Source organism: Macrotis lagotis, chromosome 6 (genome assembly GCF_037893015.1).
Source record: "Macrotis lagotis isolate mMagLag1 chromosome 6, bilby.v1.9.chrom.fasta, whole genome shotgun sequence".
Lineage (NCBI taxonomy): Eukaryota > Metazoa > Chordata > Mammalia > Peramelemorphia > Peramelidae > Macrotis > Macrotis lagotis.
The window spans coordinates 154,562,071-154,634,159 of NC_133663.1; the positions used below are offsets into that span (position 1 = coordinate 154,562,071).

Sequence of the window (72,089 nt, forward strand, 5' to 3'; positions counted from 1 at the left end):
AATTCATAAGGATCGATGAGCAAGTGTTTGGGGCCACATATAGACAGTGGACCATTGTATTGACACCTCTGTTATAGGTATAGAATACCTGAATCATGGTTATTATAGATAGAAAAAGGCCTGCAAACAAAACTTGGAGGAAGCAAATTTGAAAGTAGAGGAATAATAAGGAAAGACTAAAAAAATTGCATTTCTAAAAATAAAAGTTATTCTCATTGTAAAGTTCAATTAAGTACATGCAGTGTGCTCATGGTAATAGTTCGTTTGCAGAACAACTACATGACTGCAGTTGAACAGATTATTAACTAATTATTTTCAAAATGAATGATGATTAACAAATGTTTTATTGAATTAATTTTTGCTTTTTTTCAAAAAAACCAGTTTGTATGTGTATCTAAACAAAATCTCAACAAAGGAAAAGAAATCCTCAATCTTATTCTAATTATATTATAAAAGACCAATTGTTTAATTTATAAGATCTCATAGAAAATATCTGATCCTGGAATGAACAGCCTATATTTCTATTTCTCAAAGTATTTCTAAGTACTTTTCAGCAACTTCTTGTGTAATCCTTAGAATGAAAAATGAATGTTATTTAGAATAATGGTTATAACCATGAAGGGAAAATATAGACATGTATCCCAACAAAGAACTAAATAATTGTGATAAATAAATTATTAGCTGAATATATCTTATGACAAATTTGAACAAATTAAACCATTTTATATTTATACCTAAAGTATTAAAGTAAAAGAAAATAAGGCTCTAGTAGAATTTAGTCAAATGAATACAACAGTAGTAATAGGAGTTGGGGGCTATTATATCATTAAATTTAAAGTATTCATTTTAGACTTTGAGCACAGCTCTCTATTGGGCTTTTCATCATTAGCTTAACATGAAGAAAATGGGGGGGGGGAACCAATCATGTTAATGTCTTCCCCATCTAGCTTTTCCTCTTGTTGTGCTTGAAATATTGTAAATAATAAAATACGCATTCCAAACTGAGTCAGCCTCAATCTCCAAACCAACTTTAAAAAGACTGTGGGAAACATAAGTATGGAGTAAAGAAATGAGTTCTCTCAGAATTTCTGATGAGGCTCTGTGCTCTGACTGTGCAATCTTAATGGCTGTAAGCTAAAACTAGAGCCTGGTCATTATTTGGTAGGTAGGTGTTGTAGGAAATGGAAAATGGGTAAATTGAAATGGGCTTGTTATCCTAAATAATTCATTTCTGAGAGCCAGGCTGAAATGTTCATTGAACTTTTATGAGGATGGCAAATAAGTATGATTTCTAAGAATTTAATCTTTTTTCAGCAATTCTTTTTTCCCCCTTCCTAACCAACACAAATACTGCCAACCCTTGTGGAAAATATGTTTTTCTAATGACTAAATGCTGCTATCTCTAGGAAATCTATTATAAAAATTTCCAAATCTTTATTTCCAACCCTGACTGCTCTGCTTAGATCCTGTCTTACATTTCTAACCAGTCACCTATAAGCATTAGTAATTAAATGTTCTATTAAAGTTTCAAACTTATGTCTATAACTGAATTAATTGTACCAGGTCCTTCCCTACCTGCTCCACAAAAAAATTAACTTCTCCCGAATCTCCTAATGTTATTAATATTATTGCCATTTTATTGGTCACCTAAGTTAAAAAAAAAAAAGACTGTTATGTTCATGTTCTTTTGTAACATGACCTTGTCTATAGAACATTGATAATGACATCCCCTTGCTTAAAATTTCACATTCGAGTCCTACCCTACACTTTGAGCCTTTTCATATATTTACATATACTTGAGTCAAAATGGACCTCTTACTGTTCTTCAAACATACCTTAACCTTTTTTATCTTCATTAATTTGCTGATATTCTTCCTTTTCATTGAAGATATTCCTCAAATATCACCTCCTCTCTGAAACTTTCCCTGATCATATATATATATATATATATATATATATATATATATATATATATATATATATGAGTTACAACTGATTCCCTTCATGATCTATTTATACTACTCATATAGTATTTTATCCTATACATCAGGTATTTTAGTTAGTTTATAATATTTTCAGGAAATGCATGAGACAAAAGTCTTATATCCAAGAGATAGAGGAAATTGATTGTAAAAATGTAAGAATGAGAACCATTCATCAATAAATGTTCAAAAGATAAAAAGCAGCAGCCATATGAAAAATATTCATTAGTAGTTAGAAAAAAATTTCATTTTAAAGGAACTGTGGAGTTCTACCTCATATCTATGGGATTAGCAAAGATGTCAAAAAAGGAAAAACAATCCATTATTGGTCAAGCTATGGTAGGAATTGTGAATTGGACTACTATTTTGGAGATAATTTGGAAGCAAACCCATTTCTAGAAGTGTATATAGGTGTGTGTGTGTGTGTGTATGTGTGTGTGTGTATATATACATATATATATTATTTTACACACATATATATTCAAAACAAATATGACATGAATTAATGCAAATAAATACAAAGTAGTTAAATACAAAATAGTTTGGAAGAGAGGACTCTAGTAACTGAGGAGGTCAGGAAAGACTTAAGCAGAAGATAATGCTTAAGTTGTATTTTGAAGGAAGAGAGATGAGGTAGAGGTGAGGAGGCCAAATCTCCCAAGGATAGGGACATCTACTTCAAAGACATGGAGATGGAATGAACCTTTATGTGTGAGTAACAGGGAGAATGACAGCTTGTTTTGTTTGAGAATGGGTATAATATCCACTGATAACCAATAAGATGTCAGTATATATATATGAATAATTAATTTTCTAAAAACAAAGGAAAGAGGCACAGAATCAAGATGGCAGAGTAAAGGCAGGGACTCCTTCCAACTCTTTCCCCAAATCATTCCAAAAACCTTTAAATAAATAAACTCTAACCAAGACAAGATCCACAAAAAGACTGAGTGAAATATTTTTTCAGTCCAAAACAACTTGGAAGATCCATGGGAAGGGTATGTTAGGCTGGGGCTAGAAAGGGTCTGCAACATAGCCTGGAACTATTCCAGATATCCAGGAACAGACTTTGGGGTGCCTGGGTCCTTGGCTATGGTGGCGATTTCTAGACATGGCAACTCAGAGATTGCCAAGGACAACTTGATCAATGAGAAAACTCCACTGCATCAGAGTGATATCAGGTTCCAATGTAGACCTGGCCCCAGGGGATTAGGAGAAGTAGGCAGCAGCTTCCAGAGTGCTCAACTTATAGACAGTAAGGGGGAAATGAAAGGAGAGAGAATAAATGGGTGTGGGGGGAATAGGACTGAGGAAAATACAGCTAATAATAGCTGTGGGAAAAAAATTGTTGAAGCAATTTTTTTTCCTGATGGACTTATGCTATTCATCCCAAAGAAATAGCTGATGGTGTCTGAAGAAAGACTGAAGAGTACCTTTTTCCCCCTCACTTTATTTTTCTAGATATTTCTTTTTCTTTTTTCTTTTGTTTTTGTTATTTTTACAACATGAGTATTGTTATACTGTTTTTCATGATTAAACATTTTTAACCCATACCAAGTAACTTGCATTCTTAATAGGGGAAAGTAGAATGGGAAGAAGGAGAGAATTTGCAACTCAAACTGGGGAAAAATTAAAAAAATAAAATAGTTTTAAAAACAAGAACAAGGGAAAACTATGTGATCATAAGAAAAACTGTTCCAAATAATTCTTATAAAAGAAATACAAATCAAAGTAATGCCAAACCTTAATCTTACACTAAAAACATCGTCAAAAACTTAATCTCACACCAGAAATTTGGCAAAGATAAAGACAAACAAATAAAATAATACAAAACAAAACAAAAAAGTCAGTGATGGGGCAGGTGTTCTATCCACTGTGCCAGGAGTCCATGAGGATCTGAGTTCAAATCCTGCTTCACAAATTTAATAATTGCCTAGTTGTGTGACCTTGGGCAAGTCACTCAACCCCATGGCTTTAAAAATAGTCAATGAGGAAAAGCTTCTAAGAAGAAAGGCTCCATAACATACAGAAGATCAGAGGTGTCAAATATAAATAATAACAGGTTATGACTTATAAAACTCCTTAATGCAGGTAGACCAGATTAAAATATAATTGAGAAATTTAACAGAATAAATTGAAATATAATAAAATTTAGATAATATTACATTTTAATGTCATTCCTGCAGGAATCTTTATGTACAGGTAATAGGTCCTGTCTCTATTTGAGTCTGATATCACTGCTATAGATATTGAATGGAATAGTACAACTGTTGTGGTTACAATTTGAAATTAGGTGAGAAAAAAACTAGTTCGTATCCTTTGACATTATATGTAAAATAACATATTATTTTGCTTGGAAAATTGGAAAGTAGTCCAGTAAAAATTAAGCATAGACAAACTCCTTATACCACATTTTGTATGACATCAGGGAGGTGATACCATGACAGGCATTTGAGGGAGGGAGTGCTGTGCTAAATCGCCAGCCTCACTTTCTCCTCTAGAGTCATCTAGGTCCAGTAGCCAGATATGAATTAGGATGACTGGAGATGCCCTGGAGGGGAGACAATCAGGGTTAAGTGACTTAAGAGAGCTCCTGTCCTCTTGATTTCAAAGCCAGTGCTCTATCCACTGTGCCATCTAGCTGCCCACCACATTCTGTAAACCATTCTGAATGAATATGTGAAATTACTATTAAGGATCATTAGTTAATTAATTAGTCATAATTAAACTAGAACAAAATTAAAAGAGAAACACTTCATACGTCTCATAACTATGGACAGATCTATTCTTACCCCAAAATATACGTGTGTGTGTGTGTGTGTGTGTGTGTGTACAATAACAAATGATAAAATAGATAATTGATGACTTGGGACTGAAAAATTTATGCACAGACAGCATCAATGCATCTAGGATAAGAAGGGAACTGGTTGAATGGGGTAAAATATATTTTTATCAGGTTTCTCTGGTAAGGGTTTGGCATCCAAGATATATAAACAAGTAAATGTATATTCAAGGGGCAGCTTGGTGATGCAGTGGATAGAGTACTGGCCCTGCAGTCAGGAGTACCTGAGTTCAAATCCAGCCTCAGACACTTGATAATTACCTAGTTGTGTGGCCTTGGGCTAGCCACTTAATTCCACTGTCTTGCAAAAAAAACACTAAAAAAAAGTATATTCAAGACAAATAGCCATTCTCCAATAGATAAATGGCCAAAAAATGAATAAACAATTCTCAAAATAATTAGGAAGTATTCACAATTGCATGAAAAATGCTCTATTTCACTAATAATAATAATAATAATAATAATAATAATAATAATAGAAATGTAAATCTGAACAACCCTGAGTTTTTATTTCCTCTGAAAATTGGTCAAAATTGCCCCAAAATGCCAATTAATTTTGGAGGGATCATAAAGATATAGGCACTATATTTAATTATTATTCATGTGTATGTGTGTATATGTTATATGCATATGCAGGTTGTATTAGTGAATATATTGTTGTAGAATTATAAAATGGTGCAATAATTTTGGGAAGCAATTTGAAATTATATAGATTAAGTGATTAAAGTTTCCTTTGAACCATGAACTCCATTACTGGGACTTATATTCCATGGAAGCTATCAATAAGAAAAAGTCCCTATATATTCTAAATTATTTTAGTAGTTTTATGATGGTAATCTACCTTGTTTCCAATTTTTAGGTATCACTTGGGGAATGGCTAATATGATATGAAATATTACTCTTTTGTAAGAAATGACAAGTGTGTGTTACATTGTTGGTAGAGCTGTGAACTCATCCAACCTTTCTGAAGAGAAATTTGGAACTACACCCAAAGGTCAACAAAAATGTGCATACTCTTTGATCCAGCAATACCACTACTACCCTGAAGAGATGATGAAAAAAGGTAAAAACATCACTTGTACAAAAATATTCATAGCAGCCCTATTTGTGGTGGCAAAGAATTGGAAATCAAGTAAATGTCCTTCAATTGGGGAACGGCTTAGTAAACTGTGGTATATGTATGTCATGGAACACTATTGTTCTATTAGAAACCAGGAGGGATGGGAATTCAAGGAAGCCTGGAGAGATTTGTATGAACTGATGCTGAGCGAGATTATCAGAACCAGAAAAACACTGTACACCCTATCAGCAACATGGGGGCGATGATCAACCTTGATGGACTTGCTCATTCCATCAGTGCAATGATCAGGGACAATTTTGGGCTATCTGCAGTGGAGAATACCATCTGTATTCAGAGAAAGAATTGCGGAGTTTGAACAAAGACCAAGGACTATTACCTTTAATTTAGAAAAAAACTGATATCTTATTGTCTGATCTTGCTATCTCTTATACTTTATGTTTCTTCCTTAAGGATATGATTTCTCTCTCATCACATTCAATTTGGATCATCGTATACCGTGGAAACAATGTAAAGACTGACAAATTGCCTTCTGTGGGAAGTGTGGGGAGGGAAGTAAGATTAGGGGAAAAATTGTAAAACTCAAAATAAATAAAATCTTTAAAAAACTAAATTGGTAGAATTTCCTCTCTCAATGGATAAAAAAAAGAAATGACAAGTGTGATGAATACAGAGAAATATGGAAAGATCCATATGGATTGAAGTAGAATATGAAATAGAGTAAAAAAATCCAATATGCACAACATATATTGTAATGACATAAATGGAAAGAGCTACACATCAAAAATTTAAAGTAAATATAGCAAAATTATAAAGAACAAACTGGATTCAAATGAATATAGATGAAAAGATACATTCAACCTACTTCTTCATAGAAGTGGGGGAAATACAGATGAAACACACATTGCACATGTTTTCAGATCTTCTCAGTATATTAATCATTTGTGTCGACTTCTTTTTTACTCTATAATACTATTTGTCATATGGGGAGGACCTTCTGGGAGGGTGATGGTGAGGGAAACTTGGAACAACTATGATGATGAAAGAAGCAGAAAGTACAAATACAAACAAAAAAAATCTTTATTAGGGATGATTAGGAAAATAAGTATTTGTTGATAGTTGTGAAATTCAAATGAGATAACAGATTGAAACACTTTGCAAAACTTAAAAGTGCAAACTTTAATAAATGCAATTATTATCTTTATATTAGTCTATAGTCATGAGGCCTCCAATTTAACAATGATTTCATTCTCAGAACCTTCTATCATACTCCTGTGCAGTTCAAGTAATGTTTATAGGGTAATACAGGATTTTGCTAAACTGCATGCATATCCAAATTTAAACTTAGTCTACATTATTAACAATTTCTTAAGTCTAGACAATTATCAAAACATATCAAGCCTTGATATGTAGACTACTGAAATCTCGGGTATTAAAGGATGAATATTTGTTTCTCTGGAAGCTAGTTAGAAATGGCTCCAAGACAACCCTGGACAGTAGCCTGACAAACACTGGTTCCCACAAGAGAGAAGTCAACTTCCAACTTAATTACATAATTTTTATGAGTTTTCTGTCATCCAACATCGATTGACATCTTGATCTCAGATTTATAAGGGTAATTGTTTTCCCCCAATGTATTGTGCTATTTCAAAGATATAGAGTTTTATTTTAGCTTCAGAATCATCTTCCTAAGAAAACACTGAGCAGATTTTTACTAAAAGGTATTCACAGTAGTATTTTGAAATAAAAATAAACTCTTTGAAAATATTAATCATTCAGTAAACATGAAAAATATCACATTTGTATGATTCATCATTTGGTCCTAATTTTCTACTCTAGTAAGATTGATAGTGGAAATACAATCTGATATCTTCACATCCTTTCATCTTCAGCCTCTTGGATACAGTAAAAATATACCATACATATAAGTATATGCAGCACCAGATCAAGACATGGTTTTATGTCTCAGTGTGGCACAAACTATAATGAAATAAAACATGTAATTTTAACCAAGTGAAAATATTTTTTAAATGTAGTGTTTAAAGCAACTCAAATGAAATTAAAATGGGGGACTGGAATTGTTCTGTAGATTAACATTTTTTCTTTGTGGTACTTACATCTTCTATTAAGTGTGTTTGACTGTGTGGATTTAACAACCAAAGAAATGTATGTTCAGTAAGTAGATTTTCATATATGTTCAGTAAGCAGCCCTCTTCCATCAACAGGGATGGCTTGATTACACTTGGATTCAAACCTTCAATTTGGAAAGCTTGAATTAGCATTCTGGGAGCTTCAAAAATATAACTCATGGCCCCAAAGATAATTAATGTTATCACAATCAGAATGAAAATGCAGTTGAGCTGTGGTGATAGGAGGGCAGTATCCCAAACAAAGGCATTATGCTCTCTCACAGTCCAAGGAAAAAGATTAAATTAGAAAGTGCCAGAACCTTTGGGCTAGTATTTGTTTAGGTTGGCTCACCAATGACAGTTGCAGAATTGACTGTTTTGAAATGAGGAAGAATGAAAGAATCAATCCATAATCTTTTTGAAATGGTGTAATATAAAGTCAGAGGTTCTTTGTTCCTGAGTGGCTTTACCAATATTTCATTAGTTTATATTATCTTTTATTTGTATTTCAAGAAATCTTGTGCATCACACTGTACTGTGGTATATATTGTATTATACCTAATAGCTTCAATGAGGAGAACACTGAAAGATTTGAGCTAAGATGTCTGACTCTGTGAAATATAACTATGTTCTTAATCGTACCTTTTAAAATCTATTCAGAAGTCATGGGACTTTTGTAGTCATAAATAACAGAGTTCTATCATTTAGGATAAACTTGGTAGTAATTGTGAGTAGGGAGAATTGAAAGCAATACAAAGTATTGGTTTTAATTTCATTGTTTTCAATTATTATTTATTTTTCAATTACTTCCAAAGATAGTTTTCAGCACTCATTGTTGTAAAATTTTCTTGCTCCTAACTTTTCCTCCTTTTCCCTAAGATGACAAGTATTCTAAGATAAGTTATAATAATATTTCACATATTTCCATATTAGTCATGCTGTAAAGAAGAATAAGAACAAGAGGGAAATCCATGAGAAAGAAAAAGCAAAAATAAAATTTAAAAACTGAGAATATTATGCTTTGATCTGCATTCAGAATTCATAGTTCTTTCTGTGGATGTAGAAGGTATTTTCCATCATTAGTCTTTTAGAATTGGTTTTAATTTTAACTCACATGTTGTTACTCTCTGCATGTTAATAAAATCAGAACTTCAGCATACATTTTTCAGTCTTGCCAGCAATTCTTATTGGTTAACTATAAACCAATTATCTATGTTACAGTTTCTCTACCTAAAAAGAGAAAATAAATAATTTAGTAACTATTTCATAAGTATATTGTAGCAGTTAATAAATTCATTCAAATTAAATATTTAGATATTGCCAGATAAAACAAACCTTATAAATAGAAAGTTTCTATCATTATTGTTATTCAAACAGCATTCAGAATACTTTGAATCCAAAAAATGGGGGAAGAAATATTGCCATCAGCAGGATTCCTGCAGAATAGGAATTGGGTGGTTGGCAAAGGGAGAGATCTGAGAGAAATCTAAAGAAAAAGTAATGACAGCAGCAGGGCTTCCCTTTCAAGAGGAAATAAATAAGGAATTGTCAAGGAAAAAAGTTAATAACTAGAAGAGTAGAATATGTGAGAAGAATAGTATAAGATATATCAGATAGAAACAGACAGAATAAAGCATAAATCAAGAATATGAAAATAGAAAGAAATGGAAGAAAGTTTCTTGAGAATAGATCCATCCCTTTGTGTTATGCAATCTTCCAGGCACTAAAATATTAGGAATAAGAAATCTGAATACCAGTACAAAGTTAGGAAGCCCCTAAGTGGTATTCAAATATAATATTTGCATTTAAATAAATCTCAGAAAGAGAAATGGAGACTTGATGTGTTGTTTCTATTCAAATATGTCATTATTGAACTTATTTAAATTCTCTACTTAATATGTTGAAAGGATTCTACTAAATTTGATTTATTTTACTGTATCTAGTCATTGTCTGTTTTACAAAACATTTTTCTATAATGGAAGGAAGAAGAGTAAAAGATAGAATAATATAAAGAATATATCTCCATCTAAACATAACTTTCTACTCTTGAGTGTGCTCCCTAACATATCTGTACCTCAGTTTCTTCACTTGCAGAATGAAAGGATTGGACTAGATGATCTCTAAACTCCCTGTAAGCTTTGGAAACTAAATAATTATATGATCTAAGTCATAGGATTACAAAGTTGAAGGGGACTTGGAGGTAATATTCATTAATTTATTCTGCATTTACTGTGTTGAAGATCGATTATGTACCAAATTTTATATATACCAACTTCTTTATGGAGCACACATAAATCTCAAATCATCTGTCAATCAATGCTAGACAACAGAAAACTAAAATTTATATAGTTAAATGGCAAGTTGGTTTTTCTCTTGTGGGAATCTTTTTTTGTAGATTCCAAAAAGAAAGAAATGTACTTTTTCAAGTCCACTTAATTGAACCAAAAACATCATTTTTCAAGGCATAAAACTGATAATGTATTACACGATTAGTAAGTGAAACAAAAATTCAGGTATTTTAATGTCCATTTGCCATTTAGAACTTTGTAATACAACTTTCAGTTTTACATCAAATTATAAAAACAAAACCATTAAGGAAAATTTAAGTTAAGATAGCTGTGATGAGAGCTGAAGATGGATGTTAATCTAATCACTGTTTAGTTTAGGAAATTATAGCTTAAATAATTCATGTGATAGTGAATATTCATTAAAGATTCATAGAAGTTCAAAATATAATTTTAGCCATGAAAACTAAAAAGCATGATATTTCTCATCTCAGAGACCATAAATAAACAAATGGTAAAAAAAATGTTGCTTTTTTTTCCCCTAAGTGCTAGGAAGAGAAATTAAGCATTTTGAGGTAAATATCAACTAGATCCAAGGTCATATTCAACTATGACTTACTTTCATTTTTCTGGTAGCTTCCTGAGGAAATAAGTTGATTTTTTGAAACCAACACAAATTCAGAGAAGTAGAAGCCTCCTGAAATTACAATTCTTTAGTTAATGGGAACTGCTATCAGTATGAAAGTGCAACCCTTTCCAAATAATCTTCTAAGAGTTTGTCAATGATTTATGAGTTTTGAGAATAGAAGAGATTTGGCTAGCAAAAGAATAGTTAGCAAAAAAAAAATCTCCATGTGAAGATGAACACCAATGAACCAAGGTCATCAAGGTCTGCCATTAAGTTACTGAGTTCAAACATTTTCCTCACTCCTACCTTCATGCTAAATTTACATTATATATCTACTTTCCCCCTAGATACTAAATATATTGATGGGAGAATATAACCCAAGTTTATGCATTAATTGTTCCAGATTTGCTTATATTGAGTGCTTTTACTGATTATTAGTGCTTCTGTTTGTTTACTGTTCAATCATTTTCAGTTGTGTCCAGCTCTTTATGACCCCATTTGAAATTTTCTTGGCAAAGATAATGGAATGGTTAATCATTTCCTTCTCCACCTCATTCTACAGATAAAGAATTGAGGGAAATGGGGTTATGTAACCATATAGCTGGTAAATGTCTACCACTGCATTTAAATTCAGATTCTCTGAACTTCAGCACTGGCATTCTATTCCACTATACCACCTAGCTACTCTTGCTTCTGCTTACTGTTAAATATTATGTATAAGATCTAATCGTAGGATCTTCGTGATTTGGTATATATGGAAACATACAGATGAAGACACAAGAACTATAGTGGTAGATAGGGATAGCATATTTCTCTCCAATGAAGTTTCTTCTGGAACTCTGAAAGAATATATTCTTATAAGTGATAGTTCTTATTTGGGAATTCAGACCTTCTAGTATAAGGACAGGTTGGGGTGAATGAATCAGCTCAGAGAGAAAGTGAAGATCTCATTTCCTATGTTGTGAGGGGCTACAGTATGGGCACTCATGACTGGTTCCTCACCCAACATACTTACGTCAAACAAAATATGCTTCTTTGCACATTTACAACAAACAAATATTCTCCTATTCTATCTACTGAGATCATATCAGACAGATATGATTACTTTTCATCATGATAAGCACACAGATACTTTAAGACATCTATCATGCCCTCACTAAGCCTTTTTTTAGACTGACCTCCACAGCTCCTTCACTTGACCTTCCTGTGATACTATCCCAAGGTCATTCATTATGTTGTCTGATTTCTCTGGATATTCTTCTTAACAATGTTTTCCTTAAATGTTTTGCCAAGCAGTGACTATGATGAGGTCTGACCAGATCTTAGCAAGACTATCATATCTCTATACATGGATACTATGTCTCTCTTACTGCATATTACCTTTATTTTTTCTGTCATATTGTTGATTGATCTTTAATTTGTAACTTCACTAAAACAACAAGATCATTTTGGGATAAAATGTTGTCCTGCCATATCACACACACACACATACATACACACACAAAAACACACACACACAGAGAAAGAGAGAGAGAGAGAGAGAGAGAGAGAGAGAGAGAGAGAGAGAGAGAGAGAGAATGCATCCATCTTGTATTTATGAAGTTGAGAAATTTATTCTAAGTATAAAACTTTATCCCCATAAAAATTAATTCTCATTATATCATAAGGAATTCCCACTATATCATAATTGATGAGTGGTTCTTTTTGCTTCTATATCTGCTTGAAAAACTCCAAAGAGGAAGTTAAATTCCATCCCATCAAAATCTTTTTTAGAAACATATCCTTCCATCTAGCATGTTGGAATCCCTCCCAGTTTGATGTTGTCCGTTAATAATGATTAATAAAAATGTTAAATAGCACAGGGTCATGCACAGATCTCTGGGAAATATCACTAAATCAGACTTGTAACTATTAATGACTCCTCTTTATATCTGGTGTTTAAAACAAATTACTCCAACTTGTCCACAAATTGAATGAGAGACTTCATCATTTATGCCAGTCTAGTACCTATACCAAAAAAAATGAGAAACAATGTTAATCTGGTATGATCTATTCATATGAAAGCTTTGTGAGCCTTTTATGTTTGCCAAATGCTTTTTAGAGGTTCATTAACAATCCCTTTAATAATAAATTCTAGAATTTTGCTAGGAATAAAAGTCATTCTTGCTGTCCAAGAGTGTGCAAACTTCCTTCTCTTCCTCTTTTTTGAAAACCAAGATATTTGTTCTTCTCTAGACTTCCATATTATTCCAGTGTTGTGGTATTATCTGTTAAATACCACTGATATTATCTCAATAATAATTTTTTTTGTTTTTTTTTCTAGTACATTGGGATATAATCCACCTGAGAATGGGGATTTGAACTCCTCAAGAACATCAGGTGTTTTCTTATTATCTCCCTATTTATTTCTGTATCAGCACCCTGAAAGCCATCTTTGTTGTGACCTTATTAGAACATTCTCTTTGGCAGATAAAAAAGAAGTAAAATAAGAGAGGAGTAGTTTCCCCAACTGTTGTCCATAATCTGATAAGGGATCTTTAGTCTTTCTTTGATCTCTTCTTTCTCCCAATATAACTAAAAAAAAAACGCCACTGCAATTCTATTGTCCTTACCTTTCCTCCAAAATCTCTCTGGGTTCTGTTTTTTAATACTCTTATTTTTACAGGACTATGTTACACAGCTTTATTCATCTTTCATTATCTTTAATAAAGTTTTTTTTAAATAACCTAAGTCAATTTCCTTTATATTCACATTAATGTCTTCAAATAATTTCTTTTCTTTCTTCTCATAACTATGTCTTTGTGTGCTCAGAATGTTATGCCTTTCCCTCCTGGGTTCACTAATCTTATAGAGTTTTAAAATTTGGGAGCCTTTCTCTGAATACTTGGAAATCCTCTTTCATCGAATCTAAGTTTTATGTCAAACTATGCATAATTTTCTTTCACTTCTCAATTATAAATCCTAACATGAAATAGTCATTTCCTCCTGAAAGTTTCCATTTCCACATTATCAACAAACTCTTCCTTTTTGATGCCAATCAGGTCCAAAACTTAAGTTCTTTCTCCTCAATGATTTCATCACTTTTTTGGAGGATGAAAATGGCATTAAAGGAAATCCAAGAATCATTAGTTGCTCTTCCCTTGTTAGAAAGAGAACCCCAACAGATACTTGATAATTGAAGTCCTCCTTCACCACAATAGCCAACTTTCTTACCAGATTTGTGATTTGAATCCAAAATTCTTTATCTATTTCTATTCTCAGGTCCATATCAACCAATATGCTAATAATCACAAAATATAATGCAAACCTTCTTGAAAGCAATAATAGTTTTCACTTCCTCTATTTAGGCAAAAGTTAATCAATATGGAGTTGTAGGGAAAATTATGGGTCTGTATGAAGTTCAGTGGAACTGAGTCTTTAAGGTCTTTGCATTAACTATGTGATTATATAATTCAATATAAAAATAGGTAGCATTTTCCCATTAATGAATTGAGATTGTTTTCAATAGACAAGTTCATTAAAATCTATGCCATGAAGAATTTGGAGGAAAAAAGAGACAGAAATCAAAGTAATTAATTAACTTAGTTGTTCTGAGCAGACAGTTTTCTCTTCATAGTTCCCTGTTTATGTACTTTTAAAAAAATTAAATTCTGATGAAGTAGACATTTCAGAGATTTCTTTCTTTCCCCTAAGAGCATCCAATAATTATTATCTAGATGAACTAATAATAGCATGAGGACCAACTAATGATAGGGCAGTACCAATATTCATATATCTCTGCTTAAATATCTTTGGATGCTCTTCATATGAAGGGTAAATATTTTAATTAAACAGCATATTTTCTTTCTAAATTTACTTGGAATCTCAGAATGAATTTGAGACAGAAGACAAAGGCTATTTCATTGACTTTAGGTTTCTCAAGAAAATCTATATTTTCATTTGTATATATTAAATTGAAAAAATAAATTCTAAAATATTATCTACAAGTCAGTACATCATATCTTGTTACACACACTCACATGCCTATTCAATCAAAACCTAACCATATCACTGTTCTCATAAACCTTCAATGATTAGCTTTTGAAAACTTCTGGGTCTAAATTTTAAGACCTCCTACAATCTAACACCAGCCTATACCTTTTTATCACCTATTCTCTAGCCAAATTTGACTATTAAACAAGTTGCTAGAGATAAAAAGAATTTTAGGGATAATATCCAATCATATCATTCTGAAGAAAGGATCATATTCCTTTAACATGGTTAAGTTACTGCTTCAGGAATATTATCATTTTGACAGTTAAATGAGATATAGACTAAAAGATAATGGAGTGATAATGGAGGCAGGAAAATCAATTAAAAATTTTTGATTTTAGAGTTCCTACTAATATACCTGCCTAAATTAGAGCTGTATTACCCAGCATTGACATACCTATTCAAGCAAAACCAGGAGAAGATAGCTTGCAATACAAAGATACCATTAGATGAGGAATCTCCTGAGAACCCCAGAGGGGTTACTTTAGAAGGTCTGAACAGCATCAACAGCAGTGAGCAAAAATTGACAATGTTACCAGCATAGCTTCATAGCTTTTAAACAAGGACAGCACAGACCCAAGGGCTCTGAGATCCCTATATTGAGATGCCATAATGGGTCTTTACTATCCAGAGTTCTGAATCTCAAATTAGGAAGGGCCTGACCTCTGGAGGTAGAGACCCTGGGGGAGATCAAGCAGGACCATTTGATCAAGTTAAAATTACATCATAGATACGACTTAACCCTGATACCAGGAAATAGAAATGGCAATATGAGTAAATCAAAGAAAACCCTGACTAGAAGTAAAACTTATTGAAAATCTAGTAATTCCCCCTAAAGGAAAAGGAATTCTATAATAGTTGTAAATAGAGGCTTAGGAAGAAATGGATTTTTCAAAGGATTACATGAATACCCAAAAGAAATGAAATAAGAACAAAAACATGAGGAAAGAAATGAAAGGATTTTGTTAATAGCAAGTTATAGTCAAATGAATTTATTTAAATGATTCATTAAGACAGTAAGAATATGAAAATAAAATAAAAAAATTAAAAAAAAACCTGTTAGTCAAAAAATAGTGACCTGGAAAATAGATCAAATAGCAATAATTTTAAGACTTAGTGATCTCCATAAAAACTGTTATTTAAAAAAGTCCTGGATATTGTATTCTTAGAGATCATAAATGAAAACTGCCAAATCTATTAGGACCCAAGCTAAAGACAGAAGTCTTCAAAGTGAAGACAGATTCCACCATTCATCTAGAGCTAAAAAGAAGGAAAAGTCTTTAGAATATCATAATCAAACTCCAGAGTTCTGATATCAAATTTAAAATACTACAAGCATTCAGAAGAAAGTAATTCAAGTAGTGAGGGATCACACTTAGGATTATATGGCAGTTTCAAATTAAAATCAGAGGAAATTTTGTAATACAATGTTTAACAGAAAAACAAAAAGCTATATTCTTAAAATCAAGAATAACTGGGCAGCTAGGTGGCTTAGTGGATAAAGCACCGGCCTTGGAGTCAGGAGTACCTGGGTTCAAATCCAGTCTCAGACACTTAATAATTACCTAGCTGTGTGGCCTTGGGCAAACCACTTAACCTCACTTGCCTTGCAAAAACCTAAAAAAAAAAATAACTTACCTTGCAAAGATTAAAATGATTCAGGTTGTGCAATTGGGAAGAGAGATAGACTTTTAATGTAAGATCCATTGCAAGAGAATTTGCAACATTTCTAATTTTTAAAAAAAGACCACAGTTGAGTAAGAATTCACAAGAATTAAGACAAATCTAGAAAGTAAATTTCTTTAGAAGAATTGCAATTTGAGGAATTAACATTTTAATAGGGGGAAAAAAAGAAATGTGTCCCTTCAGAACCTTAATGTCTTCAAGAGGTGTTGAGGGAGTTAAATAAGAAAAACAGTTCCTGGAATGGTTTGGTTCTCTGATGAAGATTTGAAGAGGAGAAAAAAGGTTGAGTTAAAGAAATATTCTAGTATAGAAAGGAGGCTAAAGAGCATAGATTTATTTCTTATAATTGAGATGCATGAAAAGAAAACTATAAAATCATGAAGGAGTGGGGGGGTGAACATTAAATGAATCTCAGATAAAAGTGAAAAATTAAATAATAAAAGTGAAAGAAGGAAAGATAATAGAGGGAAATGTTGCAAGCAAAACAAACTTTCTCTTCCTAAAGGGACAGTAAAAGGGAAAAAGAGAAAGAAAACAGTCTATAGTACACCCAATTGTAGAATAGATGAATAAATTGTAGTCTATGACTAGACTATTCTTATGAAATAAAAAATGATAAAAAGATGTTTCCAGAAGCTTTTAGGTAGTGTACATACACACACACACACACACACACACACACACACACACACACACATATATATATATATATATAAAACTATAACACAAAGTGACATACAATGAAATGAGCAGAACCAAGAGAACAATATAAAAAAGGCCATTGAAAAGGAAAAGATTTAAGAACTCTGATAAATACAATAATCAGTCATGGTTTCTAGAGATCTTATGATAAAAAGCATGTTATCCATATGCAGTCAGAGAAGTGAAAAACACAAAGAACAAAGATGTGCATTTTAGGATAGGACCTATGAGTGGATTAATTTACTTCACTGTGCCTATTTGTCACAATAAATTTTTAGTTTTCTCTTTAGGTAAATTTGGACAAAGGAAATTTAGAGATATGCAGCAAAATCAATAGTAATTTTTTTTTCTTATGAGGCAGTAGGGTAAAGTGACTTGCCCATGGACACAGACATAGTAAGCATTGTGGCTTGAGATCAAATTTGAATTTTGGTCCTCCCCACTCTAGAGCTGGTACACTATCAACTGCATCATCTAGTTACCCCAAAAGTGAGATTTCAAAAAAAAAGACCATTGAAATCTTCTTTAATGCAAAGAAAAGAATAATGGTAATTTGGAAGAAAATACAAACAAGCAACACAATTTTGAAAGCTACATATAAAAGCAATTCTATACTTAAGGAACAGCTAAGATAGTATAGAGGAATGAACTCCAGAGGTCTGAGTCAGAAAGAATTGAGTTCAAATTCAGCATCACACACTGCCTACGTGACCCTGGGTGAATTGCTTAAATTTTGTTTTGCTTCAGGTTCCTCCTCTTCAAAATGAAAATAATCATAGCACCTGCCTCATAGGATTGCTATTAGGGATAAGTAAAATAATATTTGTAAAAGTATACAGTATCTGAGGCATAGAAAGCACTATTCAAATATTGTTATCATTATTATTATTATTATTATTATTTGTAAAAAGTGGTAAGGAATGAGACTTCACATTTTTTCACATACAATTTTCTCTTTGAATTCTATGTGTATGGTATGGGAATACTCTTTTTTGTGTGTTAAGGCTCAAAATGAAAAAAATTAAGAAAACTAAGAAGATATTTAAATTAGAGGTAAAAGATTCTGAATCAGGTGATAGTAATGGGGATGTAGAAGATGAATCCAAGACATATTGCAGAGATAGAATTGACAGGTTTTAGACACTGATTGGAAATGGGAAGTTAGGGAGATGAAAGCATCAAAGATAACTTTGAAGTTTGCATTGTGGTGTCTTCAGAATTAGAAGTTCACTGGTATTATAAAACATAATTTGGAAAGAGTATATTTAGCAGACAAAGGTTTAAATTCAGTCTTGTACATGTTGAATTTGGGTTGGTGGGGATATGTCTACCAAGCAATTGGAAGAGTAGGAACAGAGCTAATAGCAGGTTCCCAGGTTGGATTTATAGATTTGGAGGTCTTCTGAATAGGTTGAACCATGACAGTGAATGAGATCATCAATGCTGAAAGTAGAAAAAAGAAGAGAACTAAGAATAAAATCTTGTAATATACTCACATTTGGGGAGAAATAAAAGGAGGATGAAAAATCAAAAGAAATTGAAGAAGAATGATTATAAAAGGAAAACCAAAACAGAGAAATAAGTAGTAGACAGTCATATACTATAGAAAGGTCAGAGAAGATAAAGATTGAGAAAAGATCTTAGGATTTGGCAATTAAGAAGTCTTTAGTGACCTCAAGAGTCATTTTAGTAGACTGGTGGAATCAGAAGTTAGATTTCAAGGAGCTAAAAAGTAGGTGAGGGGAGAAGAAATGGCATCAAATACAGAGATAAGGGACCAAGTTACATTTAGCAGTTGAGAAGAGTCAAATTACAGAATGAAAGCTAGGGAGAACAAGGTCACAGGGTCATAAAAATCATAGATTTACAGCAGGAAAGAATTTTAATGACCACCTAGCCCAATTCCCTCATTGAGCTGAGACCCAGAGAGATTAAGTGATTTACCCAGCATTATATAAGCAGATATATAAGAGATAGTACTTGAATCCAAATTTTCCTGAATAGAAAACAATACTTGTCATGCTGCCTCTATGGTAAAATTCTTATATAAAAATATGACTAGTATTTATATTATATATATATATATGAATGTATGTATAACATTTTATAAATATGCTAAAGCCACTTACCCCAAAACAGCCTCCTTTCTTCAAAAGGGAATCTAACAAAGTCTAACAGCCCCAGGACATACACATTTAGCTAATCACTGAAGAAGGACTTGGAACCCAGTGACCCCTGATTTTCTAGTCATTGCTTTGTTGTGAACTGCCTTTTTTAAGAGTTTAAAATTACTTTGGAAAGAGCTTTGGAGGTTTTTTAAAAAAAAAAAGACGTTATGTATTCAACTCTTGGCAATTTAAATATCTGTACAAGTTTATCCTGCTTCAGGCCAGTCAACATCTTATGACCATTGCATTATAATGTACTTAGGGTTTTTTAGTCATATTATGTTAAAAAATGGAAAAGAATTCCACAGTTCCAACAGTCCTGCTTATACAAGCAACAAAAGAATGACAGACTAATGAAACTTTATCTCTTTTAACGTCTTTCATAAAACAGATATAAAAATTTATGAAACAAATATAGTATTAAAGGCATGTGAGCTTTGGCATCACTTAAGTAGTGAAATAATTAATGATAAATAGGGTCTGCAGAAAACAGAAAATTGAAGCATTTTGTTTATATTGAGTTAAGTCCATATAAACTTCCACGAATGCTGATGGAAGTTACTGGCAAGCATTCTTTTCAAAACAATTAAAGAACAGTATGTTCTATTTGAAGTCACCTCCTTTAACCTTGGAAAAATGAATTAAGCATGGCTGTGATTGGAGCAGCATACTCAAACATAATGAGAGTAATAATAAGGCTGCTTCCTTTGCCACACGTGTAAGCTAAGAAGCTAAGAAATCATCCTCTAAATGTGTCTATTACTGGGGAGTGGAGTGGGAGGGGGCTTTCTTTCTTCATGGTACTTTATTCAGACTTGGAGCTCTTCAAATGTTAAAAAAAAGATATTTTTTTTTCACCAGTATTCTCCTAATAATAACTATGAAGTCCTTCTCTAATATTTCACTAATGGGGAAGGTAATTAAGGATTCCCTACATACTCTAGTAGAACATAATCTTTGACAAGTTCCAGAAGAGATCTGAGCTTGCTATCAGGGACTCAATCTATCTAATTAATCAACTCATGAGCATCTATGACACACTTTTGTGCTACGTCTGGGAATAACAAAGAAAAACTTGAAATAGTCTCTTCCCTTTAAGAGATTTCACTCCATCAGAAGTGAAAATATGTACAAATATGATTATAAACAAAATTGTTCAAAGTAAATTTGAGATAATTTTAAGGAAAAAGGCATATGAAGCTTAGAAAATTGAGCAAAGGTTGGTTGTGGCAATGCAGCTGAGTCTTAAAGGCCTAAGAATTCTAAAAAAGTGTAAGACAGAAGAGAATCAATGTACAATGTCCAGATAAGCAAAGGCACAAAAATATTCAATGGAATGTCATTTATAAAGATGAGAAAGAATACTAGTTTGACTGAATCAGAGAGTATATAAGATGGAGTCATATGTAATTAAACTGGAAAATAGATCTATCATTGTTGGTTAAGCACTAGGTGAGTAATTTTTCTTTCTATGGTAACATGAAACAAAAAAGAATCATTTTAAAGGTCTCTCAGCCCTAGGGGATCCTCTTTAACTTTCTTAGTTGCATGTTAATAATAAAATATTTTAATGTCCCCTTGTCACCCAAAGTCATCTATTGCATCCAGGGCCATCCCTAGTCATCTTAATTTATATCTTGCCACTGAACTTCAATGTCTTTGGAAGAGATAGTGAAACTGATGACTTTTTGCAACTATCACTTAAATCCAATTCATAAGCAAGTCAAGACATAAACTCATGATGAAATTAGCTTCTTTGAAAATTAAGGATGAAGGGGGGCTAGGTAGTGCAGTGGATAGAGCACCGGCCCCAGAGTCAGGAGTACCTGAATTCAAATCTGGCCTCAGACACTTAATAATTACTTAGCTATGTGGCCTTGGGCAAGCCATTTAACCCCATTGCCTTGCAAAAAAAAATCTAAAAAAAGAAAATTAAGGATCAACAACAACAATAATACATGCTAATAATGAAATAGATTTTAGACCATCAATAAACATTAACTATTGGTTTTCAAAAAGTAAGAACTTAAATAATCATGGGCAAATTGACATGCTATTGAAACTGGATTATATCCATATAAACATTCTCACAATAAATGTGAGAAAAAGATAAGAAACTAAATAGGATGATAATATTCTCATTATCCTTGGAAAAATTAAATAAAGGAGCTGACAGAATTGGTTTCATTGTTTGCCCAAAATGCAACAAGACTTATTTCATGGGGTACTTGGTTATATTTTTTAGTTCTCATATTGATGGAAAGCAAGAGGCTTGTGTACCATAAAGCTATTACAAAGCATGGAAAGGTAAAGAAATTCAAAGTGAATCCTAACAAAATGCCCCAAACCATATCAACATATTTCAGTATTTGATAACTGCAACATAAAAGTGAATATAGGAGAAGATGATGCATAAAGCAAAACATAATATTAAAGGTCTTCCTTTGATAATGAGTTTCCTATACATATAAGATTTTTCAATAGACAGAGATAATATCTATTAATGACAGAATTTTTTCAGACTGATGACTACTATTGCTATTAAATGAGGCATAAGAAAAGAAAATCTATTACCTAAGTTGCTTGTCATGAAAGATATCTTGTTTATGATTCAAATGGAAGAAGGCTTCCAAATAGATGTTGAAAGCTTTCAAATGTTTCCAACTGTGGATATTATGCTATTGACATCAAACCCCACAACTCCTTAAAGGTGATCACTGATTATTTAAAAGACATTGGCTTAATAATACATCCAAGAAACAAAAAACAGTTGAAAAATGCCTATTGTTAAGACTCCTAGAAGACTTCTACATGGAGTTAGTACATCTGTATATACATCTGGGACAGATATGGTAGGTAGATAAACAATAAGAACCAAAATTGTGAGCACTTGGACTGCATTTTAGAAAAAGTGCAATGTTTTTATCAAAAGAAACTGTAAAGTAAAGGTATGCTCTTCTATTGAGGAATAAATAAATAAATAAGTTATGGTGCTATATGAATATGATATAATAATAATACTTTTTTAAAAATTAGGAAATACATATTTCAGATACATAAAATGAATGAATAAAACATTTATTAAGTGCCTACTATGAATAAAACTCTGTGCTAAGTTGGAGAAATAAATAGAAAAGGAAGATAGTTCCTTGTTCTTGAGCAAACATTTAAATGGAAAGACATATATGAACTAATTGTACATAATTAAGCAGAGACTTATGAATTTTCAACTAGTGAACTAATTAGAACCAGAACAATTTATACTGTAACATGAAAAATAAAAAATAAAAATAAAAAAATTGAACTTTAGTAAACTAAAGAATGAAATGAGCAGAATCAGTAGAATACTTTATACAATAATCATATTGTAAATACAAAGTTTTGAAAATTATAAAAACTATAATCTAAAAATGATCACCCATGATTCCAAAGGATTAATAATTAAACACATTGGACTTATGGAATAGAATAAGATATATACATATCTATAACTAACTATAGAAATTGTTTTATTTTCACAATGCATATTTGCTACAATGAATTTGTCTTTTATCTTTTTCCCCGCAATGGGATGGGGAGAGGGAGGGAAAGAAAATAATTTCTATTAAGTTCTTACAAAAAAAAATTAAAGGTCCAGAAATAACTCTTCCTTCTCCAGTGTCTATCTAAATAGGTATCCCCAACAATTGGGAATATTATACAGGTGCAGTAAAATAACTGAAATGTAATTAAAATGTACAAATGAATAATATTTATATTTATATTTTATTCTTATTTTTTTCACATTGCCTAGCTGATACCCCCATCCCCAGTTTTCTGACTCCCTCATAGGGTCACACTAGAAAAGCAAAGCATGCCTTGACCTAAGCACATCACCTGGCCACATCATCCTGTTTAAACATGACACAGAAGCCAGACCATAAAAAAGCAGAAGCAACAGGATGCTAGCTGAATGTTGAATCATAAATCAGAAAAGGGACTTTTCCTAGGTGGCACTTGAATGCTACCATTCCTTCACATCCTTTGGGTGAGTTTATGATAAATTCAAGCTAATTATAATAGCATTAACCTACATTAATACCTACCTTGGTGGGTCTTATGGGCAGCCACCTGGAAGCTCCACATTCCTTCCAAGACCAAGTGACCTTGCCTTGGACCAGGTTCACAGAACTTGTCAGCACTTCTTGCCTCATATAAGTTCCTACTACAGTTCAACTCAGCATCTTGCCTCCCCCAGGGACAAAATTCCTTTATTTGACTTAGAGACACTCTGAGTTTGAATTCTCTAATGTGCAACAAATACTCCCAAACCTCACCATTCCTCTCTCTTCCCCTTCCCAGAAAGCCATTACTTGAATTTTTTTTAATTTTTTGAGAAACTCTGAATTTAAATGCAATTTTCCACATTAATGTACCCTCAACCTCTACAAAAAAGTGGAGAGTTGTTTTGATTTGCATTTTTTATTAGTGATTTGGAATATTTTTTCTTTAGACTAATACTTAGCAATTCACCACATATCTATTGGGAAATGACTTTTAGTCCTATATACTTCTGTTAATTGACAATATATCTTGTCTACAAAATTATCAGAGATATTAGATACAAGGAATTTTTCCCAATCTGCCATATCTCTTCTTATCCAAAATATATTAATTTTGTTTGTATAAAAACATTTAGATTTTCTGTGATCAGAATTTTCCATTTTATTTTACTTTTGCCTTTTTTGGTTAACAATCCTATCCATAGCTATGATAGTTATACTATCTATTTCTCTTCAAATTTTGATGATATAATTTTTTAATTTTCAACTCACATATCAATTTTACATTTATAATGGCATGGGGGAAGTCGTTAAGGATTTAGGGTCATTATTTTAAATACTTAAAGATTCAAGTTGGTACACATCAAAAGTACATTTCTGAACCATCCCTGTACCCTGGTCCTTTGAAGAGACAATGTTCTATGGGTGCTGAGCACTACAGGTAATACACACTTTCTGAAATATTTTCATTTCTTTTTCTCTCAGCTATGGGGATTTTCTCTGGCTGACCTTACCTGGAATGTTCTCCTTCATTCTCCTCTATTGACCTCTGTGGTTTCCTTTAAATACCAACTAAAATCTTACCTTCTATAAAAAGAAAGCCTTCCCCAATCTCTATTAATTCCAGTGCTTTCCCTCTGAATTATTTCCAATTTATTTTGCATATAATTTATGTGGTATATATTTGTTTTCATGTTGTCTTTTTTAGAGTGTAAGCTCCTTGAAGAAAGGGACTATATTTTGCCTTTTTGTATCCTCAGGACTGAGCACATAGCAGGCACCTAATAAATGGTTATAGAATTGAATTGAATTGAATTTGTTATAAGGGATAGAACTCTGGGAGGATTAGGGAAGAGAGAGGTGTGTTGGGAAAATGTAGATAATGTAAAAATAAAAGAAATTGTTAAAATTTACTTAAAATAAAAAAGAAAGAAAAAGAATTAATGTAAAGCAGCATTTGAGGTCTAGAAGTCATTTTATTTAATTTCTTCATGTTACAGATGAGGAATTAAAGCCAAGCAAGTTTAAATGTTGTGTCTGGGATTACACAGCTGGTAAATATCTCAGATAGAATTTGAATGCAAGGTTTTTTGTCTCCAAGTCCAGAATACTCTTCACTACAATATTGCCTAAAGCACATATCTTATGATTCAGAGGAAGGTGCTTGTAATTAAATAAATAAAACTGTATAACTATTTTATGATTGCTTTTTATTCTTTATAGCAAAATTTGCAAAAAATGGAATGATGAATTGTTTTAAAACTGCATAGAAATAAGGGACATTAAAATTCAAGAGAAATCTGTTTTGCTCAAGAACTAAAACAAGTACATGAAACAGGTCAAAAATTATCCTCATCAAAACTCTTTTAGGCTGAAAAGGGACTCAAGTATTTTTGTGTGTATATGACAGATCTTGAATTTTACAGTATAAATGGTTAAATTATGTGACAAATATTCCCAACAACAGAAACAGTCACATTTTAGAATATCCAGGTAGGAGGAAACTTAAAAAAGATTTCAGAAGAAAGCAAACAGGAAAAATAAATGTTAATTTGCATGCTTTAGAAAATGGCAGTATTTTATTTTGTATCATCCCCAAAACATACAATATAGAGAAAGAAAGTGATTCTTCTTTTGATGACCAACATAACAAGAAAGTCTTGCCCCATTATAGCCATCTTGTCCCACAATGGGTATTTTCCTATCAACTTAGGGATTCTTGGAGATGAATTTACAGGACCCTTTAGGGAATTCACACAGTGATAGGGAATGTTTATTGAATATGTCAAAGCTACCAGTTTATACCTAGAGCAAGGTTCTTAACCTGAGAGTCTGTTAAGTTTGAAAATATTTATTTTTGATAACTAATCCTGTGTATTTTATACAATTAAAGTTTATTCTGAGGAGTTTATAGACTTCACTAGATTATCAAGTCATCAATAAAGATCTGGGGAGACAAAGAAAGTAGTGGTTTTGCTTTATTTAAGACCCTATTCCAAGGATCTTCTAGTCTAATGGTGAACACAGCATGAAGATAATAATGTACAGGTAAGATATAGACAGGATAAATTAGAGATGATCATATAGGAGAGGCTCTATGTAATTAGAGAGATTAGGAAAAGATTCTTACAGAAAAATGGCATTTTAAATGTGACCTGAAGGAAGTCGTAGAAGCCAGGAGAAAGATGAGAATATTTCAGGAATGTGGACAATCAAATGAAAATGCATGGATTTAGAAGATGGAGCATATTGTTTAAGGAAGAAAGTATATGGTGGGAATAAAGTGTAAGAAGACTGGAAAGATAGGTAGGAGCCCTTTAATGAATTTCTTTAAAAGTCAAATAGAATTTTCTATTTTGTCCTGAAGATAACAGTGAATCACTGTAGCTTATTGAATGGAGTGATTACAAGAGATATTACAAAGATATAATCAACAGAACTTGGCAACAGATTAGATATAATTAGAATGTGAAGTGAGAAGGACTAGAATAAGCAATCAAGGATAATACCTAAACCATGACATCAGGTGGTTAGGACTGTAGTGATATCCTCAACAGTAATATGAAAACTGGAAAAGGGGAAAGACTTGGAATAGAGGGAAAATAATGAGTTTAGTCTTAAGACACATTGGGTTTAAGGTCTATGGGATATACAGTTTGATATGTCAATAACAGTTTGAAAATGGAGGCTAAAATTTAAAAGAAAAGATAAAAGGGAAAGTGAGTATAACTTTGGTAAGGAGGAATAAGAGGAAAGGAAAAAGTATAAAAGGGGAAAGATAGTATAAAGGAAATACAGAATAAGTAATCTTAATTGTAAATGTGAATAGTCTCCCATAAAATGGAAATGTATAGAAGAATGGCTTAAAAATAAATATCCTGTCCCAAAAGCTCAGGAAACACCACCCCCCCAAAACAGGCTTAGGCTGGGAAAATGAGCAAGCACAGAAAAAAGAGGAACACCATTGAAAAATGCATTATCTATGATCCCAAGAAGGATCAATATACTAATATACTCAGTCTGAAGATGAGGAAAAACAAGCTCTTGCATCTAAAGACTCTAAGAAAAACAGAAATTGATATCAGGCTATGACAGAGCTCAAAAAAGACTTTGAAAATCAAATGAGGGAGTTAGAAGAAAAACTGGTAAAAGAAATGAGAGAGATGCAGGAAAAGCATGAAAATGAAGTCAGCAGCGTAGTCAAGGAAATCCAAAAAAAAAAAAAGCTGAAGAAAATAGCATGCTAAAAACCAGCTTAGGTCAAATGGATAAAACAGTTCAAAAAGTTATTGAGGAGAAGAATGCTTTAAAAAGCAAAATTGGCCAGATGGAAAAAGAGATAAGAAAACTCTGAGGAAAACAAATCCTTCAGACAAAGAATAGAACTCAGGGAGATTGATGAATTTACGAGAAATCAGGACTCATTACTTCAAAACCAAAAAAATGAAAAATTAGAAGAAAATGTGAAATATCTCATTGAAAAATCAACTGATATGGAAAACAGATTTAGGAAAGATAATTTAAAAATTATTGGAATACCTGAAAGTCATGGTCAGGAAAAGAGCCTTGACATCATTTTCAAGGAATTACTACAGGAAAATTGCCCTGATATCCTAGAAGCAGAGGGGAAAAATAGAAATGGAGAGAATCCACCGATCCCCCTGAGAAAGAGATCCCAAAAAACCAACCCCTATTAATATTATAGCCAAGTTCCAGAACTCCCAAGTCAAAGAGAAAATATTACAAGCAGCCAGAAGGACACAATTCAAATATCATGGAGCTGCATTCAGGATCACACAGGACTTAGCAGCAACTACATTAAAAGCTGGTATGGAGTGCGTGCCCACCCGCCGCCCCGGCTGTCTGTCTGTCCTCCACCCGCTGCTGTGTGCCCCGAGTCCCGTGCCCCGTGCCCCGCCACCCCGCCATGGCCGCCTACAAGCTGGTGCTCATCAGGCACTGAGAGAGTGCCTGGAACCTGGAGAACTGCTTCAGCACCTGGTACGATGCAGACCTGAGCCCCACCAGGCACAAGGAGGCCAAGCACAGCAGCCAGGCATTGCGAGATGCTGGTTATGAATTTGATATCTGCTTCACCTCTGTCCAGAAGAGAGCAATTCGTACCCTTTGGACAATACTAGATGCCATTGACCAGATGTGGTTGCCGGTTGTGAGGACTTGGCGCCTCAATGAGTGGCACTATGGGGGTCTGACAGGCCTCAACAAAGCAGAGACAACGGCTAAGCATGGTGAGGCCCAGGTGAAGATCTGGCGGTGGTCCTTTGACATCCCTCCACCTCCAATGGAGCCTGACCACCCCTTCTACAGCAACATCAGCAAGGACCATCGCTATGCAGATCTTACTGAGGATCAGCCGCCTTCCTGTGAGAGCTTGAAAGACACCATTGCTCGGGCTCTACCCTTCTGGAATGAGGAAATCGTCCCTCAGATCAAGGAAGGAAAATGGGTTCTGATTGCAGCCCATGGCAATAGTCTTCGAGGGATTGTCAAGCATCTTGAAAGTCTGTCTGAAGAAGCAATCATAGAGCTGAAACTGCCCACTGGTATTCCCATCGTGTAAAAGTTAGACAAGAATCTGAAACCCATCAAACCGATGCAGTTCCTTGGAGATGAAGAGACAGTTTGCAAAGCCATAGAGGCTGTGGCAGCCCAGGTAAGGCCAAGAAGTAAAAGCAGGCTGTCAGTACAGCAGTAGCCAGGTCCTTCCCTTCTCACATTCTCTACCACTCGTCTCTCCCCTGCCTGTTCCACACACTGACCATCGCTTTAGGGATCACAACACATAGCTGCAGGTGGGGGACCGATGGTTCCTTTTCTCATTTTCTTCCTCCCTATTTCAGACCAATTCCTTTCTCTCCTTTTGCCCCTCCCTTCAACCACTTTAGTCAAAATGCCTCCTGGGTCCTTTGGCTCATTAAAGACCTGGTTAGGGATGGGGACCTAGTAAGAAATGACCAATGTGGGGAGTTGAAAGAATCAATTGTTACAGTTATTCCTATGAGCCAATTGTGCCAGTAGGGCAGCCCTCTCGGGCTGTTGTAGGAAGCTGCCTATAACCCAGGTGGTCATTTAATGAATCATTAAAGTCTTGTTTACCCTCCCTAATTCAAGAAAATTTAATCTGGGAGGTTGATCATGTCTTAATGTTTACTCGATGCATTTGCTTTCACAAAAGGCCCTTTTCGGACTAGTTATTACTGACTTTTGAAATTAAACTGTCCCACTTGGTCATCATCAGACATCTCAAGCAGCATCAGAGGAGAGTTACTGGATTTCTAAGGGGTAAAGAAATACATTCCACTGTGTATTTTGTAACCCCTGCTCTGTTCTGTGGAAGTGAAATGCCCCTAGATTATGTTGAAATATGTCTCAGTGTCCCATTGCCTTCCACCTCATGTCCAGCCACCTGGGTCTTCATTAGTTTTAACATTAACTGTACTAACCTCTTCCCCCTTCCCCTTTTTTGTTGTTCACTATAATAAAGGAGTGATGTGCAATAAAAAAAAAGCTCATATGGCTTGGAATATAATATGCTGGAAGGCAAAAGAGCTTGGAATGCAACCAAGAATCAGCTACCCAGCAAAAATGAATGTCCTCTTCCAGGGCATCCAGGACAAAGATTTGGAAATTAAGGGGATGCCCATCAATTGGGGAATGACTGAATAAATGATGGCATATGAATGTTATGAAGTACTATTGTTCAATAAGAAACCATGAATGGTCAGACTCTAGAGAAACATGGAAAGAATTATAGGAACTGATGCTGAGTGAAGGGAGCAGAACCAAGAGAACACTATGAGTTGATTAACCTTGATGGAAACAGCTTCTCTCAGCAGTTCAGTGAACTAGGACAAACCCAGGAGACCTGCTATGGAAAATGTTATCCACAGCCAGAGGAAGAAAAACAAAACAAAACAAAAACTCCTACAGAATCTGAATGAATACTACATTCACTTTTTAAAAAATTTCTTGTATTTTTTTCTTTTCTACCTTATGGTTTTCTTTCTTTCTTTGCCCTTAATCCTAATTCCTCATTCAGAAAATGAATAGTCTGTAAACATGTTAAACACAAATGTGTATGTACAATATTCACCAAATTGTTCTACTCTGGGGGGGAGAGTTGAGAAGAGAGGGTGGAAGGAAATTATATAACTTAAAAATGTGCATATCCATATGCATGTGGTTGAATGTTAAAAAACTTTCACAGCATGCAATTGAAGAAAAAGGAATAATTACATGACTAACCCAACTAGTAGGATCAGAGATGTATTAAAGCTTGGACTCTTCTCATTTCACATACAGCATTTTATTCAAAGAGAATATTTTATTCAAAGAGAATTCAAAGACAAAGAGAAAGATTAAATAACCACTTGTTGAAGGTATTATGACAATGATTGGAATAGATACTTATGAGATTCTTCCCAACTCTGAGATTCTAGGATTCTTTTATTCTCTATACAAACAATAGGTTATATTGAAAGATAATGGAACCTGATATGAATAATGTTTCACATTCTTATTAAAGAGAGATAAGGGGAAAGTCCTTAGGGAGAGAGAGAGAGAGAATCCTAATCAATCACAATCAGTGTTTAAGAATATAACATAATACAACTCATGCTAGGTTTCTTCTCATTTGGTTAAAAGTTGCAAACATTCTGTTCTAGTCTTCCCCAAGGACCTATGTATTCTTTCTGACTCAAAGCACTAACTGAGATTTTTGTTATTGTTTGTCCTTCATTCTCAAAGAAGACTATGACATAAGGGAGGTGATGTCATGACATGCAAGTGAATTAGAATTGAGGGACTACTGTGCAAAATCACCAGTCTCACTTTCTCCCTTAGAGTCATCTGGGTTCAGTGTCAGATAAGGATCAGGACAGCTAGGAATGACCCTTGGGAGATGCAGGAGGAGATATTGGTTTTTTTTAAAGCTAGTTCTTCCCCAGGTTACAGTTGACTGTGGCAGCTCCCTATTCAGTCATAAAGGTTAGGTAGGAGAGAGATGAGACAAAGAGGCCAAGAATGCTCACTTCCAAAAAGAAGGAAGAAAAAAAATTCTTGAGAAAGTAAGACCCTCAAGATATCTCAGTGAATAAGGCAGGTGAGAAAGAAAAAAAGCAATGTGACTCTTTTGAATAGTTCCAGGATTTGTGCTCCTCTTGGAAAGGAAACAAATTGGAGATCGCTTTAAAAAAAAAGCAACCCTTTAACATTCTGATTGTAGTGGATGACAATTGGGGTCTCCAATAGAGATGGAGGGCAAGTAAAAGTGAATGAATTAACATAAACCCTGGGATTTTACATTGTTCAGAATTTATTAGAGAAGGCTTACAAAGTATACAGATTAAAACTCAGAAAATGAGTAAGCACCTTGAGGACAGATTAAGCAAAGGTTGGGGAGGACAGATGGAGAGAGGGAGAGGGGCGTAGAGAGGAGAGAGAGTGTGAGAGGGGAAGAGAGAGCAGGGGGGGGAAGGGAGAGAAATGGGTGAGAGAAAGGGGAGAGGGAGAGAAAAGAGGGGGAAGGGGGGAAGAGAGAGGGGGGAGAGAGGAGAAGGAAAGGACAGACAACCATGAGGGTTGGCTTAGTCCAGCCACATGGTATGGGGGTCCATGGTGCTCCTGCAGGGCCTAGGTTGGGAGCTTGTGGCCTAGGAAGGAGAGTGAGAGAAAATTATCCTTGCAAGATGGAAGGTAGAGTCAAGAAGAAGCAGAAGAAGTGGCACCTCTTCTTAAATATACTACTGTAGTGGGTTAGACAGAAGGTCAGGCTTGAAGAGTTGCCTAGCACCTTACTCAGGTATTCTCCAATGGGTAGCCTACATATTGGTCCTTTCTGTCCCAAGGTGCATGACCTCCAAGTTCAACATGCCATTTCCTGTCATGCCAACATCAACTGGCCTGGTCAGTAACTTGAAAACCTGAAGTTGGGTGTTGGGAATGAAGAGATGGTACAAATTTTACATTTAACAATGGAACAATAGGAGTCAATTTACATCTCAGGAGCAGATAGCATTCTACACTTTAACAAATTTTAGTAGCATAAAAGATTATAAAATTTGTTTCAAAACACAAATTTCCTGTATTCATAATTCTCTGCATAAGTTGTATGCTCTACTTTCTATCAAATGTTAATCTTACTGCATTCTACATATTCCTACCACATAGAACTTCATGAAAGAAGACACTAGATCATGTTTTTAATCTCTGCATCACTTGTGTCTTGAACATTGCCTTGTCCTAGTAGAATCTGATAAATGCTTGATGAATGAATGCATTAATATGTTAAGGTCCATATACAGAAACTGGACAAAATATAGATAAAATAAAATTCAGGTATTAAAAGGATTAAAGATTTATTAAAGAATTATTCAGTTTAAAAAATAGATTACTGAACCTATAAGTTCATTGCAATAGACAATTCCCACTGAGAAGGTATGTCTACCAGTGCAGGTCTCTGTAAGTCATGTTTAGTGTCTAGTTTCCTAGAGCTCTAATAGCTTAAGTCACTTTTTCAGGGTCAATGATCAGTATGTCTTAGAGAAAGGCTTGAATGCATTTGTTTATGGCTCTGAGGCCAGCTACTTAGATTTGCTGCCTCCATGTCTCCAAAAAAAAAAGAATCAATTAAAACTCTGTTACAATGATAGTTTGCTGGGTATGGAAAGGAGGAGGAACATATTCAGAAATATATAAAAAAACAAAAATATTAACAAAATGAAAAAAATTTTAAAAGTTCCCCCATTTTTATTAATTTGTTTTTCCAACAATGTTCAACAATAGTTTTCAGCAATTATTTTTTTTGGCAAGGCTTTGATTTTCATAATTTTATGCATCCTTCCCTTCCCCTCCCCTCCTCCCCTGAGAGAAAGTAATCTAATATAGGTTCTACATGTATAGTTATGCTAAACATACATTCATATTAATCTTGATGTGAAAGAAGAATCAAATCCACACAAATAAAAAAAAATTAGGGAGAAAAAAATGACAAAAATAAGACAACTTTTAAAAATTGAAGATAGTAAACTTTGGTCTGCTTCTCTGGATATGGATGGTATTTTCCATCACAAGTCTTTTAGAATTGTCTTTGATTATTATATTGCTGAAAAAAAAGTCCTCTTTGAGACAATTCTGATGAAAGTAAGTTTCAAGTCCTCCTTCCCCAAACTTCTCCATCATTTCCTCCACTGTAAAAGTTCTTTTGTGCCTCTTTTTTGTGAAATAAATTTCCTCATTCTTCTTCTACTTTCACCCTTCTCCCAGTGCATTTGTCTTTTTCAACCCTTAACTTTATTTTTGTAGTTAACCATCCTATCATAGTCATCTTACATCCATGCCCTCTGTCTGAATAAATTCCTAACTACCTTAATAAAGAGAAAGTTTTTATAAGTTATAAGTATCATTTTCTCATGTAGGAAGGTAAACAGTTTAACCTTATAGAAATCCTTATGATTTCTTTTTTCCTGTTTAACTTTCTATGCTTCTCTTGAGTCTTGTATGTGGAAGCTGCTAAATTTTGGATGATCCTGACTGTGGCTCCATGGTATTTGAATTGTTTCTTTCTGGTTGCTTATGGTATTTTCTCCTTGACCTGGGAACTCTGGGATTTAGCTATAATATTCCTGGGAGTTTTCATTTTGGGATTTCTTTCAGGAGGTGATTGAAGATTCTTTCAATTTCTATTTTACCTTTAGGTTACAGAATATTAGGGCAGTTTTCTTTGATAATGTCTTTGAATGATGATTTATTTACTTTTTTATCATAACTTTCAATAATTCTTAAAGTTATCTTTCTTAAATCTATTTTCCAGGTCAGTTGTTTTCTAATGATATATTTCACATGTTTTCCTAGTTTTTTCATTCTTTAATTCTGTACTTTCACAAAATGAGTATTTGTGATATCATGGACAAAAAAAGATAATTCCCATGGTGATGAAATTTCTCACTTCATGTTTAAAAATACTCCTATATTAATTTTCTTCTAAGCAGGTTATCATTAGTGTGCTATCTAGCTAAAGTGCCACCATCTGCCCTTCAACAGATAATGTCTGGTAAAAGTAGGATGTGGTGACCATAGTGGTTCTCTGATTATGACTGTGATTGACAAGTTTCCTAAACCATTTCCTTTTCATATCCTTCGGGTAATGCTAGCTCCTTGGCTTTGTGACTTCCTAGTTTCAAACAGCACTTTAAAAATTGATTTTCTTTCTATAAAGAAAATAAAAGCAAAATTCCAATGGGATTTTTTTTAAAGACAAAGTATTAGGATGCAAATTCCAGGGTTCTAATTTAAGACACTTTGATGATGAAAATAGAACTCAAGTCTGTTCTATATGCTGATAGCAAAATCAATTTTTTTTCCTTCCTCCATTTAGCCTTTATTTCTTCCAACCTCTTCTGAGTCTCCCCTTAGGATTCTATATCTAGCTCATGGGAATTGGCAGCTCTTGAAAATCACACTTATAACAACTCTTTCCACAGTCTTCCAGGATTTGTTGTAAACAGGTTTCCCTATAATTATTTTTATAAATGGTTCCACATAGCTATTGGTTGCTCAGAGGAAAATGGATCTCTCTTTATATGATTTAAGCGTCACATAGTTCCTCTTCAACATTGTTCAGATATGTCACAACACAAAAGGCATGCTGAAAATCATGCTTGACAAGACAAAATAGGAGTTTCCTTTCAATTTATTTTACAAAAACCTAAGTATTCATAATTACAAACCTCCTAGAGCTCAGTTAGGATAAGTACTAGACTGATTTTTTGTTTGTTTGTTTTTGTTTTTGTCAAATAAATATTTGCTTATCCCTGGCAGGGGAAGAATATTCAACACAAATATTCAAACACAAGGATACCTCTGTGATACCACTTCCTCTTCAGTGTTCATTCTTGGCTGCTGGCCTACTGAAGATCCTCATAATTTTTATTCTTTTTTTTCAAAATTCTCAACAAAATATTAAAGAAAACAAGCATTTCTGATTACAATGCAAAACAGAAAAGATATTGCTTCTATTCAGTTGTGTCTGACTCTTCATAATCCCATTTAAGGTTTTCTTGCTAGGATACTGGAGTGATTTGCCATTTCCTTCTCCAGATTTTTTACAGAAGAGGCAACTGAGGCAAATAGAATTAGATGATTTGTCCAGGGTCATATAGATGGTAAGTGTCTGAGACTGAACTTGAACTCTGAAAGGTGAATCTTTTTATTTCCAAGTCCATTGTCCTATTCACTGTCCTACCTAGGGGTCCACATAAGGAATAGAAGGAGAGAATATACATTTATATAAAATGACCCAGGCACTAGACTACTCCTTTAACAAATATTATTGTATTTGTTCTTCATAACAACCCTATAAGGAAGGTGTTGTATCTCCATTTACAGTTAAGGAAACTGAAGCAATCAGAGATGAAGTGACTTGTGCAGGTTCCACAACTAGTTAAGAATCTGAGGTCATAACTGAAGTTGCTTTTCTGACTGTAGACTTACCTCTCTATTCACTGGGTCACCTAGCTACCCAAGGAGAAAATTATAACTAAAACTGCAAAGCCAGGGTCTGTTCTTGTGCTAACATTCTGTGGTCCCAGAGTGTAGTCTAGTCTGAAAGCAAGTAGGAGAAAACTTGTGCAAAGTCAAGACTCTATGACATGGCTCTTACATTGCACCATCCCAATAGATATGTGATTTTGGTGTCTTCAGTGAAGAATAATGTTTGTTCTTCTTCATTTTCGAAGAAGACCATGACAACAGAGAGGTGATGCCATGACAAACATGTGAATTGGATTTGAGTGAGGGGGTACTGTGCTAAGATGCCAGCCTCACTTTCTCTTCCAGAGCCATCTGGGTCCAGTGACCAGATAAAAATCAGGACAATTGAAGATGGTCCTGGATGTGAGACAATCAGGGTTAAGTAACTTGACCGAGGTCACACGGCTAGTAAGTGTCAGAGGTTGAATTAGAACTCCTGTTCTCCTTCAGTGAAGAAACTCATAACCTAACATCCTTGCTTATCTTGTGTAGCTGTCATTCAAGTCCCACCAAGATGTCATAATAGCTCATCTCCTACCATGACAGGAACTAAGTTTAAAATGGCACCCAAATTTGGAGGCAAGCAAATAAATATAAAAAATTTTCATCTATTTAGCATTTATTAAGTTCATTTAATTTTCACCTTCTTTACTAATTACCTTACATAATAATTTAGAATCTTAAAACAAGTTTCATCTTTTCAAACTATATATTTATCTCCTTTTTTAAAAATCATATTTAGATGTTATGATATTAACAGAGTAACAGATGGCAGTTACTGCGCTACAGAAACCTCACATTAAGGAATCATAAGTAATTGCAATAAATAAAATAAGAGGAACTTGATATGACACTTCAGGAATAAAGGTTAGCCTCAAACGGAAATTCATCTACAAAAAAGATTGCATGCAAAACAGAAATATTATATAATGTCACATATGATTATCTATTCAAATTCTGTTTTAAGAAATAGATATTGCAAAAGAAGTGGGGTTTGATTAGTGTGTCCAACTTGCAAACTGAAATGTCTTTTACCAACAGAACTTCCTGACCAAAAATAGAACTTTAAAATTTGAACAAGATCCCTCCTTTTTTCAGTAATGTGGAGTCATTTCCTCCTTTAAATTCTGTTTCAAAAACCTGAACCTGTACTTCAAAAAGTTTGGAATTTAGGTTTGCCAAAAGATCCAGGACTGTGATATTGATGCAATACTTCTCTGAACTTAAGAAGAATTTTTCAAGCTCTTACTTTTTTCTTTTCCTAAATTTAAATAATAACCTTATTTCCTCATTCATTCTCACCACATTCCTTAATATAGCAGTCTATATCAGACTTTATTATCTCCACTCTAGTAAAAAGGAATAAGGACCAAAAAAAGTTCACTCTTCTGAGGAGGAATACCACTTAGACTATCTGATGCCAAACAATAAATTGATGTGTTAAATATCTCTGTTAAACTAATTGTACTACTTTACATAGGTATAATTACTAGATATTCACATATATATTTTTTGAATTCAACATTTTTGAAAACCAAATTTAGCTCATAAATTATATATTTTAACATATGAATTCATTCATCCAACAAACAATAACAATATTTATATAGTACTTTAAGATTTACAAAGCATTTTACATACATTATTTAAACTATACTGGGTCATCACTTTAATAAGGCAATCCTTATAATCCTCCTTCTACTAGTCATCCATATTTACAACCTCAGTGTTATTCTCAATTCCTCATTCTCACTCACTTTATATTTCTAAGCAGTTTCCAAATCTTGACATTTTTTCCTCCACTATTTCTCTTACACCTCTGCTTGTACCTCTTCTCTTTGTTCATACAGTTACCACTCTAGTTGAAGCCCTTTATATGTTTCGCCTAGACTATTTCAATAGCCTCCTGATTAGTCTTCAGTCTCTCATTAAAATCATTAAAATGATTTTATTAAAATATAGATCTGACTATGTCATCCACTTTCAATAAAGACCAGTGACTCCCTACTATTTCTAGGATCAAATAAAACTCTTTTTTGACATTTTTACCTTTTTAATTATCTGTGTCCATTCCTATTTTTTCAGTATCCTTATACATTACTATCCCTTAAAACACTCTAAGATCTAACCATAATAAAATTCATCTTCTTCTTTACAGGAGATATTTCAACTCCAATCACCATGTTTTTGCCCCACCCATGCCTGCAATACTCTCCCCAACCCCTAATCTTAACATTTTAGAATCAATAAATTTAAGTCACTACAAGTTAGACCTTCAGCAAAAGACTTTTCAGAGTTCCCCACTGGTTAATATCTTTTCCTCCAAGATTAATTAAATCTTCTGTAAATGTTTTCCATATAATTATATATGAATGTGTTATTCCTCCCCCCTTCAAAATGAACACTTAGTGAGGTCAGGAACTGTTTTATTTTTGTTTTTCTTTACATCTCTAGTACCTAGCAGAGTATCTGGTATATAGTAGACACTTCATTAAATGTTAATTTGCTCATCTCATTTTGTTCTCACAAGATCATTATAAATTAGATCTTTTTGTTGTTTAGGTGTTTGATCGTGTCTAAATCAATGTGACCCCATTTGAGGTTTTCTTAAAAAGGATACTGGAGTAATTTGTCATTTCTTTCTAAAGTACATTTTATATGGGAAAACTGAAGTAACAGGACTAAATGTCAAAATCACATAACAATTAGTATCTGAGACTAGATTTGAACTCAGATCCTCCTGATTCCAGGTTCAGCTCTGTACCACTTAGCTGCCCCCATGACCATTTTACCAATGAAGATATTGAAACTCAGAAAAGATAGAGTCTTTGAATCTCCTAGGATTAAAATACCTAAGGGAGGATTCAAACTTGGATCTTTGTGATTCCAACTCTAGCACTCTTTAAAAGACATGATATTTTCTTATAATACGTAGAAAAGAAAAAATATTCTTTTCTCCTATTTCAATAATTACAAAAGACCTGATTTTTAATTAAATCAATCAGAAGTATAAACAAAACCCAGATTGCTCTATTAAATCAGTAGATCAAGAAACATTATACCAAATTCAAACAATGTATTGATAAAGTTGACAAGGAATAGAATGCTTTTAACCATTGGATGAAATAAAATGAAGCTAGAAAGATATTATTTTGAAATTGGTTGAAAACATTGAAGTCCTTTGGATAAAATAACAAGGTAGTCTGGAACCAACATTCCAATGGAGGTACAGCCTAACCAGGATAGTTTGAGCTAGGCTCCTGGGAAAGACAAAATCTACATTGTCCATTAAAAGTTCAAAATCTCTGACCTTTCTAAATTGACTAAATCTTTTACTAGTCAGTAGAGGAGGAAGGGAATAGAGATTTCCTGATTCCACAACTCCTGTTCTGACTTGCTTTTTTTTACCATGAACCCAAAGAGCATGATAATATCTTCAGTCAATCCCAATACACTGTTTGCAGTAATATGACCTTATTTCATCTAAAAGTTTTCATTTCTTTCAAATATGTCAGGGGAATTTTTGAACAAAGTGTGATACATTTGATTCATTGGTTCAGTAAAGATGTTTTTACCAGATAGTAAATAAAATATATAACATGGTACTATGTGCTAGCTACTGTATTCAGCACTGTGAATACCAATACTATCAAAAATAAAGATGGTCCCTGTTTGAGAAGTTTACATTCTATTAAGGAAAATTGTTCAACTATTTCAGTTGTATCCAACTCTCTGTGACCCCATCTTGGAGGGTTTTTTTTGCAAAGGTACTAGAATGGGTTGTCATTTCTTTCTCTAGCTTATTTTTACAGATGAGAAATGTAGGCAAACAAAATTGAGTGACTTGCCCAGGGTCACACATCTAGTAATTATCTGAGGTTGAATTTGAATTCATGAAGATGAGTCTTCCTGATTCCAAACCCAGAGCTCTATCCACTGCCATCTAGCTACCCAAAGGGAAAGAGTGCACCTAAAAGGAGGGCAGTAACACATAAAAGAGAAGTGGTAGCAGGGATAAGGTACATGGGAGAGGACATGGTGAAGATATTGGAAGGCTAGTATTGGAGCCAGAAGAGGAGTGAAGGAATGAGAATGCCTGCTCTGGGCATTTCCTTAAAATGAAGATTCTAGAGATAACTTAACTACCAAGAATATGAAGGAGCCATAGGGCTAAAGGGATCTTCCAAGTTGAGAAAGCTGCAGAGGGATGAAGTCAGGAGTATAACCAAGAGAAAAATGAAAGAGTGAGTATGGCTAATCTAGACAACTCTTCAAAATTGAGGTCATGGTAGGGACTCCCAATCAGAGGAGTCAGGACAGAGGAGTAAAGGATCTTTCAGGGTGATAAGGCTATATGTATAAAAGTATCTTCCAGGGGGAGAAGATTGTTGTGCTGAAGAATATTGAAGAAGACTGGAAAATCTGGAATAGGGGAGACTAATAAAGGAATGATAAAAGATACCAGGGTAAGAGCAATTTGTTTGCTTACTAAAGTAGAGCATGGAGATTGATTAAATAGTGTTAGCTAGACCTTAATTTTACCTGGTTCAGACCTTTGATTACTTCAATTAAGAAACAGGAGAGTCTATAGTTTTCAAGCTTGGAATAAGAAACATCTCTCTTATAGGTTAAATCTCTTCCCAAAAAATAAGTTAGCAGAAGGATTTTAAATGATAGACATTATAAGTTTGTATTGTCTTTAGTTCATCTGATGTTTTGAAGTTCATGAAAATCAAACCTTACAGTTACCCAATGAAGAAAAACAATGAATCTTTTCTTTTTCTATGAAGAAGTTATTTTTTCAAGTGTGAAGAAGAGTTTTAGAATAAACTTAATTTTCTTTGGAATGAAAAAATAAAGAGGATAGGATATTTATTGACGGTTTTGTATATTTAGTTTGAGTTCTGAGAATTTGGGTTCAGAAATTCAGGATAAATGCAAAATTAATACAGTAAATGTGGTGAATAAAAATGAGATTGAATATAAAAAGAAATTATGTCACTTAGAAGCGTAAATCTAAAAGCTAATTATGGGTGAGGAAATACAGAAAAAATGTCAAGTTCTAAATTTTACTGAAAATCTGTGTGGCTGTTACAGAAAACTAACAAATACCTGTGAGTGTAATATCATTTCACATGGCATATTTTTTTCTCTTTCTTCAGTAGGGAGAATTTAATAAGAGCAACTACTGAGTTATTAAAACTGAAGTCTTTTTTTGCTCAGTCTTCATTCTCTTTCACCTCTCTGAATCTTTTGATATCCTATGAGTATGCCTCCTTGATATTGATCATTCTCAGTCTTCCTTCCATCTGTCTGACCACTCTTTAGCAATATATTTTATTGGATAATTATTTACCTTCTACCCTCTTATTGTACATATTCAATGGTGTTCTGTGCTGAACTTGCTTCTTCTTCTTCTCCTCTCTTTCCCTCCCCCTCTCCCCCTCCCCCTCTCCCTCTCCCTTTCCCCTTCTCCCTCTCCCTTTCCCCTTCTCCCTCTCCCTTTCCCCTTCTCCCTCTCCCTCTCCCTCTCTCTTTCCCCCTCTCCCTCTCCCTTTCCCCCTCTCCCTCTCCCTTTCCCCCTCTCCCTCTCCCTCTCTCTTTCCCCCTCTCCCTCTCCCTCTCTCTTTTCCCCTCTCCCTCTCCCTTTCCCCACTCCCTCTCCCTCTCCCTTTCCCCCTCTCCCTCTCCCTCTCTCTTTTCCCCTCTCCCTCTCCCTTTCCCCACTCCCTCTCCCTCTCTCTTTCCCCCTCTCCCTCTCCCTCTCTCTTTTCCCCTCTCCCTCTCCCTCTCCCCCTCTCCCTCTCCCTTTCCCCCTCTCCCTCTCCCTCTCCCTTTCCCCCTCTCCCCTCCCCCTCCCCTTCTCCCTCTCGCTCTCCCCTCTCTCTTCCCCCCCTCCCTCTCTCTTTCCCCCTCTCCCTCTCCCCTTTCCCCCCTCTCCCTCTCCCTTTCCCCCCCTCTCCCTCTCCCTCTCCCTCTCTCTTTCCCCCCTCTCCCTCTCCCCTCTCCCTTTCCCCCCTCTCCCCTCCCCCTCTCCCTCTCCCTCTCCCTCTCTCTTTTCCCCTCTCCCTCTTCCTCTCCCCATATTCAGCCTTGCCTGGCAACTGCTCATCAGACAGCTTTACCTTGACTTTGCCATGACCCCAAATAAATGCATTACATTTTTCCTTATACCTTTCAAAAATTTCCTCCAAACTTGCCTTTTTCTGTTGAAGACATCAACACATTTCCTGAAGTCTAGAACACCAAGAAACATCCTAAACTTTCTTTTATATCATTACTTTTTCCCCATAGCCAATAAATTGCCAACTATTATCAAATTTAGCTCCACAATATCTCTCTTCTCTCCATTCTCACTGCCACCACACTGGTTTAGGTTTTCATCACTTCTTGTCTGGACTATTTCTTCCTAATCAGATTCCTTTCTACCAGTGGTTCTCCTCTTCAATCCATCTTCCACACAGCCAAAATCATCTTCCTCAGGGGTCCCCTGGCTCAGAAGTCTTCAATACCTTGCCGTTTCACTGTAAAATATGCAAACATTTCAGTTTGTCATTTAAAACCCTCCAAAATATGACTCCCATTTACTTTTTTAACTGTATTTCAAATATTGCCCTTGACTCACTCTATGCTCCAACCCAATTAGACTACTACTTTCTCCCTGAATTTGTTTTTTCTTGTTGTTGTTGCTTATCTTTAATTTAAGACTGAGTCTTTTCATCTAATCCAGGCTGGAAGTGCAGAAGCTCCTCAAAGTCCTAGTCCTGCCCTGATCAGCTTGGGACCTTTGACTTAATCCATCTCTGAGTGAACTTGTTTACTCCTCCTTAGAAAACATGATGCCTCTGGGTCGGGCAAATGTAATGCCAAGATCTGATTGACTTAGCCTATTACTGCACTTAGGAAAACCTGGGCTCAAGAGATCTGTCAACCTGAGTCTTCCTTGCATTAAGAGATACAAGCATGTGCCACCACATGTGGATCCATGTACCTTGTTACTATTTCTCCTGATTTCCTATTTCCATAGATAGCTAGGTGGCACAATAAATAGAGTTCTAGGCTTGGAGTCAGGAAGACCTTTGTTCAAATTCAACCTCAGATAGTTGGCAGCTGTGTGACCATTGGGCAAATCACTTAACCTCAGTCTACCTCAGTTTCTTCAACTGTAAAATGGGAATAATAGTAGCACCTACATTGCAGGATTCTTGTTAGGGTAAAATGAAATAATAATATATGTAATAGCATAGAGCCAGATCCATGGTAGAGATTTAATAAAGATTTTTCCCCTTCTCCGCTCCTATCAGCTATGAGTAGGGAGTGCACACATCGTTCTCTTGTAATTTTTGTGTTTCTTCAAGGTTCAACCTCCACTTTATAGTCTGACTCAATGACTATAGTTATCAGTACTCTACCAATTCAATAGCATTAGATTTATATACTTATTGTGTCTAAGGTCCTTGAGAGCAGGAAACACAGTCTTAAAAATAATAATATAAATAACAACAACAATAAGAAATCTAACATTTCTATATCACTTTAAATCATCTGTTAAATCCTTATAACCAACTTTGTGTAAACAGTTGACAAAACTGAGGCATAGTCACAGGGCTAAATATTTGAGGTAGAATTTGAATTCAGATTTTTCTGACTTTAGGCTCTGAGCTCTATCCACTGTACCACCTAACAGTCTCACATAAATAATTATTCAATGTTTGTTGATTTGGAAAAATTCTATGGCAATTATACAATTTTGATGAATCTTTCATATTATAGAAGTACAAAAAGAGATCAAGAATACACAACACCAAAACAGTCTAGTAAGATCTATAGGTTTGTTGTTTTATCCCCATTCGTGAACAACTGAACTTTAAACAGAGAGAGAGAGAGAGAGAGAGAGAGAACCTCTCAAGGAATTTAATTCTACATGTGCTGGCAAAACAATAAAAGCCTTTTTTTCAATTTCACAAAAAATAAATGATGGAAATAGACTGCTTATTGGAGGACATCTGCACTGACAACAGCAGGGTACTAGATTGATGAGCTAATAGTTCTCTTCCTATTTCAAGCTACCATGATGAATGGGCTATCCAGAACACAAACAAAATAGATATAATGCAATTTGCAGTATTTTGCAAACTTATTCATCCCCTAACTAAATTCTGAGTAACAAAAAAAAACATTTGTTTTATAAAGGTATTTTTACCAAAGTTAAAAAGTTAAGCTCTTTGGAGGCAGTTTGGTACAGTGGGAAGCACCATGTGGGTTGACATTTATGTGGGCTCAAATACAGCCTGTCATACTGTCTAGTTATGTGAACATATATAAATCACTCAACATTTCTAAACCTTAATTTCCTCAATTGTAAAATCAATATAATAATATTTTTGGCATTTAACCTCACAGTATTCTTGGGAGAATCATATGAAATACAAAAGCACTTTGCAAACCTTAAATGACTATAAATTAAATTTAGGGTGTTATTATTTAGGGAAAGATAAAACTGTGAGAAGTGGGAAGTGAGGGGGAAATCTATGTTTCTAAAGGATATTTTCTTGTTAAATTCATCATATATAGTCTTTTTAAAAAATCTGCTTTTTATTGTGAAATATTATATATAGAGATAATGAATAAATAGTCTATCTGGAGTCCAAGTTCCATACCCCCCCCACACACACACACAGTGAAAGTTTGAATAGATGCTGAAAAACATATTTCGAATTGGTAATTATGGAGAAGGAAGCATGTACCAAGACTATAGCATTTATTTGTTATTCCCTACACTGAAATTTGTTTCTTCATGTATTGCTATATTTGAAATATCACCATCACCTATTTAACCCTGCTACCAAAATGGTAGTGAATTCTGAAATTCTTTCTGATCATAAACTTCTATCTTCCCATCTCTCCCTCTGTCTCACTTTCTAAATCTATTCTTTGTCTTTATAGTGATCTCTATGTGATCTCATAGTGATTCCCCCCATTTTCTCAGTTAATCACCCTTCCTGGCCTTACCTTCCTCCCTTCACAGTCTTGACAAAATTAACTGACCTAATTCAAATGGATACTATCCTCTACCCTTGAATCCTAAGAAAATGGAGATAGATTCAAACAATTCTCCAAAAGATACAGTTATTAGGTTTCCCTCAGGTGTACAACACAAATTGCTGCAAAGGGTGGGTAGGTACTTGGTCATATCCACCCAAGCAAATTCATTTTGATGAATTTGGCTAAGACTTCCAAAAGTTGATTCAACCAGAGTATGGGTGTTAAATGCTGTCTTGATTTAGAACATAAGTATCCAACCTTTTAGCTCTCCTGGGCTGAATCACTCAACAAAAACTTGTCAAGGGCTGCACACAGAATTTAATATTTATTTCTGACTACAGTGTAACCCATATTATTGATAAATATAATGATAAAAGTGTAATAATGCCACATAAATGGGATTTGAGAGCTTCATGCAACCCATGGGAAATGGGTTGGACACATCAGATTTACAGTCTGGAAAAGGCTGGCATATTCTATGCTAATCCTTTGTCTCTTGTAAAGCAACAAGCAAATCTGTTGATGAATAATATTGGTCCTAAGGAAGGAATGCCAAAAATTTCCTGTAGCCCTTTCCAATAGTCAGGTTCAAGCATGCAGAATATTATGGTAGCTACCTTGGATAGAGTCATGGAGAAAACAATAAGAGTATCAGTAAAATTCTTGTTTTATAGATAGGAGGAAAAAGATGTTCAAAATCAATAGGTTAAATAAGTGACAGAGCTAGACTTTGAAACTAAGTCAACAGACTCTGAAATCTGCCATGTTCAAAGGTTCATGAAGACCAACTTTAGCTAGGTTTCAATCTCCCTCATTCAGAAAGTGTCCAGATATGTAATATTTGGGACCAGAGACACTGACTCAAAACTCTAATAAACCAAGAGTTTGCTGTATTTAGAATTAAAATATAACTTGCAGCTTGGCTGAGTTTTAGAAGTCTGAGACAACTGCCACAACAGCTTTATCCTCAAGAAAACTGTTATGTAGGTCTTAGAATACCTAGCTGTGTGTAATAGCACATTTTAAATTCAAAATTTCATCATTCTCACATATTTTTAGAAATAATATTTAATAATACTTAAAGTGTATTAGTTTTGCCTTGCTTTTTTCTATAATATTTAATATTATGTATTATGTAAAAAATAATTAAAGTATATTAATTTTACCTTGCTTCTTTCCTACATTATTCTGATCAATTACCCATTCTCTGAGTCTTCTCTTCACCTCATTTTTCTGGCCATCTCTACTTCAAATTTTAATCCTTCTTCCTCTCCACTGGAAATTTCCTCATTCCTAAAGACATCCTGGTCTCTGATAAGGCTTTTGCTTTATCTTGCCTAGTTACAGGTCTTTACCCCACTTTTCAGCCAACATGACAAAAATTCCCATTCCCTTTCAGGAGCTCTTTTTGTACTGTATTTCTCCACTGGTGAATAAGCTCCTTGAGGGCAGAGAATGTTCTGTTTGGTTGCATTTGTATCTCCAATGCTTTATCACAGTAACTACCATATATTAGTAAGCCTTTAATATACTATTTATCTCTCCTTTCCCTCCACCTTCCTTTTTAAAAAACTAGAATCCCTTTGTTTAAACCATTTTTATTTTTCTGCTATTTAACCATTAGGTAAAGCAAAAGCTTGGTAAAGCAGAAGCACAACATACAGTTCACAACATTTCTCAGTATTTCCCCAAAATGGAACTCTTTCTGAGTTTAAATATTGATGTATTAATAAAAAGAGAAACACATCAACTTTTTAAAATCTTCTTTTTTAGAGGCAATCAAGGTTATATGATTTGCCCAGGGTCACGCAACTACTAAATATCTGAGACTATATTTGAACTCAGATCCTCCTGACTCTAGGGTTGTTGCTCTATTCACTATACCACCTAGCTGTCCCTGTGTGTAGTTTTATTTTATTTGTTTGTTTTTGCAAGGCAGTGGGGTTAAGTGACTTGCCCAAGATCATAGTTAGGCAAACATTAAGTGTCTGAGGTCAGATTTGAACTCAGGTCCTCCTGACTCCAGGGTCAATGCTCTTTCCACTGCACTGCCTACGTGTTGCCCCTATGTGTAGATTTCTAAGTCAATGTGTGATCTACTAGGATCTTTATTATGGTTTAATGACCCTCATTCCTATTTGAGTTTGACACAACTGAAGTAAGACAGAATGACAGAATGAAAGCCAAATTAGACTAGGAAACAGAGACCTGAATTTGAATCCTAGTTCTGCCCTTAATTAGGTGAGTAAACTTGGGACTCAACTTCCTAGATGTAAAGTTGGAAAAGGGAGAACATACAATAATCTTGAAAATCCCTTCTAGCTCTAAACTTATGATCCAGCTTTGGTTCTGTATTTCATATGTGATCTGATTTTTTTCTAATACACATCAATTTCATATTCAGCTAGTTATTTTTCATGATGTCCTCTGCAGTTATAATTATGGATGTGTCTCTCCCTATAAAATAATGACCATTATAGCAAAAAAGTGGAAAATTCTAGTGGAAAATTCATTTTACTTTTATGAGTTCTGGGGTTTGGTTAACAAAAGAAGAGTAGGAGAAGTATAAGGCAAATTAAACACAATTTTTATTTAAAAAAGCTATCAGACATATAACTAGTGGTCCAATCTTTCTTCTGCCACTAGCACCCTCACCTGTCTACAATTATGCTCCAGTCCCTCCAGTCCTAAAAACCTTCCTTTGAACTTTCTATTCTCTATAGCTACTTTGCCATCTCCATGTTCCTTTTCATAAACCAGCTTTTAGAAAAAATTGCCAACATATAGTGTCCACTTTTTTTGCCATCTATTTTCCCCTTAATCTTTTGTCTTTTTTTGTCATCTGTTCCATCACTATAACTTGCTAATTACTAAATCCAATGACCCATATTAATGGCCTTTATTCAATACTGACCACCCTAACTTACAAATCCCACTTGCTAGATACTTTCTCCTCTCTTAGAATCTAAAACATCACTAATTTTTTTAAAGCAAGACTATTTGCCCATTTACAGACCTATGAAATTTCTATCATTCTCCATGTTTTTCGAGGGCTGTGAACAATAGCTTAATCACATCAACCAGTTCATTCAGGATGATTTGCACTTGTGAAAACTAGATGCCCTTTTACAATCTTCTTGTTTATCTAGGGGATTTTTTTGTATTTTTATGGGTTTTTGTTTTTGTTTTCTTCCAGTCATAAAAGTTTTCTTTTAGTAAAGAAAATGGAAACAAAATAGAATGAGTAATTTGTACTTCCTTGGTTATTGATATCTAGCATTATTTTTTTTAAAAAATAGTGCTTTAGGGGTGGAGCCAAGATGGTGGCATGAGAACAGCCTTTCCTAGGAGTTCTCCCAAAAATATTCCAAAAACCTTAAAATTATGTCGCTACCTAAATTTTCTAGAGACAGAACCCACAGAAAGATCCAGTGAGGCAATTTTCCAGCCCAAGGTAACCTGGAAGATGGTGGGGAAAGCTCTGTTACACAAGGTGGAGGGGGCAGCAGCACAGCCAGGATTATCACAGCAGAGTGAAGGAGCTCCAATCTTCTAGGAACATCCCACTGGGTGTCTGGGTTCTGGGTGCCTGAGCCCCAGGGAGCACTGGCTCCCAGCAGCAGAAGTAGTTTCCTGACCTGGCAACCCAGGGAATATCAAGCACAACTTGGAAGATCAGCAGGTAAAATCTTCCAGAGTGAGTAGGAGCCAGCATGTCCTTCAGTGGAGCTGTGGTCATCAGAATAGCTGTAGCCCTCAGCGCAGCCCAGACCCCATGAAATGGAAGAAGGCATACAGAGCCACCGGGCAGCTACTTCCAGAATAAGGTAGGTAAGGGGGTGGGGGAGACTGTCAAGGTCTCTCCTCTGTCCCTGGGACAGGACTCTTGTGGTTTGTCCATTTTCAGACCCTGGTCACAGTCTGGGGTCTCCTATTGCCATAAATCAGGTACCCTCCTCCAGGGTGGAGGGGTGTGCTTGTGGTCATTCAAAGACCAGAGCACAGACCAGGAGAGCAGTCATAAGACCCTGAAGGAAATGAGTTCCTTGTAGGGGTGTCCCAATAATACTCAAAAGCTCAGGATTCACCCCAAACCAGATACAGGCTGGGGAAATGAGTGAACAGAAAAAAAAAACCATAGACAATTACTTTGGTCCCATTGAGAAACAAAACACATTCTCAGAAGACAAGAAAGTTCCAGTTTCTTTATGTAAATCCTTCAAGAAATATAGAAGATGGTCTCAGGTTATTTCAGAGGTGAAAAAAAACTTTGAAAATCAAGTAAGGGAGGTAGAGAAAAAAATAGGAAGAGAAAGGAGGAAGATGCAGGAAAAACATGAAAACCAAGTCAACACCTTAATCAAGGAGATCCAAAAAAAAATGCTGAGGAAAATAAATACTAAAAACTAGTTTAGGTCAAATGGAAAAAATAGTTCAAAAAGTTAATGAGGAGAAGAATACCTTAAAAAGCAGAATTGACCAGATGGAAAGGGAAATAAGAGAGTTCTCTGAAGAAAACAATTCCTTCAGATGTAGAACAGAGCTAAAGGAAGTTGATGACTTTGCGAGAAATCAAGACACAAAAAATCAATATCAAAAGAATGAAAAACTAGAAAAAAACAAGAAACACCTCATTGGAAAAAAAACATCAGATCTGGAAAACAGATCCAGAAAAGATAATTTAAAAATTATTGGGCTATCTGAAAGTCATGATCAGTAAAAGAGCCTTGACTTCACTTTTAAAGAATTTCTACAGGAAAATTGCCCTAATATCCTAGAAGCAGAAGGAAAAATAGAAATTGAGAGAATCCACTGATCTCCTCCTGAAAGAGAACCAAAAAAAAAAATAACCCCCAGGAATATTATAGCCAAATTCCAAAACTCCCAAGTCAAAGAGAAAATATTACAAGCAGCCAGAACAAAACAATTCAAATATTGTCAATTTGCAGTCAGGATTACCCAGGACTTAGCACCAACTACATTAAGGACTCATAGAAGTTGGAATATAATATTCTTAAAGGCAAAAGATGGGGGGGGAGATGGACTTTCAATGAAACAGGAATTTCAAATGTTCCTGTTGAAATGGCCAGAGTTGAATAGAAAGTTTGACCTTCAAGTACAGGATTCAGGTGAAGCATAGAGAGGGTGGATGAAAAGGATAAATTATGAGGGTTTTAATGATGATGAATGTGTATTCCTGCATGAGAAGATAATACTGATAATACTCATATGAACCTTCTCATATATTAGAGTAGTTATAAGGAGCTTTTATAGACAAGGCACAAGAGGGAGCTGAATTTGAAGGTATAATATATTGTAAAAATGGAGTTAATGGGTGAAAGAGAAATGTACTAGGAGAAAAAGAAAGGTGAGTTAGACTAGACTAAGATATTTCATGTAAAAGAGTCAAGAAATAGCTTTTGCAATGGTATGGAAGGGGGAAAGTGAGGAGGAATGAGGGAGTTTCATTCTCATTGGAAATGGCTCAGAGAGGAACAGCACATACACTTAATAGGACATAGAAATCTAGAAGAAAAAGGAGAGAAAGGGGAAAGGAGAAAGGGAACAGGGGGATGGGGGGAGGTAGGGGATAGAAGAGAGGGTAGATCATAGGAGAGGATAGTCAGAACACATTTTCTTTTTTAGTTTTTGTAAGGTGGTGGGATTGGGTGACCTGTCGGGACCAGGTGGTTGCTGGATCTCTGGGGTGGGACATAGATTTGGGGCCTCTTGGCCCCAGGATTGGTGCTCTGTCCACAGTGCCACTCAGCTCCTCCACAGCACACTTTTGAAGAGGAACAGAGTGAAAGGAGAGAGAAAATATAATAGTTGGCAATAGGGAGGAATAGGTGGAGGAAATTACAATTAACAACATCAACTGTGGAAAAATATGGAAGTAACTTCTCTGATGGACCTATGATAAAGAATGCTATCCACCCCAGAGACAGAACTGATGGTATCAGAACACAGACTGAAGCACATATTTTCCTCTTTTTTTTTTTTTTTTTTGCAAGGCAAATGGGGTTAAGTGGCTTGCCCAAGGCCACACGGCTAAGTAATTATTAAGTGTCTGAGACCAGATTTGAAGCCAGGTACTCCTGACTCCAGGGCCGGTGCTTTATCCACTACGCCACCTAGCCGCCCCCTCTTTCTTTCATTTTATTTCTCATGAGGCTTTTTATTTTTGTGGGTGAGGGGGGATTATGCTTTCTCTTGCGGCAAGACTATTTTAGTAATGTGCAAATAAATAAAAAATGTAAAAGATAAAATAAAATAAAAGGTCTATAGCTTCCAGAAAAAAAATAGTACTTTAAGATTTTATCTCATTTTTCTCTCACAACAACTTGAGATGTCAGTGCTATTAGTATTTTTATTTAAAAATGAGGAAATCAGGGCAGAGAAATGTTATGTGACTTGTCCAGGGTCATATAAATCGTATTTGAGCTCAATTTTTCCTGACTCTAAGCTTAACACTAAGGATTTCTCCACCATAGCAAACTTCTAAAGAGTAAACTCTTCTGTCAATGCAGATCAGTACCTTTTCTGCAACTTATGTGGCCTTAAAGAGTTGTTTGGGACACTAAGAGGTTACTGTGATTTGCATCATATCAAATAGCCAGTGTGAGCCAGAGGTGTGTTTGAAGCTAGTCTTCCCTGGGCAGGTTCTCTAGACACTAGATACCTTGTGTCTCATAAAAAAAAAAAAAACCTTCAGAACTGTGGGACATTATATCCCAGGCCAAATTCCAGGCCTCCACTGTTTTGCCCTTCTATTCAGCCATTACTAAATTCTACTTCATATAATCATAGGTGTACAGGAAGCTTGGACTGAGTTTTACCTTACTCTCAGCTCACATTCTATGCATGCAGAGAGACAGAGATAAGTAGATTTTGTTGCAGAAAAATTAGCTTTGCGTTGTATTTTATAATTGCTTGTCACATTCACATAGCTTCCAAATTAAACAAATCCCCCAAAAAACTCTTTTAAATTTGCAATAGCTCAGTCAAAGCAACAGATGGTTAAAGTCTCTGTTCTTCTCTCAGGCTTCTCTGTTTAGAATTTCTGTGCTATTCAAGGAAGCTCCTTATTCTGCCCAGATCATTTAGAGAAGGAAAGTTCAAGGTGCCAAGTAAAAAAGATAAGCCACTACTGGCAGAGTAGGGAAGATGAGAGAATGTAGCACTACTGTTCCAAGAAATAATAGTTTATTTAAAAAAATCAATCAACAAGCATGTATATTGGGACACCATTTCAATAATAGCTTTGATATCCAAGAGGGCTTCATCAGATGAAGCTGATTAGGGAGAATTGAAGAAGGAATAAATCAATATTGCACTCTAGTATTAGCATCAGAACTGGTCCTCTGAATGATTATAAAGTAAACAAAATGACATTTTATAAATGTCCCCTCTACTTTTCTTTCATTTTCCTACCCTGCAAAAAATAAAATTAATACGTATATGTATATATGTATTTATTTGTCCCTAGACATTGCACAGTAAATGGTTCTTCCTTATACACTTGTTGACTTTTCATATTGAAATATTTCCTTTGGTTTCTTTTTTTATCCTAGATGTGGTATTGAAGAAGCTGTTAGTTAATTGAGGACTCAGTGATAAAGAAATCTTCAAGAATTAAAGGAATAAAGTTCTGATGCTAGAATTTCACTCCATGTGGATGGAGAAGCTGTTTTTGAACAAGAGCCTATCTAACATTCCTCAGTCCGAGTCATGTTGGCATGTTAGATTGGCCTGGTCTCCTTATCCATTAGGCCTGCCTTGTTCAAGAGCTCTTTGAACATGGACCAACTCCCAAGATCTGTCCTACTTAGCGGTGAAAGAGGGAATAACTAAACTGAATAGGGTCCCCTGGCCAGGGATACCTCTAACAATTTTAGAGACTCTGTAAAGGATCCTTATCCAGGAATCTGACTGACAGGGAGATAGGATATAGAGACAGAAATTCAATGGGCAGGTGCTTATATAGGTAAGAACTTGTATATATGAGAAGGTGCAAAATAGTTCAAAAAGGAATAGGAAAAGAAGGCTTATGCAAGACTACAAATCCAAAGCCAGGACTTACTAGGAGAGAAAATTACTAAAAAGAAGGACAGAACTTCTGGGATAAAGGCAATGTCCAAGGCAACAGCTGTCATGTCTAATGCCAAGGAATTTCTGGAGCAAGCTGAGGTCTATGGGACCTGGGACAACTGTGGGACTGTGCTAGGAGATGACAGCAGCCTGGCAAAGAGTAAATGATGGTGAAGACCAGGAACCTGGAGGTAAGCCCAGATGCCACAGTGGGGGAGAAAACAGACCCTAGAGAAGAGGAGGGCAGCTGACACCGAACTGGTTCCAACCAATACTTACAATAACAGTTTGCTAGACAGGGTTGGACTCCTTATTAATGTGAGTTCATAGACCTGTGGGATGGAGGAGGGAGAAGGAAGAGCGCTAGGAAGAGAAGGAAACAACCCTAAGTTAAAAGTAGAATATTGTTCTTCAGCTAACTGGGTATCAGTATGACCTTCGATGCCTTTAAGAAAAACAAAAACATAAAACAAAAAAACGACCACTTCTAAATCTCTGAATATTGTTAAACTGATTTTTATATTGGAATGGGAAATTCCTGGAGAGATTCAGAAATGAGCAAAAGTCAAAAGTCTCCAAGATCTAACCCCCAAAAAGGAGGTCCTTATGAGCAACAGGGATTTTCTTTTAAGCTTAGAGCTATGGATTTTGAATCCCAAAGTTATAGAACTTTGGAAGTGGGAGGAACCTAATAAATCATCTAGTCAGACTTCATCATTTTACAACAACTAACTGGTGCCACGTGTTTGAGGAATAACAGCTGGCTTGCTGAATTTTGTTGTACTTAACACAAGATGAAAGCATGGCAAGTCACCTCAGTAGCTTCAAATTATAGGTCCATGTCGAGTTTATTTAGGTTCTGCCTCTGTATCTTAAGCAGATTAACACAATTTTATGTGGATGAAATCGAGCTATTAATAAAGCTGAGGAATCTTGGGCATATAAAAACTTCCCTCTTGAAATGCCTCTGGATTCAAAGCAACTCAGAAGCTCAAGATTCTCAGAGAAAAATGAGAATATCGGAACTAGGCTGGGATAAACTAACGGGAAGGACTGGGCGCTTTCAGTTTAAGTCCCAGATAAAGAGGATTGCAGTGAAGCACGGACGCCACCAGAGGTCAGCCTAGAGCTAGTTCTGCTGTGCTATATACTTCCATACTACCACATAATCTGAGAGTAACTGGACAAAAGGATGGTCATTCTGCATAGTATGTTCTCCATAGTTGTTGTTCTTAAGTGGAAATAATCTCAATTTAGGTTATTTCCTAATATCCTAATGTGTTCACTTTGTATAGTACTTTTTTTTTTTGTTTTCCTTAAGTGGAAATAAATTCTAATAACCTACTATGATCATTCTCGATAGTATGTTTTTGTCGTTGTTTTTAAGTGGAAATAACCTATATTTAGGTGACTTCCTAATAACCTAATATGGTCATTCTGTATAGTATGGTTTTTGTTGCTATTATTGTTTTTAAGTGGAAATAGCTTCTATTTAGGATATTTCTTAATAACCTAATATGGTTATTCTGCATAGTACATTTTGTTGTTGTTGTTTTTAAGTGGAAAAACCTAATTTCCTAATAACTTAATAACAAGGACAGGTATACTAGTTAAAACACTGTCATCAAATGTGAACAGATGCTGAGCTGAATTATTCCCTCATTTAGGAGACTAAAGAAAATGTTAACAAACAAACCCAAACACTGAACCTCCAAGCCTCTCCAGTGAAACACCACTTTAATCATTGTTGCAAATCAATATAAATTGATTTGTTGACACTTTTTAACTATGAAATCTACATCCTATTCTTCTAGGTTCCTGATGTGTATCCCATGTGACAAAACCAAAATTTTTTTTACAACTGAAAATAGAATATATTTATTTACCCTGATATGCCAAGTCTATTAACAATGCCAAGAGACACTTGCTTGGTCTAACAGAATTTATGCTTCTAAAAATCTGTTGCTATTTATTGAGAAGTTCTCTGCTCTGTTGGAATTATTTGAAAATTGATTGATAATCAATCAGTACCTTTATATTTCTCCCAAAATTTTAGACTTTTGGCAACTTATATGCCAACAGTGTTATTCACCACTGATCTATTACTCTATTGACTATCAGAATACAAAAAAAAAACTACTTAAAGTCATCTCTGGGAATAGATTAAATTATGTTTTATATTTATAAGAAATTTATTTATTTATCTTATCCTCAAAAATCACTTAATAAACTATGTTGACTTACACATTTTTCTATGCATTTTACAATACCAATAACAGACATTCTGAAATTCAAAGGGGATAAGACTAGTGGTTGCCATTTTAAGAATGGATTTTTGGCACTTTACATTAAAAAAAAAAAAGGTCTGACACTGCTTACTTTTATTTCCCAACCTGCCTTACTATAAACTAGAAAATTATCTGAATTCTCCACTAGAAACTAATTGACCTTTCTTGATCCCAGTGTAAGGGCTCTTGAAGGCTACAATGTGTGAGGTCATAAGCCCAATAAGAAAAGGGAGCTTGGAGACAGCAAAAGCATAAGTCAGGGTTGTTGCTGTTATCTTTTAAATTTATTTTTTATTACCCATAGTTCCTACTTCTTATGGAGTCTGAGACAAATTTTGACTAATTAATAAAAAACAAACCTTTTAACTACCTAAAAGTTCTTATTTCTTAAAAGTTATTTCAAATGGTCAACATTTGCCTAGGATCTGTGCTGGTCTATAGGCTAGTCATTGAAAAAGACAGGTTCTGAGCAAAAATGTCAAAGACAAGGTTCCCAAGTAATATTATGTGATCCTTAGTGCAAATTCATGTGTAATTATATTAACAAGTATTTTATTCTCTTAAAAATAACTCAGTAGTGGTGCAGATTGATGATAAAAAGTCTAAAAAATGTTTATATTTTGTTGAAGGCATCCCAAATAATCCTGTTTTATCATCAACTTTTTCCTTTCTGCTTCACTATCTTCATTCATCATTTCTCACCAAGTGTTGTCAATTCTATCTCCACATTTCTAGCACAAATCCCCTTTTCTCCATTGATCCCCATAGCTTCAACCCTAATTTAGTATTTCATCACTTTTGACCTGGATAACTATTAAAGTCCCCAACTAGTCTCTGTTGCCAATTCTCTTCCCTACCCTTCCATTATTTTTCATATAGCTGCCAAAATAATCTTCTTAAAGCACAGGTCTAACTATACCATATCATATGTCAAACTGGCATTTAAGTTAATCTCCAAATTCAACATTTTATCTGCCAGAACTTTTTTTCCGCATTGACTCTCCCCAATGCCTGGAATATATTTCCTCCTCACTCTTTCATTTTAGCAGTTTGCTCAACTCACATGCCACCTTCTATAGAAAACTTTTTCTGGTCCTGTAAGTTATTTCTCTATCCCTCTTCAAATTTCCTCATTTTTTCTTATCTGTTTATGTGATGCATTCCTTACCACACCCCAACTTGGAGAATGTAAACTTTTTTTTCTTTTATTCCTGTCCAGTACCTAATGATACTCTTTGCAATGTTAGATGCTTAATAAATGCTTGCTGAATTTAAATGAGTATATAAAAGAGTGTACAACCTACAGATAATTTCATTGGGTTAAATTTATTTTTATAGAAACAATATCATGTGTCAAATGTTGACACATACAACCATGCAACTTCTTTCTAGGAAGATTAAAAACTAGAGTTTTTCCCCACATAGGATTATTTACTAAAAAACAAAACAAACCATTGTCTTATTATAAAATGATGAGATTTTGATGTAAACCCTGAGTACAATGATCCCCCAATAAAACGGTATTACAAAACAATGAAAACATAAATTGAAAACAGTCAGGTCTAAACACATTTTCTTGCTTAGTTCCTAGATAAAACATCAAATCACTTTCAAAATTTGAAAAGGAGTTGGACGATAGAATTGATTTTTACAACTACAAACTTCATTTAAAAGAAGAAATGAAACTAATCTTAATTTGATTATTAGAGGAAATGGAAAGTGAGTACAGCAAAATGATTTGTCTTCACAGTGCCAGGTGGTAAAGTCATGGAAATTATTTTGGTGTGATTATTTGAACTGTTAAAGAAAATAAGCATTTTGTGACTGAGAAAAGCCAATGCATTAAAGAATTAAGTAACAATCTATGGATAAAAGATTTAACTTTTCTTGTTGATGTAACACAACACCTGCATTGCCTATAATAAAATACTACAAGAAAAATACTGGTCACAGGAATGTTTGACTGCATTTAGCTTTCAAGGTTAAGTTTCAATTATCTCCAGACCATTTAGATGTCATAATTTTTTTCACTCTTAAATTTTAAATACATTTAATGTGTGTCATTTGTAAATGTTCAAGAAAATACCCTTACTGCTATTCAATCAAAGTCTTAAGGATTTCTAGATCTTAAACCTAAATTTTCATCTATTTTTACAGCCTTTGAAATTTGATATTGAGAAGGCTCCAGGAATTTTGCAAATGGAATTGATTAATTTTCAGTGCAATACTATACACATTCAAAAATTGGGTGGAGTAGAATTATTCGATTTTTGCTAATATTTGACAAAAAGTAAATCTGATCCATGTTTTAGGACTGCAAATAGTATTGCATATGATGGCTATGACTGACGGTATTTATCTGTGTAAACAATTATTTTCTAAATGGAACACATATATAAAAAAACTGAGGGTTAGTAAAAATTTGAAGGCAAAAATAAAAGTAGTATCTAGAAATTTCTCATTATAGATAATGAATTTTCTGGAATCAAATTGTTATTTCTAGCTATCCTTATTACCTAAAATAAGTTGTTAATTTTTACCTTTTAAATATCTTTTTGCTGGGCATGTACTTTTTGATTCTTTTATTTATCTTTTTTATTTCAATTTTAAATTAAAACTAAGAATTGTTATGTATTAATAATCTAATAGCTGACATTTATATAGTACTGAAAAGTTCATAAACTTCTCATTCATCATCTCATTTAAGTCTCAGAATAACTCTGTGAGGAAAGTTATTTCCCCCATTTTACAGATGCACAAAATCAGATTAAAAGTTACTTACCTATAGTCACTGAGCTACTGAAGTTCACATATAGGATTTCCATCAAGGTCATGAGCAGACCATGTCAAAATAATACAAATTACAATACTCGTAAATTAATTAACAAATTCAGTGTCATATCAACCAAACTACAAACTGCAAGTTTCATTTTTTAGAATTTTTAAAAAATTCATTTGAAGAAACAGAAAGTTAAGAACTTCTTGGGAAATTATTAGACTAAAACTTCTGGGAAACTTGGAAAGCAGTCTGATGGAAACAAGATTTAGACCAAAATCTCACACCAGATAGCAGCATATTCCAGGTGGATTCATGGCTTGAATCTCAATATTTATGTCATAAACAAATTAGAAGAGCAAAGACAAGATGACTTTAACAACTATAGTAATGAGAAGCATTCTTGGACAAAAAAGGGATAGAGAAGATTAAGGCCAAAGCCTTCTCCTGGTTTGGTCTTGGGTGGCTAGACTGTACTAGGATCATGCTCCACTATCACCCAGGTAGGACAGACCTTCCCTGCTTACCTAAGCTGTTTTTCCTTTTCTTTCTTCCTTTCTTCCTTTCTTCCTTCCTTCCTTTCTTTCTTTCTTTCTTTCTTTCTTTCTTTCTTTCTTTCTTTCTTTCTTTCTTTCTTTCTTTCTTTCTTTCTTTCTTTCTTTCTTTCGTGTCTTTGGGCTGAGAAATTGGGAAAATGTCATTGCTTCTATTGGCTATGTCTCTCCCAGGCCTGCCCATGGTTTGTTGGGGTAAGGTCTATGCTGGCACAGCATAGACTTAAAGACATCTCTGGGAATAGATTAAACTATGTTTTACATTTATATTTATAATTTATATTTATACAAAATTTATCTTATCCTCAAAAAATCACTTAATAAATTATGTTGACTTACACATTTTTCTATGCATTTGACAACACCAATAACTGGAAGGTTTTTGCACAAGCAATATCACCACACTTTAAGGAAGAAAAGAAAAATAGTTAATTGGGAATAAAATTTGCAAAAAATTTCTCTAATAGAAGTTTTACATTTCCAATTTACTCCAGCTTAAAAGTAACCTAATAAATTTCTTCCTAAAATAATTTCAAATTTTGAACTTTGTTCTCAGAAATAATATATATATGTGTGTGTGTGTGTGTGTGTTTGTGTGTGTGTGTTTGTATATATGTCTACATGTATGTATATAGACATTTGAATTTAATTGTGCAATCATATATATGCACAGAGATATAGATATATAGAAATATAAATGAATAAGAACTGTTTAATCAGTAAGTTTTCCCCCTCTTTTTCCATTTGGTCAATTCTGCTTTTTAAGGAATTCTCCTCATTGACTTTTTGTACAATTCTTACCATTTAAGCTAATCTGTTTTTTAAGGTGCTATATTCTTCAATATATTTGTATGTCTCCTTTGACAAACTGTTGATTCATTTTTTCATAATGATCTTGCATCAGTCTCATTTTTTCCCCAAGTTTTCCTTTACCTCTCTTACTTGATTTTCAATGTCCTTTTTAAGCTCTTTCATGACCTGGGACCACTTCATGTTTTTCTCTGAGGCTTTGGACATGGACCTTTGACTTTGCTGAATTTTTCTTAGTTTGCATTTTGTAACTTTCTACAATGAGAATTTTTTTCCTATTGTTTGCCCATTTTCCCAACCTATTACTTGACATTTAACTCTTGTTAAAATTAAGTTAGGACTTTGGCTTCCAGGGCAAGAGGGTGCAGTGTTTCAAGATTTCAGCTGTTCTCAGAGATCCTTCTAGGGACCTGCAAGTTGTCAAGGTGGTGTGATCTAAGGAGAAGCGTTTACTACTTCCCTGGCCTGTGCTCTGGTCTGTAAGTGACCACAAACACTCTTTTCTGCCATGAAACTGTGTTGACGGTCTTTGTTCCACTGTGTGTGCTCTGGTGTGCTAGTGTTCCTCCCTTCCCTGGGACTGCCATCCAGGACTGAGACCTGGATCCAAGTATGGACAACACAAAATAGTCCTTCCTCAATGCTAGCAATCTCCTTCTGACCAGTTGTTCACCCCCTTCTCATCTGTGGGTTGAGAGATCCGGATACAGAGGCTGCCAAAGCCTTCTCCTGGTTTGGTCTTGGGTGGCTAGACTGTACTAGGATCATGCTCCACTATCACCCAGGTAGGACAGACCTTCCCTGCTTACCTAAGCTGTTTTTCCTTTTCTTTCTTCCTTTCTTCCTTCCTTCCTTTCTTCATTTCTTCCTTTCTTCCTTCCTTTCTTCCTTCCTTTCTTTGTTTGTTTGTTTGTTTCTTTCTTTCTTTCTTTCTGTCTGTCTGTCTGTCTTTCTTTCTTTCTTTCTTTCTTTCTTTCTTTCTTTCTTTCTTTCTTTCTTTCTTTCGTGTCTTTGGGCTGAGAAATTGGGAAAATGTCATTGCTTCTATTGGCTATGTCTCTCCCAGGCCTGCCCATGGTTTGTTGGAGTAAGGTCTATGCTGGCACAGCATAGACTTAAAGACATCTCTGGGAATAGATTAAACTATGTTTTACATTTATATTTATAATTTATATTTATACAAAATTTATCTTATCCTCAAAAAATCACTTAATAAATTATGTTGACTTACACATTTTTCTATGCATTTGACAACACCAATAACAGGCATTCTGAAATTCAAAGGCAATAAGACTAGTGGTTGTTATTTTAAGAATGGATTTTGGGGACCTTACATTAAAAAAAAAAGTCTGACACTGCTTACTTTTATTTAGACCATTATTTCCCAACTTGCCTTACTGTAAACTAGAAAATTATCTGAATTCTCCACTAGAAACTAATTGACCTTTCTTGATCCTACAAATCAAATTGGTTTTATAACACAAAAAAGCCTAGAAAACAACAAATTGAAGCCCCCTATTAAATATCTATTTATTTATTTATATGGATTTTTGTAAGGCATTGGGGTTAAGGGACTTGCCCAAGGTCACACAGCTAGGTAATTATTAAGTGTCTGAGGCCAGATTTGAACTCAGGTACTCCTGACTCCAGGGTTGGTGCTCTAGCCACTGTGCCACCTAACTGCCCCTCCCCATTAAACATCAAGATGGAAATCCTAAAACCAAAACTCTTATCATTGCAATGAGAAACCATGACCCCAGAGGAATGATGATAAAACCTGTAAAGCATGTTCTCTCATCTTGAGGGGTGAATAAACTAGAGGTCTACAGTGAGATATACATTTTTAGATCTGGATAATGTGCAGAATTTTTGTTTTGCTTAATATGATTATATAAGTCAAGTTGGAGAGGGAATCAATATGATTATATGTAATAAGCCAAGCTGTAGAGGGAAAGAGAAAACAGGGTAATTGGTAGTGAAGCAAAATAAAGAGGATGAAAAGAATGTCAGTAAATTTATTTTTTAAATACACAGAAAAGAACAAAAAAAAGTTTAGGGGGAGACATGGGCAAAAGCAGGTCAATTTTAGAACGAGGTATTGGATTTACTGTATACTTAAAAAATAAACTATATGGCAGAGACTTGCAATTTCATAAACCATGGGACAACTAGATGACACAGTGGAGAGAGCACTGGATTTGGAATCGGGAAGACCAATCTTCCTGAGTTCTAATTTGACCTCAGACTTACTAAGCAGTGTGATCCCAGTAGTCACTTAACTCAGTTTTTCCTCTGAGTTAAAGTAAAATGAGCTGGAGAAGGAAATGGTAAATCACTTCATTATCTTTGCCAAGAAAACTACAAATAGCATCACAAAGAGTTAGAGACTTGGTAATATCATTCACTTTCTTCCTTGATTTTCACTAGATATCCAGTCTGTGTCCCATTCTCACAAAGTTCTTCTTCCCAATAATGCTAGAAAAAGTATTAGCTAATTCTGTATGGTTCTTCTTCATTCTGTATTGGGACTGCCATGGTCTGAACCTGCCATGGACTGGACCAAGTGTTTTTAATAATATAGATTAAAATCTTCTTGCCTAGGGTGTGGGAAAAGGGTGAATGCACCTGAGGTGAAAGGTGCTTTTTGGATCAAAGGCAAGAGTTTTCTAACAAGATGAAGCAGAGTTCAAAGAGTATATAGACATACTCTGCCTAGTAAACTTAAAGGGTTAGATTTCAGGTTTGAATTTCACAGAGCTCCCATAATATGTTGCCCTTAATTTCATATCTATATATCTATATATATATATATCTATATCTATATATATATCTATATCTATATATATATATATATATATATATATATATATATATATATATATATATGTATATATATGTTTTTAGGTCTAGCCACTGATGGATTCCCTTCTTTTATTGCAGTTCCTATCACAACCAGCAGCATCTATTTGAGGAAACTGCAATCCTAAGTGTTGGCGGACAGACAATAGCTTGTGCTCTCATCTCTTGTGATGAGATAGAAGCTACCCATCAATTTTACCATCTCATCAAAGGATAAACAAAGTGTCCCCTTTTGGAATCACAAAAGCAAAAGCAGGTTAGACTGTATATTGTATTTGTTTATTTCATTTTTTACTCCACCTACTTCCAAAAAGAATTTAAGGAGACTTATAAAATTTAAAACATTTGTAAAAGAAAAGAAACCATAATCCCAACTTAAGGAAAGAAATAAATTTATCAAACACTAGTCATGAATTAACTGGAATTGAATACATGAATTTAGCACTAGGTTTCCTGAAAGGTAGAACAAAGAGGGAAACACATTGAGCTATGCACATTTTTTGATTTAAAAAAGCATACAAGGTCATCTGAAGAAAATTACTTTTTTTCCTGGCTTTATTGTGGAAGGAATTTATTGCCAAGTTCCTTATATAAGAGACTTTGGGAAACATATTGGACAATACCTTCAACTCAAGGAACTGGATCAATGGTTTTGCAAAAGGTATAGAAACACTATTCAAATGGATATTTCTTATATCAAGCTTCTATAAAAGCTGAGGGCATAACATTAAATCTTAGTGAAAGTATTTCAGCAGGAAACTAAAATGGTATCACCCAAGCATATAACTTTCTGAGTTTCTAACTGAATATAGAGATATGGCTTTAGATATGAGATAAGTGGGAGGCTTATTAGTTTACATTCTACTTTGACAACTTAGAAGCCTTTCAACCAAAACAGGGAGCATTCCACTTTTACATAAAGAAAAGGTACAGAGATAGTGGCAATAAGACCAACATTTTTTCTCATAAAGAAGCACTGGTTCTTATGCACTTGGTAGGTTATTCTTTTAAGATCCTAGAGTTTTACACCATAAACCATATTAATATTCTCCTCTAGGCTATTCTTAAATCCTCACTCATAGAGGGAACTGCTACCTAAAGTACGAGATTCAGGGTACTCTGTGTGCCCCAAATTCAAAAAATATAGTTCACTAAACTCCACAGGTACAATTACATGTTATAATCAGAGGACACAATTCATTTGAATCAAATGTATTTATTGAGATGGCATTGTAAGAAGAGTATTTATAAAATGTTCCCTCCATAAACCCAGGAAAACACTGTATCACAATTATATACAGCATGAATAGGAACAGATAAAGAATGGACTAGAAAAAAGCAACATATCAGGGACCATATATGACCAAGAAAATGTATACAATTTAAGTTGTAGGCTTTGATGCACTTTCTATTCTTGAGATGTCTTCATATTAATCACATTGAAATAAAAACTTTGACTCCCCTCTTAGAAGTGGGAGGGTATTTTTGTGACAAGGTTTTGCACCAAATAATACAAATTTATATTTTGAGGAATATTTTTTAAAATCCACTAAAAAACAAAATCAAAAAACCAACAAAAACCTGCTTCTTCCTGTGACCCATTTTTACAGTGGAGCAGATTTTAAAAATCCTATTTTTAAGGCAAAATGACAATTACTAGATTATTAGTTATTTAAAAACTCATTATGACCTCTTTAAAGTATTTAATAAGGGGTGAGATCTTCCTAGTGGGTCCATAAGGATTAGTTAACTGTTAAGTATGCCTCAAATAGATAAGTATTTCCACTAAATACAGGAGCAAAACAAGGATGTCCCCCTTTCCCTTTTTAAAATATTTTTAATAGTTCCAGAAATGCTAAAAATAGAATAAAGATAAAAATAAAATTAAAAGAATGAAGATAGGTGAAGAGGAGACAAAATTATTCCTACTTGCTCAAGTAGTTGAATAAATTACCTTGCTGCATGGTATTATCTTTCTCCCCTTTACAAGAATGCAATGTTTATTTTTAATTGACAGTTTTGTTAAATGAAAATAAACATTTATTAGATAGTATTAAATGTATTTAGTAACTATATTTAAATTAATTTCAATGCATAAAATATTATAACTTTTCAATCACTCCAACTATCCATCATAATTTTTTGTCTGTACAGTCATTTATTTTTTCTTCCTGTTTCTACTTAGCATGTTTTCTGATTTTCTGATTCTACTTTTTTGCATTATTTCATAAAAGCCTTTCCAGATCTGTCTGTATTCCTCATATTTGGACTAAATTACATTATAGCTTCCAAATACATTAATGTAACAGAATTTATTTAATCTTTTCCCTTTCATTTAACTTATTGTTTCCAGGTTATTATGTTTGTTTTTTTCTTGTCTGGTTTTTGTTATGTTTGTAATGTTGCTATGAAAATATTTCAATAAAAAGATTTTTAAGAATTGTTTTGATGGCACTTTCTGAGCATAATACCCAAAATGGAATTACTAGGTGGATGGAATTATTGTGTATTGCCTTATTTTTATTATTAGTGAAAATCATCCAAATCCAGCTATTTTAAAATGTTTTAGTATCACTGCTAACCTTTGGCTTTCAAAAATAATTGACCAAAAGTACTGTTTCTTCAGTTCACTCCTACCTTGTTAAAAGTAATACATTTATAATAGCAATATAGCAATATAGATGATTTCTCACTTAATTAAAAGACATTCAATTTAGCTAATAGCAAAATTAATTTTTAAAAATAGTTTTAAAAAAGAATTTTGTGACAACCCAATTTTGCAGCCTTTAGAATCGAAATTTTATCTGTCAAAAGACACATTTTCATCCACTCCTACTCTGTTAGTGGTGATATAATATTAACTTTAAGCCTAGGAAACTACCAGGGTCATATAATGCTTCATAGATTAATCCTAGCTTTGGGATCAAGTACAGGAAAGCCAGAACAAACTTGAATAAAAATCTAGTATTATTCTAAGCCAAAATTATTTTCTTGATGAGACAGAAGTCATTCAGTGAAAAAAAAAATTGCTAAGTACCTACTAAGTGCTAGACACTGTGCTAATTGCTAGGAAAACAAAAAATAATCCAGCTCACCAGGAGCTCCCATAACAATGGGGGTGAGATAACATACAAATGGCTATGTACAAATAAGATATGTATGCAATCATATAGATAATCACAGAGAGAAGGTGCTTCTATTAAAGGAGAATGGGAAAGGCTTCTTTTAGAAGACAGAATTTTAGCTGAGGTTCAAAAGAATTCTGGGAAATCAGGAAACATAGATGGGAGGGGGAGAGAAATCCAGCCAGGGGACAGCAAGTGAAGAAGCCTGAAGTCAGGAGATAGAGTGTTATATCTAAGGATCAGCAAGGAGTTGTCACTGGAACACAGAGTACTTAGAGGGGAGTAAGGTGTAAGAAGACTAGAAAGATCAAAAGGGGCTAGATTATGAAGGGTTTCCTAAAAGTCAAATGGAGAGGGGTTTTTTAAATTTTATTCTAAAAATATTAAGTAGATACTCAAATTTATAGAAGAAGGGGGTATGGAACCCTTTGATCTTGCAATACCCCTACTAGGTCTATGTCCTGAAGAGATTATGAAAAAGGATAAAAACATCACTTGTACAAAAATATTTATAGCATCCCTGTTTGTGATGGCAAAAAAATGGAAATTAAGTGAATGTCCTTCAGTTGGGGAATGGCTTAACAAACTGTGGTATATGTATGTCATGAAACGCTATTGTTCTATTAGAAACCAGTAGGGATGGGGATTCAGAGAAGGCTGGAAGGATTCACATGAACTGATGCTGAGTGAGATGAGCAGAACCAGAAGAACATTGTACACCCTAACAGCAACATGGGGGGGGGGGGTGATGGTCAACCTTGGATGGACTTGCACATTCCATCAGTGCAATAACCAGGGACAATTTGGGGCTATCTGTAATGGAGAATATCATCTGTATTCAGAGAAAGAATTATGGACTTTGAACAAAGACATTTACTTTGAAATTAGAAAAAAAAATGTTATCTTATTATGTAATTTTACTATCTTATACTTTATTTTTCTTCCTTAAGGATATGATTTCTCTGTCATCACATTCAACTGAGATCCATGTATAACATGGAACCAATGTAAAGACTAACAGAATGCCTTCTGTGGGTGGGGTAGGGGGAGGGAAGCAAGAATGGGGGGAAAATTATAAAACAAAATAAGTAAAATCTTTAAAAAAAAGAAGGGGGTATGGAGTCAACCCTTATTTTCAGAAGATAACTTTGATAGCAGAATGGAGAATTTGGAGCATAAAGACCAAGCATCAGGCTATAGAAATAGTTCAGGGATAAGGTGATGAAGACCTATATCTGACCAATTTCTGAGAATGGTGTGCAATGAAAGAACTTGGAAACAAATTGCATATGAAGAAGTGAGAGAGGGTAAGGAGTCAAATGTGATGCCTAAGTTGTAAGCCTAGGAAACTAAAAGGATGATGGTAGCCTCAAGAGTAAAAAAAGAAAGTTAGGAAGGGGGAGGATTTGAGGAAAAGATGAGTCCATTTTTTGGTATGTTGAGTTAAAGATGCTTGTGGAAAACCAATCTGAGATAGCTATTAAATATTTGTATATATGAATTTGGAGATCAAGAGAGAGAGAAGAGCTGGATATATAGATATGAAAGTCATCAACATGAAAATTATAATTTAATACATAGGAGGTTACCAGAGAAAATACTAAAGAGAGAGAAAAGAAGAGGATCCAGGATGACAGGCATGACCTAAATGAAGATCTAGTAAGGGAGACTGAAAAGAAATAATCAGACAGGTAAGAAGAGAATGAGGAGGGAACAAACCAAGAAAAAGGAAAGGGTGTCAAGTATTAGAGAATGACCAATAATGTCAAAAACTTCTGAAAGTCAGTAAGGATGGGGATCTAGAAAGAGTCATTAGATATGTCAGTTAATAACTTTAGGGAGAATAGTTTCTGTCGAATGATGAAGTTGAAGGCAAACTGTAGAGACTGGGAGCAGTCATGAAAGAGATGGGAGATATGGCACATTAATTAGTGAAGATGAACGGATCAAGGGAAGGATTTTTGAGGATAGGGGAGACACATGAGTGAATAAATCAGGGAAGAAGACAGTCTATAGAAAAAAATTCAAAATTAGTGAAAGAATAGGGATGAAACATGAGGAAACCTACTGAGAAAATGGGATGAAATGGTAGCACTTGTTTACCTTGGCAAGAAAAAGGGCTACCTCTTTGTGTGAAATGGGTAAAGGAAGAGAAGGAGAAAGCATCTAAATGATGTGAGATTTAAAGGACAGAAGAGGAAGCTCAGTGAATGAACTTAATTTTTTTTTGTGAAAATATGAGCCAATGTCATATCAAAGAACTTTAGTAGACGAATTATGCCTGAAACTTGTTTGTTCCTTATCAGCTGAAAATAACAAGTCAATCTCTTCTCTGTGATATTCTCTCCATGACATCATTAACTCCCAAGGATGTAACTGAAATCATTTCCAAACTTAAACATTCAGCTTTATAACTCTCCTATGTTCAGTTAAGCATTTCCAATTCCCTGGTGGACATGTCTACCTGAATCTCCCACAGGTATTCCAACAATATTCCAACACATCTTAGAAAGAACTCATTCTTCTCTCCCCTATAACCCAACCATCCTCTCAAATATATTTTCTAGACAGGTTCCAAATTGATATTTGTAAATCACAGTGTCTATACTCACGAAGCTTAAAAGTGCCTCTTCATTGCTTTCAGGACAAAATACAAACTCTTCTGTTTAGCATTTAAAATATTTCACAATCTGGTTCCATACTCTGTATTTTCTACAAATAGTTGTCTCTCACATATTCTATGTTCCAGTCAGATTGGCCTAATAGTTGTTTGCCATATGTGACATCTGATAACCTTTCCAAATGCTGATGATAATGATGATGATGATGATAATAATAATAATAATAATAAATGGCTAACATTAAAATTTATGTTCCAGGGACTAGAATAAGTGCTTTCCAAATATTATCTCATTTGATTCTCACAACAACACTGGGAAGTATGTGTTATCATCCTCATTTTACAGATGAGGAAACTGAAGCAAACAGGTTTAGTGACTTGCCCAAATTTACATATCTAGTAATGAAGACTTCATTTTAAATTCTCCTTACTCTCTACTGTCTATTCACTGAGCCACCTAGCCACTAATTTGCCTTTACACAGGCAAGATCAGGAATGTTCTCCCTTTAATCTTCACCTCCTATAACCCTTAATATTCTTCTAGCTTCAATTCAAGTATCATTTCCTTCAAAGGATCTTTTCTAGTCCCCTAGTGGTCAGTGTCCCTTTTCCAATCAAGTTCATCTGCTGCATTTACTTGTTATATCCCTTGGTACAGTGTAAACTCGGAGGTAAGGTAGTCCACTTTAATATTCCCCAGGGTCTGAAACATAGTAGCTGCTTAAGAAATACTTACTGAAGCATGGTCCCAAAGAAGAGATTAAGAGAAGACATTTGGGCCCTATTCCTTTGCTGAAAATGAAAGAGTACAGGTATAAAACATTGCATTTTCACTCTCTTTCAAAGTATTAATAGATTTAATGTATTATTTTCTCTTCTTTCTTTTTTACTTATTTTTAAAATTTATTCTTTATTTTTAACATTAAAAAATATTGAGTTCCAAATTCTATTTGTACTTCCATTTCCCTTTTCTTTAGAAAAAAAAATCTTTGCGATATGGAATGGCTTTCTGGAAAGGCCAAGGGGACAAAATACTAGAAAAACAATTTGCAATGTCAAAACAGAAATACCAATAAAAATGTATTTTAAAAAATTATTGATTTTTAAATTCAAGTTAATTTTAAAATATTTAAAATATATAAATGTTTATTTCTATTTATTTTCATTAAAAATAAATATTTTAAAAATATTTTTAACTCAATTCAACAAATATTTATTAAATTTCTATTTTCAAAACACTGAGTACTGAACTAGAAATTTCCCCAAAAGTCTATTTGATAGTGCCCATTAAATATCTCTTTCTCTTAAGGAAAATTATCTTTTGACTTAGTAGAATTCACTGTCCCAGTGTTCCAGTGTCCTTTTGAACTTTTGCAAAAAGATCCTAATAAAAAAAGGTCTTTAAGAAAAGGAGAAAATATCACTTTGAATACATCCTGAAAGAATTTCTGAAGAATTTAGAGTAATTATGTTGGCAAGTACTAGGGTTATAGATCAAATAAGCATCTAAATTCCTGGGTTCCAATTAGGGGAAAAATTGGGGAGTCTTTTAAATGTGGAGAGATCATCAAATGAGTACAAATAACTTTTATGAATAAAATAGCCTTTATCCAATCAACAGGGATTTGTACTTCCAAGGTGACGTTGTAATTGTTTTTATTGTTATTCAGTTGTTTTAGTCAAGTTCACTCTCATAACTCCTCGTCAGTTTTTCTTGGCAAAGATACAGAAGTGATTTGCCATTTCCTGAGACAAACAGTATTAAGTGACTTTCCTAAGGTCTCCCAGCTAGCATGTGTCTGTCTGACACCAAATTGAAACTTGGGAAGCTGAATCTTCTGAACTTAAGGTCCAAAAGTCTATCCACTGTGCCACCTAGTTGCCCCAGTGTTCCAATATCTTCATTCATTTGTGACCCAATGCTTGGGTCCTAATCATGAAATGGAACATTATGGAGAGAGATTGGAGAGGACAATTTGTATGCATAAGAATACCCACAGGTAATGAAATGTTAAACATGCAACTTGGCTAGGAAAAGGTGTGGAGAGATGGGGTATCATTAAATAACTTAAACTTTTCTCTAAATATTCTTACTAGCCCAGTGCCATCGTTTCTGTATTGCTGAAGGATTGTAAATGCTGCCAGAATCCTCTAGGTCAGCACGCTCAAAATGAAATGATTTGGGTCACAATTCTGGTCACCCTTCTCTATTGTGATCCCTCAGTATTTTATTTCTTGGATCTAGCTTCTAATTTTTTTTCTCAGATTTCTGATTTCCTTTCTGTGAGAAAGTTTGTGTTTTCTATGTCTGAATTTCCTTATTCTAATTCCTAGCTTGGGTTCTCTGGATCTTCCCTATTATTAGACTCTGAACTGATACTCTCCTACAATGATATTAATGAAAAGAATATTAAAACTAAGTTGAATGCTGAATAATTCAAAGGAACAAAATAAGGAAGGCCCTTCCTCTTTGCAAAAGGGAGCAGGGAGAGACTAAGATCAAAAATGTTGCTTATTATTGTTAGACATAGTGGAGAGAGAGTTCTCATTTCGTTAGTGAGTGGAGAGCTATATGGTTATATGATTATATAGTTATGATGGTGTAAAAATAAAAGGCATTAATAAAGCTTTTAAAATCAAGTCAAAGCATGATTTCTGAATTCAATTTGAAATGTCTCAATTATTTTGGCAAAGTTTTTGAATCTCTAGCAAATTTTATTGAATGAATTAAATAATATGATTTGAGCAGTCATCTCTGATTTCATCCAGTCTTCAATCACAGGAGATTATATGAATAGAGTGTTATAATTTAATTTTTGCCTGAGATTTCTGGTAAAAAAAAGCATGCAAAAATAACGGCAGCAACAACCAAAAAATCCTCCAATAAGCAATGACTTCAGGAATAAGAGATACTCATTCTCTTTAAGTTTTCTAATGCCCATCAACTCAGAGATCTATTATTTATGTAGTCAATCTCAGGACTAATGGCATTTAAAGTAAGAATAAATTTAAGGGAGCAATGATCACTTTAAAATTTGGGTCTTAAGTTTCCATATTCATGGTGAAGATAAGTAAGAAAAGGTGATTCTTACATGGCAACATTTTTTTGATTCTTACATAATCTGTAATGCTAATCCTTTTTTGGAGCTAAAAAATTCAGTTACTCTCAATTCTTTCCCATGAGCAAGGTTATATTATAAAGATAAATTAATTTGGCCAGATTTTTACCTCTTCAAAATGGAAAACAGTCCCTAGAGAAGTCATTCATAGGGAAACAATCTCCCTCAATCCAGATTTCTTACAGATGAAGCTCTGGCAGAATCATTGCCAGTCTGACATTCACATCTTCTGGAATTATTATGTCAGCTAATGAATACAAAGAGAATATATAATTTAAAATCAAATTAGTTCCAGACATCTGAAGGACTTGTAGGTACATTAATATATATATATATATATTACATACATATCTATTTCAAATATATAAATACATATTAAAACATATTAGATCAGTATTGTCAAGAAGTGGAATGAGGATTCAGAGGAGTAATTTTCCATAAAAATTTTGAATGAATAATCAAGAGCTGACCCTTTGAGGTTAATCAAAGTCAAGGTAGCTAGCCCACCCTGGCCCCTAACAAAATAACTTTGCCAGAAGTTTCCATAACAAAAGGTCCCCAAACTCGGAAATGAGGGGAATTCATTTGCTAAAAGTCAGTGTGTTATAAATAGATATTAAAGCCCAGTAGGAAGGATATAAGGTCAGGGTGTCTATTTTGCTTCCCATCCTGTCACATTCCAGGAAAAAAAATTTTAGACATTGGAAAATACATATTCCTCAAAGCCTCAGGGTCAAAAAATATGCAGTCATTTATATTTGAAGGCTGATGTTATATGATTTCATTGAGTCCCAGAGCTGGGCAGACCTGACCCATCTGGAATGAGATGTAAACCATTAACTCAGCAAACATTTGAACAACTACTATGTGAAGGGCATTATGATAGCCCTGGGATGAAATATAAAGGAATAAAACATTCCCTACTCTCATGGAGTTTACATTCCTTTCAGTGAGTAAACTTAAGGGCTGCCAAATCTAGTCCATCCTAGGAGGGAAAAGATTCAGTGAAGCATCTAAAGACAAAAAAAACCAAAAATGTTACTTTTCTTTGGTTGACAGAACTGTAGCAGGCAATAATTAATGTCAGCATAAAAAAGCTGAGTTATGACCAAAGAGAAAATTCCAAAGAAACATGACACTAAAAAAAACAGATTAACAATAGTTAGTGAAATTATCATT

At 34.4% G+C, this 72,089-nt stretch overlaps 1 pseudogene; it reads left to right on the forward strand.

Annotated features, from left to right (window-relative positions):
• Nucleotides 1-28,001: 28,001 nt before the first annotated feature.
• On the forward strand, nucleotides 28,002-28,790 carry LOC141492266 (phosphoglycerate mutase 1-like; annotated as a pseudogene).
• The last annotated feature ends 43,299 nt before the right edge of the window (nucleotides 28,791-72,089 follow it).